This window comes from Cherax quadricarinatus, unplaced genomic scaffold (assembly GCF_038502225.1).
Source record: "Cherax quadricarinatus isolate ZL_2023a unplaced genomic scaffold, ASM3850222v1 Contig1437, whole genome shotgun sequence".
Lineage (NCBI taxonomy): Eukaryota > Metazoa > Arthropoda > Malacostraca > Decapoda > Parastacidae > Cherax > Cherax quadricarinatus.
The window spans coordinates 14,043-86,131 of record NW_027196463.1 but is presented as its reverse complement, the minus strand read 5'-3'; the positions used below and the strand labels follow the sequence as shown (position 1 = coordinate 86,131).

Below are 72,089 nucleotides of genomic sequence, written 5' to 3'. Positions count from 1 at the left end.
ATTATCATTACTGGAAGAAATGAATGAACCAGTTGATAAGTTGTGGGATTTAGATGCGATAGGTATTGATGTAAATAAACCAAGCCCACAAGAGTCTCAGACTTATAACCAATATTTGGACAATGTCAAATATAAAGATGGACAGTATTGGGTTAGGTTACCATGGAAATTAAATCCACCACATCTGCCTAGCAATTATCGCATGGCTTTCGGACAGATGAAAGCACAAATACATGAGCTCAGGAAGAATCCAGAGCTACTGACTGTCTATGATAATATCATACAAGAACAGTTGGACAATAAATTCATTGAGGAAATAGTCGAAGATAAGTTGAAGACAAACGCTCATTATCTCCCGCACCATGGAGTCAGAAAAGATTCTGAAACCACTCCACTACGTGTTGTATATAATTGCAGCGCACGTGCAAATAAAGATGTAGCAAGTCTTAATGACTGTCTGATGACCGGACCCTCACTAACTGAGAAGCTTGGAGACGTGCTTATGAAATTTCGCACAAACCCATATGCCTACACGGCTGATATTTCCAAAGCTTTCTTAAGAGTAGGACTACAAGAAATAGATAGAGATTATACTCGATTCTTGTGGCCTGAAAATCCACATGATCCTCAAAGTCCTGTGAAAACTTATCGTTTCAAATCAGTATTATTTGGTGCAACATCCTCTCCATTTTTATTAGAAGCTACTCTAAATACACATTTGAAGAAATCTGAAAGTCCCTTCAAAGAAATCTTAAAGAAAAGTTTCTATGTGGACAATCTTCAAGGTACTGTGAATAAAGAGGAGGATTTGAAATCCTTATACAGAGAAGCTAACAAGGAGATGAAAGAAGTAAATATGCCTCTAAGGATGTGGAATACAAATTCAAAGCAATTAAGGGAACTTATCAAAGAAGATTTTCCTGAAACTGAAAATCCTGATTGCAACAATATGCTGGGACTTAATTGGAACACACATGAAGATACTTTGAGTCTCAAAAAGATAAACAATAAATCATGCAGTACACTCACTAAACGTAGTTTACTGTCAGAGGTATCACAATGTTTTGATCCTCTAGGACTCGTCTCACCAATTACCATAAAGGGTAAAATGCTTATGCAAGATGCATGGAAGCTCAAAATTGGATGGGATGAGAACTTGCCTCTAGAAATGAGTCAAGCATGGGATGAAATATCCAGGGAGTTTAAACAACTTCATCAAATTAAATTTCCCAGACAAATAGGTCAAGAGGGAAACAAGTACACATTACATGTGTTCTGTGATGCGTCAACCAGAGGTTATGGCGCTGTAGCTTACATGAGTAATGCTGAAGGAAGTACACTAATTACTTCAAAGGCCAGGGTAGCACCCTTGAAGGTCAGAACAGTACCACAATTGGAACTGACAGCACTCTATGTAGGTACAAAATTAGCTGTCTATCTCAACAAAGTACTTGATCATCTCACTATTGAGAAAACCGTGATCTGGAGTGATAATGAGGCAGTTCTCCAGTGGTTAAGAAATAATAAGAGTAAGTTGGTCTATGTACAGAACAGAGTAGCAGAAATAAAAGAGATGCAGAGAGATTATCTCTTTCTCCACGTCTCTACCCAAGAGAATCCAGCTGACATGTTGTCACGTGGTGTCCCACTCAAGAAATTTGTGAATAATAAATTATAGCTCCACGGACCGAACTGGCTCTCTAATGGAAATAACTGGCCTCAGCAAAAAGCTCACATTATGCCAGAAGAAACAGTCTGCTTGAACACAGCAGAAATAAGTTGTGTAAATACTGCAGACACAACAGAAATAGTCATTGATGGATCTAAATACTCATCTTTGGGTAAACTCTTAAGAGTTACAGCTCTTGTCTTTAAATTCATTAAAGGAATAAAACCTGATTATGAATATCTTGAACCCATTAAATACTGGGTGAAACTAATACAGAAAGACGTTTTCTCTACAGAAAATAAATTTCTAGAAACACAAGATAAATCCCCAAAGAAACCTGTTATGATTAATTCTTTAGGACTTTATCTCGACTCAGAAAAGATTATGAGATGTCGAGGAAGAATTCATAATTCTTCACTACCTAAAGAAGCCATACATCCAATATTGATCCCCAAGAATCATTGGCTAACAAAACTGATTGTGCAAAACGCCCACAGTAACGTGTTACATGGTGGGGTAGCTGACACACTTTGTCATATACGACAATCCTACTGGATACCTCAAGGTCGACAAAGTGTGAAAAAACAAATAAAGGACTGTATTACTTGTCGTCACTACGATATGCGAGTATGTCAGTATCCAGGTCCACCTCCATATCCCTCTGAAAGAGTTTGTCATATCACTCCATTTGAGGTGACAGGTGTAGATTTCACTGGACCAATAATTTTAACAAAAACAGTTGACAAAGTGCCCATCAAGGTGTACATCTGTTTGTTCACTTGTGCTACAACTAGAGCAGTACATCTAGAAGTAGCCACTGACATGTCTGCTGAAACTTTTATCAAATTATTCAGAAGGTTTGCAGCCAGAAGGGCATGTCCCAGACTGATGATTTCAGATAATGCAACGAACTTTGTTGCTGGTGCTGCTTATATAAGCAAGATCTTTGATCAACCAGAAGTACAACAGATGCTGAATCAACGCAGATGTCGTTGGAGATACATTCCTCCTAAATCTCCATGGCACGGCTGATTTTATGAAAGAATGATCGGCATTGTAAAGCGTTGTTTAAGGAAGACTCTACATCGTCAGAGAATAGACTTAGAAGAATTCCGTACAGTTGTGACTGAAATAGAAAATAGAGTCAACAACAGACCTCTAACTTATGTTACTGATGATCTGGACAATTTAGAAGTGTTAAGTCCATCTCATTTACTCCATGGCAGAAGGCTCGAACCTGTTCCTCCCATGAATGATAAAGAAATCATAGAGGATCCTACTTATTTCGAACCTGAGCAACTCAGACATAAATTCAAACACCTTAATAAAGTGATTGAACGTTGGGAGAAAATTTGGCGAGAAGTCTATCTCACCTCATTGAGAGAACACTTCTATGGAGCTGGTGTTCCTGAAAATCATAAGTCCTTAAGACCTGGTGACATAGTGATTATCGACAATGATGGTCCGAGGTCCCAATGGCCACTTGGAAAAATTGTGACCATATATCCTGATGCAAATGGAATCATCAGGACAGTTGATGTTTTGAGCAAAGGTGTAGTGAATAAGCAGACAATAAATAAACTAGTGCCGTTAGAATTACACAGTGTTGAAAACAAAATTAGTGATTCTCCAGAAACCACACAGACTAAAGCTGTTCAGAAAAGACAAGCAGCAGTGGTGGCGAGTGAGAAAATTAAATTAATGTTAAGTGATGAATAGTTCACCTGCAGCGAACCTCCGCCGCCCCCCAGTGTGGAGAAATTTTCTCCAGGAGGGGGGTATCAGCCCCTTCAGCCCTTTCAGCCCCTTCAGCCCCTTTCAGCCCTGAGTGGCCAAGCCCTCAGAAGGGGCGAGCGTCTTGTTTACTGCTAGAGTGAGTAATTGATCACAGATGCTATGCCACGTAGTCAAGTGACCTCTGCTCCTTGCAGCAGTGTTGCAAAGTGTATTTTTATAAGAGACAGTACATCTCTTACTTAGCAGGACAATTAAGGAAAATCCTGCTCCCACTTTATTACCATAGTAAAAATATTGTTGTCTATGCTTAAGACAGCAAGAAACAAACATTCTGCTTTGCTTCATCGAGGAGGTGACAAGGATGCAAGGTACTAGGTCAGCGTTTTTTTTTTTTGTTTTGTGCTAGGGCAGTGACGGCTTGGGGCGGTGTGGCGAGGCCAGACTATCTTTGACTCTATGGAGAGTGACACTGACGCTAGGATACTGATCTGTGCGCTAGTGTGAACAAAGTGTCTCAAACACAAACACTTAAGAGAAGTGTGATCAGCTTCTCTTGTGATACATTGTGAACAATATAGACAAATCTTGTGGAACATAGTGTACCAGTGTGCGTTTCCTAGACAATGGAAGACGTGGACATCCAAGGACACTTCAGCTTCTATCAAGTCACCGATACCTGTCGAAGGTGTTGAGAACACCATAGCTCACGTTACAAAGAGCAAGGTATGTTACGAATTTCTTGTAGATCGGGGGATTGCTCAATTCTTGAGTCACAAGGAGTTTGTAATCAACCTATAATCGGCAGTAAGGTGTGGACTTTTGAGTCCAAACAAGTAGGTATTTCGTCAGCCATCATCGAATGAAATATGCTGACATAACACCCCCTAGGGGTAATTTATACTTACAAATTGTATCTCTTGACAGCCCAATGTTGTGATGGTTTCGACAGCTTCTAGACCTCGTCTGCAGGGGCGGCTGTGTAGACGATTTGCTGTCATTTATCAGCTAAGTGTTTCCTATATTTATATATATACACATAGCTGGTAAGGCCAAAATTCTCAACACTTAGCCATAATACCAACTTACCTCATAATTTGTAATATTTTACAATTAAGAATAAAACTAAGTCTGCCCGAAATGCCTAGCCATGCTAAGCGTTCTAGTGGTACACTCTGTAATCACTATTTTACTACATGTAAACCACACAATAACCAAATGACTCAAGAAATCGTAATGACACGATTGCAAACAAACCATACCCCCGGCCAGGATTGAACCCACGTCGGGCTGGAGTTTTGAGACTCTATGACCGCTGGTTCAATCCCGGCCGGGGGTATGGTTTTTTTTCAATAACCAAATTTCTGTAAACTCAGCATTGTAATCCTTATAGAGAATAAACTTTGAATTGAATTGAATTGAATTGAAATTCTTGCTGATTTCCTAAAGTCAATGTTCAGAGTTTGACTGAAGTTTTCTGCAATGAAAGCATTACGTAGAGTATCTGGGATTACATTTGGCCATGAGGCAGGATCTTTTAAGACAAATCCTGTGGATGAAATGTCCATTGAGACATTGAGAGGAGACACAAAAGAAGTAGATGCTGGCTGAGAAATAATGGAGGGAGAGCTTCCTGTGTGATCTGACGTATCTGCTGATTCAACTGTACTGGTAACATCAGAAACTGTTTTCGTGAGCATGTCTGTGATCTTTCTGCAGCTTCCTACATCTTTCTTTTTCTGTTCTTCTTCTTGAATTTTCTTCTTTCTTTTCTGTGGCCCACTCGCATAAGAACGTCCAACATCACGTTCACGAGATGCCATAATGAGGATGTATCACTGTCTGTAATCATGCAAATACAAATTTTTCATTATCAATTATTATTAACTTTTTAATTATTATTAAAAAAAAAATTCTGTCAATTGGGGGGATATGGCCCTTGTAGCCCCATTTCCTCTGGCTGCGCATCTAAAAATTCAAAACGTTACCAGAAAGGAGTCATATACAGAACTTTTACCATAGATTAGGTTAGTGATTTTGGCTACGAATATTTTACAAATTCATCCTCCTTGATCTCCAATTTACTTAAACAGAAATCATACTGAGTCCAAGAACAATGCACAATGGTATTTATATTACCATTTTCATAACTAAACTAATCATTATGTTTTGCATGATATATGGCCTACCACTATAGATAAGGACATGAGAATTAAAGAATGCAGGGACAATTTTCAGTTTTACCCAACCAACGATTTTCTGATGTGGCTTTATGTGTTTCTGGGGAAATATGTAGTAAATTAATTGATGTTCTACATCACTTCCGTCGCAACTTGAAAACTAAGCATTTGCGATGGAAGTGATGTAGAACATCAATCAATTGAGATCAGTTATTGAAATGATAAAGACTTAAAGACAGGACAAAATGCTTTTAAAACCTACAAACGGAAGTTAGTTTGCGTTTTTAGGTTTTTCTTTATAGTATTTTTACCAAAAATGCGTCTTTACTGGTCCATGCGTCTTTACTGGTCAAGTAACCCTGTCAGGTACCTCCCTTAACATTTAGAGGCGAAAACAAACATTTATCCATACACATCAATGTCTATCAACAACACTTCAGTTAATTTGTCACAGTACAAGTCTAGATAACGTGTAATTACTACAGAAAATTGGAGAGGAATCTCCAATACTCATCCATTAGCGGGAAAACACAGCTGTTCTGATGTAAACAAAGGCGTGTTGAGTGTTGCCATCTACTGTTAGGTTTATTTATTTTTATTTTATTTTATTTCATTATTTATTTTTGTTTTGATTAATTTTTAAAAATCAATTTTATTCTCCAAACACTTGAACTTTTTAGGTAGGGACCCCTTTGCACTTGCACCATGTGCACAGTCTTGGATGAGCCCCTGAACCCCTTGGACCGCAGGTCCCCCAAATGCGCGGGGGCCTAGGCAAATGCCTCGTTTGCCTATGCGGTAATCCGGCCCTGGGTGTGAAGCATGAGTGATGAATGTTGCAGCGAGGACAAGGCTGGAGGCAGTGGAGATGTCATGTCTGAGGGCAATGTGTGGTGTGAATATAATGCAGAGAATTCATAGTTTGGAAGTTAGGAGGAGGTGCAGAATTACCAAAACTGTTGTCCAGAGGGCTGAGGAAGGGTTGTTGAGGTGGTTCGGACATGTAGAGAGAATGGAGCAAAACGGAGTGACTTCAAGAGTGTATCAGTCTGTAGTGGAAGGAAGGCGGGGTAGGGGTCGGCCTAGGAAAGGTTGGAGGGAGGGGGTAAAGGAGGTTTTGTGTGCGAGGGGCTTGGACTTCCAGCAGGCATGCGTAAGCGTGTTTGTTAGGAGTAAATGGAGACAAATGGTTTTTAATACTTGACGTGCTGTTGGAGTGTGACCAAAGTAATATTTATGAAGGGGTTCAGGGAAACCGGCAGGCCGGACTTGAGTCCTGGAGATGGGAAGTACAGCGCCTGCACTCTGAAGGAGGGGTGTTAATGTTGCAGTTTAAAAATTGCAGTGTAAAGCACCCTTCTGGCAAGACAGTGATGGAGTGAATGATGGTGAAAGTTTTTCTTTTTCGGGCCACCCTGCCTTGGTGGGAATCGGCCAGTGTGATACTAAATAAAAATAAAAATAAGCCGTAGCATTGATATATAAGCTGATATAAGCGTAATAATGAAGTGATTTCTCCTGACTCTCTGGAGCGGGAATACTGCCTAGTGTTCCCAGATGGTTCCTGATTGGCTCTAAGTCTATGGATAAGCTCCGCCTACTGTTTTATGATGCCAAATAGTTAGTTATTATATTAGAAAGAATAATGCAAGAAAAAGAGATAAAAAAGAAGGAAAAAATTCCAAAAAATATATGGGGTTTGAGCAGACGCGCTACCCACATCGCCGTCACCATACCTGATATAATTGACTATAATTTCTTGTAGAAACATCTAAGAACATTGATTCTTGTACCATTGTGTTGCCAAAGAGTTACGCTATTTTTCAGTATAACTCAATTTCCATAATTTTTCGATTTTTTTTTGAGAGCACGCGGAAAATTGCCCTACAGCCCCCTTGGGTGTATGACTGTGAACGTAAATGGACTGTGTAATAGTGTGAAGAGGGAATGGTTTCGAATGTTTCTGTGTAAATATAGAGTGGATGTAGTGTTCCTGCAAGAACACAATTTCAAGGAGGGGAGAGAGCTGGAGGTGGCGGGGTTTCAGGTCATGACTCTGCCATCTGCACGTCTGAAAGGGGGTGTGGGTATGTTGATCAGGGAGGCGAGCCCGTTTGTGTTGATAAGAAGTGAGGGGGGAGGGGGTAGGGTGTTGCGTGTGGATGGGTGGTGGATGGGGCAGAGGGTAACCTTTGTAAGTGTGTATGCACCAGCTGAGAATGACGTGAAAGTAAAGCAGGAATTTGCTTGTGATGACCTAGTTTTCTTTTTACGTGGTTTACCTGCGGTGGCCATCGTTGGTGGGGATTGGATCTGTGATATCAGGAGGGCTGATGTGGAACCAAAAGGGGCGGGGCACATGTCGGCGGCCTTATGAGACCTCTTGAGGGATATTCAGTTGAGGGATTCAGTTGGAGGGGGCGTGTGGGAGGTAGAGCACACTTTCGTGCAGAGGGGTTATTCGGCTAGGTTAGATAGGTTGTACATTTTTCAAGGGGTCTTGGTAAAGTTTTTCCGCACAATAGAGGTAGCTTATTCGGATCATAGGGCGGTCGTGGCAGAGGTGGGATGGGAGTCACTGGCGGGTATCTCTAGGGGTTATTGGAAGTTAAATACGAGTGTGTTAGGAGATGAGGGGTTGGAGGGATTTACAAAACTGTGGGAGGGGTTAAGTGCAGGGGTACATGGGGTGGAAGATGTGGTAACATGGTGGGATGGTGTGGCTAAAGAACGAATTAGGCAATATTACATGAGAGAAGGGAAACGAATTAATTCTTTAAAATATGGGCTGGCCAACTATTAGGAGGACAGGTTAATGGGTTGTTATGCGAGAGGGGCGGTGTCGGGTATTTATCCTATGGATGACATACTGGCACTTAAGGGCAGGCTGCGTGAGCTACAAGATAAGAGGTTCCAAGTGGTGAGGGTAATGGCAGGAGTGGAAGAGGTGTTATGGGGTGATACGCCTTCATCGTGTGTATTGCGTAGGCAAAAGCAATGGCAGCAGGCAACAGCTATTCCATGGTTGGAGGTTCATGAGTCGGTAGGTGGGTATAGAGTGGGTCAGGTTATACTTGCCACAGATGGAATGGGAGTGTTTGCGGACGATTGGTACTATGGAAAATATTGGCAAAGGGATGGGGTAGGAGTTGGGGTTTTAAAACAGGTGTGAGAAAGTGATATGTCTGTTGGGAAAAAGTGATAGGGATGCATTGGGAGGGGAAATAACTGACGGAGAAACATGAAAATGCATAAGGGTAAAGCTCCTGGAATCGATGGACTCCTGGCAGAGTTTTATCTACAGCATTGGGAGCTAATGAAGGAGAGGGGAGAGTTTGGAGAGAAGCAGGCAACAGCTGTAGTAGTATTGGTACCGAAGGGTAAGGGGCAACATACACTTAGGGACTACCTGCCAATATCATTGTTATGCACAGATTATAAGCTGTTAGCCAAAATTTTGGGGAATCGGTTTAAATGCGTAGTGGATAGAGTAGCATCGAGAACTCAGTTTGGGTTGCCAGGGAGGTCTATGGTGGAGGGACATGGGTTCCTAAGGGATTTCGTGGAAGCAAAAGGGGGGCAGGGAGGTTTGGTGGCTTTAGACTGGCAGGGTGCATATAGCAGAGTGGAATGAGAAGCATTGAGAGCCATCCTCAGGGGATAGGGGTTTGGGGAAGAAATAGTGGGATGGGTAGATGCTTTGTATTGCGGTGCAATGGCGAGGGTACAGGGTAGTGGGAGAGTGGGTGGGAAGATTGTAGTGGAAAGAGGACTTCGACAGGGGTGCTCTATGTCACAACTTTTATTTGCATGCATTCAGGACCCCTTTTATAGGTTGATAGAGAAGTGTATGTGCAATAGGGGGGTGAAGGGAGTCGAGTTGGGAGGGTTTGGCCAGTCTTAATAGGGTATGTAGATGAAACTACTGTTCTGGTTAGGGAGGGGATGTCAATGGATACCTTGGATGGGGTAGTACAATTGTTCTTGGATGCAACTGGTATGAGAGTGAATTCAGAAAAGTCCATTGTCATGGGGTTAGGAGCTTGGGCTGGGAGGGTTGAGTGGGGTAGTTCAGTGGTGGGGAGGCGGGTGAATTTGTTAAAAATTTGTGGTCTCATCTATGCAGATGATCTGAATGTAGCATGCAGGGAAAACTCGATTAGGTTGGTGGAAAGGATTCATGGGCGATTGGGTGCATTGAGGCCTTATCATTTGACCCTTGTACAGCAGGCCATTGTCATTAATGTCTTACTGTATAGTAAGGTATGGCACGTGGCGGCCGTGTTCCCATTAACGCTGATGGCGATAGCAGACATACTTAAGAGGGTTTTTAAATTCTTGTGGGGTTCGGGATGTGATTGGCTTAAAAGGGACTTGGTAATGTTACCTGTGCGACAGGGGGGGTTGGGTTTGCTGGACTTAAAAAGGAGGGTCAAATGTGTCTTTATTAAAAAAGAGGTGGGGAGGGAAGGTGTGGGTGGGGGAGGTCTGGTCAGGATCCATGAAAGATTGAAACGAATGTATTCAGGAATGGAGTTGCGTGAGTGTGAAATGGTTTTGAGGGCTATGGCGTCGGCTCGAGATCCGGGGAAGGTCAAAATAGGTGCGATGTGTCGATTGTTGGTAGGGAGGGTTGTGGTGCCTGTAGTGGGAATTTTCCCCATGTATACATGGGGAAGTATAAGGAATAGGTTAAGTAGGATGAGGTTACGACCACGAGCACTTGACATAATGCATTGTTTTCTGCATGGGATTTTGCCGTCGGGTACGGTTCTGAGGGATAGATGTGTGGTTGAGGAGGGGTGGAATATGTGAAGGTGAGGAGTCGGCGTTTCATGTTGAATATTTTTTGTGAGAGGATGGGTAGTGTCAGGGGTTAGTTGAGTAGGGTGCTCCGTATGATTGGGGGTAAAGGGATTTCTGTTCTGAGAGCTTTAAGTTTTGACATGGGGGGATTGAATGAGAGTATCATTAGGGCTGTGGGGTACATTATGGTAGATTATATATACATGACGTGAGGAATGAGGGGGAAAGGGGTCAGTGAGGTGAAGAGGCAGGTTTTAGTTTTATAAAACGTTGTGCCGTAACATGGAAATTTATGGGAGAAGGTGGGAGCAGGCTTTCTCAGAGGGATATAGAGAACTTACGTTAGAAGTTTCATTAGATTTGTAAATCAGGTGGGAGGGGCAGGGTAGGGGTGGTAAATGGTACTGCAGGATGGGATGTCAGGGGTAGAAACGGGGTCGCCTCCTTGGGGTTGGACAGCTGCAAAGAATGTGCGCTACTTTAGTGTGGCGAGAGAGTTGGAATAATGTAACGTGCGAATGTGTATGAACCTGTGCGTATGGGATGTGTAATGGCACATACACAGTTGTGGCTGTCTGCGCCTGCGTGCGCCTTAGATACGCTGTTGTGATTAAGGATTGGTTGAACTTCATTGTTGCAAAGTTCCTGGACTTGTTAAGCACTAGAAGTGTATCTTAACCGGGTTGAAGTGTCAATGTGTAAGACTTGGTCATGTTTCCCTTATGTTTAGGATCATTTTGGATTCTTGTGTATTAATCTGTTTCTGTGCACCTTTTTAATATATTTATACCACCCTATATGCATTGTTTTAAATAAAATATAAAAAAAGTAACATTGTTACATATTAATGTATGTACCTGCCTATATATAATATTTGTACATCGAGTTTTAAATAAAATATAAAAAAAAACATACATAAGCTAATAATATAAGTAAAAAATAAATAAGATAAAACATAAAATTTTCATTTAAAATTATATGAAAATGCAGCATATTCAATAATCATGGCATTATATTCTCTGAAGTTGCTATAGTTGTTCACCTCATTCCTGGGCCTCAGTAATGGATTTAATACCTTGAAAAACCCTCATCAGCATGGGTTTCATTAAAAAAAACAGCCTCATATTTCATCGATGAATTTTAATTGGATATCAGTCAAGGGATAGCTTCATGATGTTACTTGATTTTTTTTTTTCCCATCTCTTTCATTATATTTAACTCATACCTAGAGAAAATTTATTCGAATTGGCTACACATTATCAATACTTGTGTAAGATAAGGAGGACCAAATTTTTGAAACAGCTAATATAGTCGCGTGACCTATGATTGAATATGTTGAATCTATTTCAACATTTCAGCTAGTTCAAAGAAAGTCCTTGAAAACTCGAGGATGGTGGACAGTGAGATTCAAATATATTGATGCACATCTTACCATTTTCTGTTTAAAATAATGGGAAAACTTTTATTATCGTTAAATCACGTTATATAATGAACAGTTTCAATATTTAAAGGGTGTTGTACTAAATTGCTAGGACAGTATTTCTTAAGTTTCGTTTCTTGCAAGCAAATTACTTGATGTAGTAAAATATTAATAATAAAAAATCTTGCAATCATTAACATTTGTGCCATAACTGAAGAATGACTGATAAAATCTACTTCAAATTTCCACTACTGGTGTTATTTCTTGAACACAAGACTTATGCTGCCACTGGCTGCCATAACTTCCAATCTCCCGCAAGAACAAAAAGGCAGGGACAGGACAAGAGGGGCAGTAATAGAGGTAGTAGTAGTAGTAGTAGTAGTAGTAGTAGTAGTGGACTCAGTCAAAGGACAAGAAAGAGTAGCACTGCAGGGGAACTAAGGGCCCACAAGGGGAGGAAAAAAATTACGGTAGAGAGGAGGGGTTAAGTAAAGGACCAAACACCCAATGCAAAAGAAAACCCAAAAAGACTAAGAGACATACAAGGGAAGCTGTGTATAAGGAACGATTCAACTAGACAGCGACTGTGAAAGTTAGAAATATGGTAGACAGTTCTAGCAGAAGACCAGTCAATAGGATGACTGTGATCTTTGACATGAAAGAAAAGAGAATTGTTGGTGTGGAAAATACTGTATACTTTCAGCAAATACAGTGAATTTTGTATGTAAATTGATGGAATATATTGTAGTTAATAAAAATTAATTTTTAAATAAAAAAAGAAACCAGCAACGGTGCGAGCGTCGCTTGGGAGAGAGGCCATTGTTGTGTTTTGAACTGGGCAAGAGAAACGTAAGGAAAAATTGGAAGAATTTTCGTTGCCCTAGTGGTTAAATCGTGTTTAAAACCTCTCAAATAGGAGCAGGAATTGTTGGATTTGCAGTCCTGCAGAATGAGAGAATTAGGCGACTGGACAGGACTCCGTAATTAGATGGCAGGATTAAATTAACCCAGGTGATGTCTATTTATGTTGAAATTCTGGCCAGTATTTTCTATATATTTTTGGCAGGGGTTTGTGTATGACACTAAGTATTCTCCAGACAAATTGGTGAGTGTTATTATTATAAATTCTCCTTCAGTGTATATGTAGTCATTTATTGAATTTAACATACAGTCCACATATTCATATTAATGTTTTACCATAATTCCTGGGGATGTATACTTCATTTGAAATTAATGTAGGTCCAGAGTAACTTGTGGAGTTATGGGGAGTAGGTATCGAAGGGGGACTTTTTTTGCAACCTAGGATGTCCTAAAATTCCTACATGTCTCTGTAATCTTGATAAAGAATAATTATCTTTGTTGCTTTTATTAAATTACTGGAATGTATCTAATAAGATTCATCCAGGTAGTTTTAATTTTCCATAGTTGGTGTCAACAAGCCTAACCTTACTTTTGTTCCCCCTGAGTCTGTCAGAAAGAGGAAGGCCGTTTTCTTAGACCATTCATACATTTTCAAAACTCGTATTTGATACGTAGTAGGTTGTTGTAATGGAGTAATGAAATCTTACATTTTTCTGCCGAAGCAGCTAGTTTATTGTTCAGTTTATCCATCCTGAGGACGGTAGAGCAAGATACACAAAAGGCTTAAGAACTAGACCCCAAAAGAGTTTACAGGAGCACATCTGCAGTTGTAACTACAGTTCACATATCTGTTGCAACAAATTCAGGAAATTTGTTTAATATATTTAATACCTTATTTTCATTAAAGAAATATATATTGACATATTACATAAGTTATTATTCTATCTCTCAATTCATTCCTAAATAAGTGGACAAAGCACAAGATAGCGATCATAAGGTTGGCCACATACTTTGCATTTGGTTTGATCATGTGTGTGTCTGCCAAAGTTCCACAGGTACAGGTAAACAAGTTTAAGCTCAGCTTCAATATCAGTCAATCTATTCACATCGCAATTTTCCCTATGAACACATTTATCTACGTACATGTTATTATAGTGGGTTATAGAACTACTCAGACATGTAACTACATTCCTATTACATTCACTTCCATTATTTACTCTTTTCTAATATTATTCTTAATTCTAGATACATTGAGGTTATATTCTACATTTTCCATCAGATTACTTTTCTTGGCTAACGAATCACTTTTATAATTAAAGAGTAATCCAGTGTGTGATGGGATCCATAACAATTGTACATTAATTCCATTTTCGAAGCTTTGTGAGTATCTAAATCTGGCTTCTCCAAAAATTATGTTGCTAGTCATTATGTGAATCAAGAGCTTTTAATAAGGACATAGAATCAATATTTTATTTTATTAATAATAAGAAGCATTTTAAATATAAGACAATTAATTATTTTTATTTGTTATTATTATTATTATCACACCGGCCGATTCCCACCAAGGCAGGGTGGCCCGAAAAAGAAAAACTTTCACCATCATTCACTCCATCACTGTCTTGCCAGAAGGGTGCTTTACACTACAGTTTTTAAACTGCAACATTAACACCCCTCCTTCAGAGTGCAGGCACTGTACTTCCCATCTCCAGGACTCAAGTCCGGCCTGCCGGTTTCCCTGAATCCCTTCATAAATGTTACTTTGCTCACACTCCAACAGCACGTCAAGTATTAAAAACCATTTGTCTCCATTCACTCCTATCAAACACGCTCACGCATGCCTGCTGGAAGTCCAAGCCCCTCGCACACAAAACCTCCTTTACCCCCTCCCTCCAACCCTTCCTAGGCCGACCCCTACCCCGCCTTCCTTCCACTACAGACTGATACACTCTTGAAGTCATTCTGTTTCGCTCCATTCTCTCTACATGTCCGAACCACCTCAACAACCCTTCCTCAGCCCTCTGGACAACAGTTTTGGTAATCCCGCACCTCCTCCTAACTTCCAAACTACGAATTCTCTGCATTATATTCACACCACACATTGCCCTCAGACATGACATCTCCACTGCCTCCAGCCTTCTCCTCGCTGCAACATTCATCACCCACGCTTCACACCCATATAAGAGCGTTGGTAAAACTATACTCTCATACATTCCCCTCTTTGCCTCCAAGGACAAAGTTCTTTGTCTCCACAGACTCCTAAGTGCACCACTCACTCTTTTTCCCTCATCAATTCTATGATTCACCTCATCTTTCATAGACCCATCCGCTGACACGTCCACTCCCAAATATCTGAATACGTTCACCTCCTCCATACTCTCTCCCTCCAATCTGATATTCAATCTTTCATCACCTAATCTTTTTGTTATCCTCATAACCTTACTCTTTCCTGTATTCACCTTTAATTTTCTTCTTTTGCACACCCTACCAAATTCATCCACCAATCTCTGCAACTTCTCTTCAGAATCTCCCAAGAGCACAGTGTCATCAGCAAAGAGCAGCTGTGACAACTCCCACTTTGTGTGTGATTCTTTATCTTTTAACTCCACGCCTCTTGCCAAGACCCTCGCATTTACTTCTCTTACAACCCCATCTATAAATATATTAAACAACCACGGTGACATCACACATCCTTGTCTAAGGCCTACTTTTACTGGGAAAAAATTTCCCTCTTTCCTACATACTCTAACTTGAGCCTCACTATCCTCGTAAAAACTCTTCACTGCTTTCAGTAACCTACCTCCTACACCATACACTTGCAACATCTGCCACATTGCCCCCCTATCCACCCTGTCATACGCCTTTTCCAAATCCATAAATGCCACAAAGACCTCTTTAGCCTTATCTAAATACTGTTCACTTATATGTTTCATTTGTTATGAAACCTTATTTACATTATTAACTGAAAGGCACTGATTCGTTGTACAAAAAATGTTGATAATACACAGGCGATGCAAACCTTGTCTCAATTCATCTATTTAGCTCTATTATCAATTTATTTCACATTGTTCTCATAGGAATAAAAAAATAATAGCAGAAATATTTTCTTTGACTTAAATCTTATTTTCTTAAATGAAAATATAGGTTATTTGGGAGCTAAAAGTGTTGGAATTATTCATAGCTTGAGAGAGGATTTGGACACTGCGGCGTAATGAGTTGGGTCTCGGTAATAACCTGGGGTTTGCTGGAGTGAGTTAGTTCTCAGTAATAAGTCGGGGTTTGCTGTAGTGAGTTAGGTCTCAGTAATAACCCAGGATTTGCTGTAGTGAGTTAGGTCTCAGTAATAACCCGGTGTTTGCTGTAGTGAGTTAGTTCTTAGTAATAACTCGGGGTTTGCTGTAGTGAGTTAGGTCTCGGTGATAACCGAGGGTTTGCTGCAGTGAATTATGTCTCAGTAATAACCCGGGGTTTGCTGTAGTGAGTTAGGTCTCAGTAATAATCCAGGGGTTTGCTGTAGTGAGTTAGGTCTCAGTGATAACCCAAGGTTAGGTGTAGTGAGTTAGGTCTCGGTAATAACCCGGGGTTTGCAGTAGTGAGTTAGGTCTCAGTAATTACCATGTTTTTGCTGTAGTGAGTTAGGTCTCAGTATAATAACCCAGTGTTTGCTATAGTGAGTTAGGCCTCAGCAATAATCCTGGGTTTGCTCTAGTGAGGTAGGTGTCAGCAATAACCCGGGGTTTGCTGCAGTGGGTTAGGTGCCTGTAATAACCCAGGGTTTACTGTAGTGAGTTAGGTGTCAGTAATAACCCTGGGTTTACTGTAGTGAGTTAGGTCTCAGTAATAACCCTGGGTTTGCTGTAGTGATTTAGGTCTCAGTAATAACCCGGGGTTTGCTGTAGTGAGTTATGTGTCAGTAATAACCCGGGGTTTGCTGTAGTGAGTTAGGTGTCAGTAATAAACCAGGGTTAACTGTAGTGAGTTAGGTGTCAGTAATAACCCTGGGTTTGCTGTAGTGAGTTAGGTGTCGGTAATAACCCTGGGTTTGCTGCAGTGAGTTAGGTGTCAGTTATAACATTGGGTTTGCTGTAGTGAGTTAGGTCTTAGTAATAACCCGGGGTTTGCTGTAGTGACTTAGGTCTCAGTAATGACCTGGGGGTTGCTGTAGCTAGTTAGGTCTCAACAATAACCTTGGGTTTGCTGTAGTGAGTTAGGTCTCATTATTAACCCGGGGTTTGCTGTAGTGAGTTAGGTCTCAGTAATAACCTGGGGTTTGCTGTAGTGAGGTAGGTCTCAGAAATAACCCGGGGTTTGCTTTAGTGAGGTTAGGTGTCAGCAATAACCCTGGGTTTGCTGTAGTTAGTTAGGTCTAAGTAATAACCCTGGGTTTGCTGTAGTTAGTTATGTCTCAGTAATAACCCTGGGTTTGCTGTAGTGAGCTAGGTGTCAGTAATATCCCGGGGTTTGCTCTAGTGAGTTAGGTGTCAGTAATAACCCAGGGTTCACTGTAGTGAGTTATGTGTCAGTAATAACCGTGGGTTTGCTGTAGTGAGTTTAGTCTCAGTAATAACCCTGGGTTTGCTGTAGTGAGTTAGGTGTCGGTAATAACCCAGGGGATGGTGGGGTGAGTTAGGTGTCAGTAATAACCCGGGGTTTGCTTTAGTGAGGTGAGTCAAGTGTCAGTAATAACCCAGGGTTTGCTGTAGTGAGTTAGGTGTCAGTAATAACCCAGGGTTTACTGTAGTGAGATAGGTGACAGTAATAACCCTGGGTTTGCTCTAGTGAGTTAGGTCTCAGAAATAACCCTGGATTTGCTGTAGTGAGTTAGGTGTCGGTAATAACCCTTTGTTTGCTGTAGTGAGTTAGGTCTCAGTAATAACTCGGTGTTTGCTGTAGTGAGTTAGGTCTCAGTAATAACCCGGGGTTTGCTGTAGTGAGTTATGTGTCAGTAATAACCCGGGGTTTGCTGTAGTGAGTTAGGTGTCAGTAATAACCCTGGGTTTGCTGTAGTGGGTTAGGTCTCAGTAATAACCCTGGATTTGCTGTAGTGAGTTACGTGTCAGTAATAACCCTGGGTTTGCTGTAGTGAGTTAGGTGTCAGTAATAACATTGGGTTTGCTGTAGTGAGTTAGGTCTCAGTAATAACCCGGGGTTTGCTGTAGTGAGTTAGGTCTCAGTAATAACCTGGGGTTTGCTGTAGCGAGTTAGGTCTCAACAATAACCTTGGGTTTGCTGTAGTGAGTTAGGTCTCAGTAATAACCCGGGGTTTTCTGTAGTGAGTTAGGTCTCAGTAATAACCCTGGGTTTACTGTAGTAAGTTAGGTCTCAGTAATAACCCGGGGTTTGCTGTAGTGAGTTAGGTGTCAGTACTAACCCAGGGGGTTTGCTATAGCGAGTTAGGTGTCAGTCATAACCCTGAGTTTGTTGTAGTAAGTTAGGTCTCAGTAGTAACCCGGGGTTTATTGTAGTGAGTTAGGTCTCAGTAATAACCCGGGGTTTGCTGTAGTGAGTTAGGTGTCAGTAATAACCCAGGAGGTTTGCTGTAGCGAGTTAGGTGTCAGTCATAACCCTGAGTTTGTTGTAGTAAGTTAGATCTCAGTAGTAACCCGGGGTTTGCTGTAGTGAGTTAGGTCTCAGTAATAACCCGGGGTTTGCTCTAGTGAGTTAGGTGTCAGTAATAACCCAGGGGGTTTGCTGTAGCGAGTTAGGTGTCAGTTATAACTATGGGTTTGCTGTAGTGAGTTAGGTCTCAGTAATAACCCTGGGTTCGTTGTAGTAAGTTAGGTCTCAGTAGTAACCCGGGGTTTGCTGTAGTGAGTTAGGTCTTAGTAATAACCCTGGTTTTGCTGTAGCGAGTTAGGTGTCAGTTATAACCCGGGGTTTGCTGTAGTGAGTTAAGTCTCAGTAATAACCCTGGGTTTGCAGTAGTGAGTTAGGTGTCAGTATTAAGCCGGGGTTTACTGTACTGAGTTAGGTCTCAGTAATAACCTCGGGTATGGTGTAGTGAGTTAGGATTCAGTACGCTGGTCTGATCTTCATCTCTGTCCTCTTGAGAGAGTAGTGATAACCACGGAAAGGTTGCCAGTTGACACCATCAGCATAAGAGTCATGGGCACCATTATGGTACTTACCATTCAGGTTGGATGAATGGCATTTTCCATACCACCACGCACCAAGATACCTGAAATAAAAATATTGAAATTTAAATATTTATAATAAATTAATAATAAAAACATGTATGAAAAAAAAGACAGTGAAATTCGTTGATTAATTAAGATAATAGGTTGCAATGGAAGGCATGAAAATTTAAGTTTCTTAAGAAATTCATAAACTTTCTTACAGAATTATGAAGAGTTTTAAATATAATATAAATTATTAAAGAACATTGAGAAATATTAAAAGCTCATATTTTAGAGATAAAGATAAAGATAAAAACATGATTTCTTTGTAATGTTTACAATGTGTAATTATAACTTTGATTTGTTAAGTACTAAGAAACTTACTACTATCCCTGACGGTGAGCCTTAAGTGCTTGTCTGATATTTTTCTTTTATGCTTTCTTCCTTCATATTTTCATTTGTAACTTAACAACGTCACATCAGACCGTATTCAACTTTTCAATTCTAATTTACTGTACCTGTGGAAGGGTTCATCCAGCTACTGACACTGTGATCAAAATTATATAGTACATTCATGAAATTTCATTTGCATGCGATAATTGAATAATGACTCTTCTGATTGGCTTCAAACATTCAGAAAAGAGTTAATTGGGATTGCTGCTGGAATGAGTTGGTACCAATTTGACGACACTTTTATACAGTGTGGATTTTATCCCGTTGAATAACGTAAAATGTAATTAAGTATATCTCGTACGAATGGCATAAGTATTTAATAGCTTCTGGATTTTAAGACACTACTTAGTAAGATTTTTATCATGTAGATTAAAAAAAAAATTCAACATAATAAAATAATTGAAAGTATTAGTAACTGACACAATCTGTGATAATCGGAGAACGTCTTTCTGAGCGGCTTCAACATTGAAGCATTGATGTGTTTAGTTGAATGTAAGATTTGTGTTATGTTATTGAGCTGCAGTGATATCAAATAACCTATTTTATGAATCGTAGAATTAATACAGATTCTTTAACTAAACAAGGCATCTTTTGACTGATATCCAAAAAAATATGCTGATGGATTTGATAAGAAAGATGATGCCTCTTAAGTCTGAATATGTGCAAATCTAAAATTTTACTGACATTGTTAAAAACTTCAGAACTGTTGGATTCAGAACAATTACTACGAAATGTCTTTTCTGATATTCTTCAAACATTGACTGAAAATGGGCTTTATTGAAAGAAATGGAATTCACCTTGGGTTCTCTAAATTTTCTATGTAAAATTGTTAAATAATTGTTTTTCCATGTAATAAATAACAGATGTTCCTTCCTATCGGTTTCAAACCTAAGGCTTAATGTATATTAATTAGAAATATTTTAATTAATTAATGCTGTGTAAGTGCTCATTGAGCATTTTTTTTGTAAATTATATCATATTCGACTTGTATGTTTTATACAAAAGTTTAATAAGCACAGTGTTCTAGTCTTCCACTAACTTCCTCCAAGACTTTCATTTATACTTTCAGAACACTTTATCAGATCGGTTTCAAATTTTCAACTCTAGTAAATTATAAACAGAGGCAAGTGAACCTGACTTCCCAGTTATATTTAGATAATATACGACAGTGATTTTCAAGCGATGGCTTCGGAAAGCCTCTTCTGGCGACCATCAAAATTACGACACTCTTGTATCCTACTTAGAAGAGAGTTAATATTGTTAATAAAGTGTATATATGTAATTTTGACACTTTACATTTCGAAATGGTGCATCACCTGCGGTCATACCTGCCTAAGCTCTTGTTGTAGTGTTTTAGAATCTCAGGTTCAGGTGTTGAAGAAGGAGATTCTACTTCTTCAGGAGGAAAATAGGAGGCTGAAGCTTCGCATAGATGAGTTTGGGAATGTGAGAAGGATTTAGCTGGTAAGGAAAGAATGGTCACCAGCAGTGATAGTGGCAGCAGCTTTAAGTGGCAAGTGGTTCACAGTTCAGGAAGAAGGAAGATGAGGAGAGTTAATAGAGAAGATGTGAAGGTAGGAAATCGATTCTCTGTTCTCCAAGACGAGTGTACTTCAGTGGTTAGTGATGTTAAAGGTTCCACTGATTACCCTGCTAATCAAGGTAAGAGTATTTTAATAGCAGGCGATTCTCAGGTAAGATATATGGACCATGCATTTTATAACAGAGACAGAAAGGTCAGACAGAGAGTGTGTCTTCCTGAAGCTGGTGTTGGTGAAATAGTCAGAAGGTTAGATAATATTATGGCAGGTAATTGGAACAAGCCCATTATCTGTCTTAGTGCTGGGGGTAATAACATTGAGAAGGGCAGGAGAGAGGAGCTGCTAGATAAGTACAAGTCAGCCATAGAAGTAGTTAGGTCTAAGGGAGAGATGCCAGTCATATGCAGCATCTTGCCTAGAAAAAGAGTGGGCAATGAATGGATGTCTAGGGCAATTGGAATAAATTGCTGGCTGTACAGGTACTGCAAGGAACTTGCAATCCCATTCATTGATAACTAGGACCTATTCATTGGCAGACGTGATATGTATGCAAGGGATGGGGTTCATCTCTCTGGGGATGGAGTGGTTGCATTAGCCAATTCAATTGAGAGGGTAATTGATGACTTGTCTAGGAATTTAAGCTGATAGACTATAGAGGTATGGGTGTTTGTTGAGGACAATCAGGCTTCAGCATTAGGGTTAAAAACAGCAGTTATTACCGGGATACCAAAGGGATATGTTTAAAAGACAATATCCAAAATAAAGTTGCTAGTAAGGGCAAATCAATTGATAAACAAACAAAGAGAGATAGTAGAGGGCAACGAGTGACTAGCTCCCCTAAGGTTTACTATACAAATAGTAGGAGTCTAAGAAATAAGATAGATGAGCTAAGATTACTTGCAAGTGCAGGTAATATACGTATACAGAGACCTGGTTCAACCTGAAAGATAGAGAAATGCCTTCTGAATGCAACATACAGGAGTATAAACTATTCCACACTAATAGAGTCAACAGGAAGGGTGGTGGTGTGGCGATGTATGCCAGAGAAAATTTAAATTGTTGTCATAGACATGATATAAGATTAGAAACATCGAACACAGAATCGGTTTGGCTACAGTTTCTCGAGGGACGTGACAAATTAATTTTGGGTGTGATTTATAGGCCCCCAAACCTTGATAGGGAGCGCAGTAAGCTGTTATGGGACGAAATTCATAAGGCATCTAGATATGAAAATGTTGTGATAATGGGAGATTTTAACTTGAGACAAATTGATTGGAACAATATGACAGGAAATCTTGAGTCTAGTGACTTTCTTGATACGATTCAGAATTGCTTTTTAGAACAGGTTGTGACAGAACCAACTAGAGGAAACAATCTGCTTGACTTGGTTCTTGCCAACAAAGATTCACTAATTAATAATCTTGAGGTTAATGATATGCCTCAGAAAAGTGATCTCAAATCACTTAGTTTCAATATATCATGGAATTACCCAGAAAATTGCAATCAAATCTCTGTCCCAGATTTTCGCTTGGCGGACTTAATGGGACTGAAAAATTACCTGGGTGGGCTAAATTGGGATACCCTGACTATGTGTCAGGTAGGTGATCTTGTTTTCCAATATGATGTTTTTCAGAGCATAGTTCCAGCTTCCCAGACAACTTTTGTTCCGAGTAGGGAAATTAGATCTAACAAAAATGATCCCAAATGGATGAACAATAGATTAAAACATCTCATTGGTCAAAAGAGAGGCATATATAGGTGTATCAAAAGAGGGGATGGGCAGTTAAGAAATCAAAATATTCAATTAAAGAGAGAAATAAAGAAAGAAATAAGAAAAGCAAAAAGAAATTATGAGGCTAAGGTCACAATGGATTCAAAGACTATCCCAAAAGGGTTCTTTCAGGTATACAGAAGTAAGATTAGTGTAGCATGCAAAGAGTATGTAACCTTTATTCGGCGCATGTACACACCCTCATTCACAGGCTATCTCCCCCAACCAGCGAACCAGGTGACTGAGGGTTGACGATGGAGCCCCGTCGTTCAACCAGTAACCAGGTTCCAGCCATTAAGAAGAGGGTTTTGGCAACCACAGAGGTTATGGGTACCACTCTCCTGTCTGCCCTTGTCATTCCCATTCTAGAGCTGGTTGGAGCACGGTCTGCTCTCTAGTGGCTTCTATTCTGCCTTGCTTACCGTGGAGTGCACTAATACCTATCACTGTACATAGTGTATATAGTGTACATACTTCTGTTCTAAATTGGTGAAGGATAATATAAGTCAAAACTTTTCTGCTGTGTTTATTTTGCTCCCTTTACACCCAGGATAACAGGCCATTTGGGATCCTGGGTTGTAATAATTAGGGACAAGATTGGCCCACGTAAGAGTAACTCTGGTCAAATCACTGACAGAGATAGGGATATGTGTGAAATTCTCAATACCTACTTCTTCTCAGTTTTCGCCCAGGAAAATACTAGCGATGTTCCTGAAATAATAGATTATGTAGAACAGGATAATAAATTATGCTGTTCTACATAATAAACTATGCACGATTGCGGTCATCAGACAAATAGAGAAACTAAAACCTAACAAATCCCCAGACCCTGATGAACTGTTTGCAAGGGTGTTAAAGGAATGTAAAGAGGAACTTAGCATACCTTTGGCTAATCTTTTTAACATATCACTACAAACTGGCATAGTGCCTGATAAGTAGAAAATGGCAAATGTAATACCTATTTACAAGGCAGGTGACAGGTCCTTGGCTTCGAACTATAGACCAATAAGCCTTACCTCCATAGTGGGAAAATTTATGGAATCAATAATTGCGGAAGCAATTCGTACCCAAATTTGACAGACACAGATTGATTAATGAATCTCAACACGGTTTTACAAAGGGGCATTCCTGTCTTACGAATTTACTAACTTTTTTCACTAAGGTGTTTGAGGAGGTAGATCATGGTAATGAATGTGATATTGTGTACATGGACTTCAGTAAGGCTTTCAATAGAGTTCCACACAAGAGGCTATTGAGGAAACTTAAGGCGCACGGAATAGGAGGAGAAATTTTTTCCTGGGTAGAGACATGGCTGACAAATAGACAGCAGAGAATTTGCATAAATGGGGAGAAATCAGAATGGGGGCACGTCACAAGTGGTGTTCCTCAGAGGACAGTGTTGGGCCCGTTGTTGTTCACAATTTACATAAACGACATAGATGAGGGAATAAATAGCGACATCAGCAAATTTGCTGATGACACCAAAATAGGCCATCCAATTCATTCTAATGAGGATACTAGAGCACTGCAGGATGATTTGAATAGACTGATGCAATGATCGGAGAAGTGGCAGATGCAGTTTAATATTGACAAATGCAAAGTTCTAAATGTTGGACAGTTAAATAACCATGCCACATATAAACTAAATAATGTAGATCTTAATACTACTGATTGTGAAAAGGATTTAGGAATTCTGGTTAGCAGTAATCTAAAACCAAGACAATAGTGCAATAGCATTCGAAATAAATCTTGGCTTCATAACTAGAAATAAATTCGAAATAAATTCTTGGCTTCATAACTAGAAGTATAAATAATAGAAGTCCTCAGGTTGTTTTTCAACTCTATATGTTCTTGGTTAGGCCTCATTTAGACTATGCTGTTCAGTTCTGGTCACCGTATTACACAATGGATATAAATGCTCTGGAAAACGTGCAGAGGAGGATGACAAAGATGATCCCATGTATCAGAAATCTTCCTTATGAGGATAGACTGAGGGCCCTGAATCTGCACTCTCTCGAAAGGCGTAGAATTAGGGAGGATATGACTCACGAACTCGTAATGACACGATTGCAAACAAACCATACCACGGGCGGGGATTGAACCCGCGATCAGAGAGTCTCAAATCTCCAGACCGTCGTGTTAGCCACTGGACCAGCTAGCCACAACAAAATTCGTAAAACTAGGTATATTTCTGCACCATAGGAAGGTTAGCATAGGCACCACTGTGTCCACAAATGCAAGTTTTTACAGAAGAATCTCCAGCTAGCGTGGCCGTGACGAGCTCTAGCTCAAGTCCCCTCAAAGCCGTTAACATGACTCACGAAATCGTAATGACACGATTGCAAACAAACCATACCACGGGCGGGGCTAGCTGGTCCAGTGGCTAACGCGACGGTCTGGAGTTTTGAGACTCTCTGATCGCGGGTTCTATCACCGCCCGTGGCATGGTTTATTTGTAATCGTGTCATTACGATTTCGTGAGTCATGTTAACGGCTTTGAGGGGACTTGAGCTAGAGTTCGTCACGCCCACGCTAGCTGGAGATTCTTCTGTAAAATCTTGCATTGGTGGACACAGTGGTGCCTATGCTAACCTTCCTATGGTGTAGAAACATACCTAGTTGGACGAATCTTGTTGTGGCTAGCTGGTCCAGTGGCTAACGCGACGGTCTGGAGATTTGAGAGTCCTGATCGCGGGTTCTATACCCGCCCATGGTATGGTTTTTTTATGGGGGATATGATCGAGGTGTATAAATGGAAAACAGGAATAAATAAAAGGAATGTAAATAGCGTGCTGAAAATTTTCAGCCAAGACAGGACTCGCAGCAATGGTTTCAAATTGGAAAAATTCAGATTCATGAAGGATATAGGAAAGCACTGGTTTGGTAATAGAGATGTGGATGAGTGGAACAAACTCCGGAGTACAGTTATTGAGGCTAAAACGTTGTGTAGTTTTAAAAATAGGTTAGATAAATACATGAGTGTGTGTGGGTGGGTGTGAGTTGGACCTGACTTGCTTGTGCTGCTGGGTCTGGTGCAGTGCTCCATCCTTGAGTGGAGGTGACCAGACTGGGTGGGTCATTGGGCTAATCTGCGGGGGGTGGGTCATTGGTCTAATCCGGGGAGGTGTGGACCTGCTCTGCATGGGTCAGTAGGCCTGTTGCGGTGTTCCTTCTTTCTTATGTTCTCATGTTCCTATCATAATTTTGCTTTAAACAATAAAAATATTTCTCCAAACTATTCTCAAGGATGTCCAAGACAGCTTTCATAATTCTAGTATAACACACTCATGCCGACATCATTTCACTGTTGTCAAGACAGTCAAATGTGTGACTGATAAAAGTTCCTTAAACAGTGAAAATCTCACTTTATTACTTCTATTGCTCTTGATGAGTGATGTTTCCTCTTAATACTGCATAATTTTTTATCACCTTTATCTTGTATTTATATTTTTTCAGGTGTCGTAGGTTATAATTCGTTATTTATATTCACAGAGGACATGCTAACCTCACCTAACCTGAACAAGAAATTTGCTTCACCTCGTATGTGAGAAAATCACAAAAATTTTATGGTCTTTTCTTCTACTAATTTGTGTTATTTGTAATATAGAACTCCTCATTCAATAATGAAGATCTATAAGTAGTGGAAAGTTCTTGGAACTATTGGAGTGATAGGCATCCACTTGCAAATATTATGAAGAATTCCAGATTTTTATTTCCATACAGAGGCTTGAGAAAGCTTCTCCTGACTGGATTCAAACCTTCAATAATAAGTCCCGGATTACTACTGGAGTAAGAATGTTGGAATATGTTAAATACATTTTTAGAATTTTGCGTCATTGTTTCTGAGGACTAATTTGATTATGATTCTTCTAAGCTGCATTCTCCAAGACGAAATATTTATATGATCTGTATTTCTTTCTCTAGACTAAAAAAAAAAAAATTCAAGCAAAAGCTGATTTTGAAATTAGAGTCTCTACAATTTAGTGTTTAGGTGTTACCGAACATAAATATTCTTAAATAACACTAAACCTATTTATATTTTTTTCCATTGGCAGTATCTGTTCAAGCAATTACTAATTACTGATATTATGTTCATATTTAAAACACTAGTAAATAAGTGTAAATGGGTTTAACATACAATACAGCACAGTTTTCTGGAGAAGTGTCTAGATCGTAATTCTTCGCAGAGAACTTCAGATCGTTGACGTTACTGAAGCCATCACCAGCATCTCCAGTGTAACCATTAACTTCTACCTTGAATAAGGAGCTCCTGTCATGGACATAAAAGAATTGGTACTGTGCCCACCGGGTGCTGTTGTCGAAATCCGTTAATTCAAATCGTATCTGGTTGAGAGTTTGATCAGTGAGGGCATGGATATGTTCAAGGCCAAGCCAGAACTCGCCGGAGAGATTACCAAAGCCTAAAGCATACTCCATCCAGGTGCGGTAAAAGTCTTCCTTTGGCAGAATATCTTCGCGACGCTGGATAACAGTCCATCCTCCTTTATTAGTGTCCATATCACAGTAGACACGGACAGGACGTTTGGGGCAGCAGTCATGTGGATAGATGGTGTATATTCCACTGGTCTTGTGACCATGCTCTTGCAGTTCACGACAGTTTCGGTTTTGGAAGCCAAGTCCTGCCCAGAAGAGCTCAGGAAAATTAGCATTGGCAGTGGTGTCATCTGCTGCCACCATCAGTCCCTCGCTGCTAACACCCACTACCACCAGCGTCCACAGCAGCATACACATCTTTCACTTTAACCTAAAAGTAACAGAATATTATTATTTCATTATTGAATTATGCATACAAAGTCATTTTATTATATCTAGAGATAAATGACTGCCATATTAATCCTACCTAAGTTAATTGAAAATTCTTTCGATATTGGTTCTCAGACTAGCATATAAATTAAAACCTAGCAAATCCCCTTTGGTTAGTCTTTTCTTTTACAAACTAGCATAATGCATTATAAATGGAAAACGGTAAATATGATACCTCACTACAAAGCAGGTGACAGGTCTTTAGTTTCGAATTATATACCAATAAGCCAAATCTCCACTGTGTGAAAACTGATGGAATCAATAATTTTCGAGGCAATTTGAACCCACCTTGAAAGCCATAAACTGACTAATGAATTTCAACACGGGTTTACAAAGAAGCGTTAGTGTCTAACGAATGTACCGACTTTTTTCACTAAGGTATTTGATGAGGTAGATCATGGTAATGAATATGATATTGTGTATATAGACTTCGGTAAAACTTCTTATAGAGTTCCATATCAAAGGTTGCTGAGTAAAATAGAGGAACACAGAATAGGGTAAGAATTTTTTTTCTTGGAGGGAGGCGTGGTTGACACATGGCAGCAGAGAGTTTGAATAAGGAAACCAATAATATGTAGAATGAAGTAGAGTTATTGGTGAAAATTGGAAAGCCGGTTATACTAGGTGATAAGGACAATAATAGAGATAGTGGAGGAACAGAAATAGGCAGGAAGGAAAAAAGGAAAAGGGGATTCTTAATGCACATTATATAAATAGTCATAGGGCTAGAAACAAGATGGAAGAGTTGAGATTAGTAGTGTGGGCAACATTGAAGTATTTGTCATAACTGAGACATGGTTCAATATGAATAATTGAATGTCCCATTCAGGGTTTAAGTTATTCCACGTTGATAGAAATAACGGGAAAAGAGATGGGGTGGCACTATTTGCCAGAGAACACTTAAATTGTTGCATAAAACGAGGGTATTAACACTGAAAGACACACACAGTCTAACTGGGTAGTATTTTTCAGTAGAGCATTAAAAATTAATTTTTGGTAAGATTTACGGTCCGCCTAACTTGGATAGGGACAAAAGGAGACTACTCTGGTAAGAAACTGTTAAGGCCACAAGGCACGATAACGTAATTCTTGGAGACTAACTTCAGCCGAATTGATTGGAATTCCTTGAATGGGAATCTTGAGTTAGACGACTTCCTGGAGGTAGTTTAAGTTTGTGACAAGGATACCCTTGTTAATAATCTAGAGATTATAGAGGAACTTGGCACGAACGACCAAAATTAATTGCGTTTAGTAGTGAATGAAAGTATGATAAAATGGATAATTCAGTAATAATCCCAGATAATCGCTCAGCGGATTACAAATGGGCATAGAGAACACCTATAACCTGTGGACTACAATAATTAAGAGAACTGTCAAAATGATAGTTTCCTAAACAAGCTGCTCAAAGAATATTTATTTTGTTCAGAGAAATTCATCGAACTGAAACGCTCCGAAGCAAATAAAGAGGTTCAAATATCTTTTAAAGCAGAAGAAAGGAATTTATAGACATATCAAAAAAGGTGAGGGCCATCTCATTGATCAACATACTCACATTAAGAGGGAGATTAAAAAAGGGGATAAGAAAAGCTCAGCGGAACTATGAAATTAAAGTTGCCAATGATTTGGAAACAAATCCGAAAAGCTTTACTGAGTATATAGAACAAAGGTTAGAGAAACTTAGGCCCTCTTAAAACTAACTCTGGGCAGCTTACTAAATTCCATCAGTATAACAACATGTGTCTTTGCAAACATACAAGGTCTGAAGCCGGCAACAAACAACAAAATTCCTTACATAAATCGACTGCTCACGGAATCAAATGTAATGTTTCCAGCATTCACAGAGACCCATATAAAGGATCATTTTGACAACGAAATATGGATCCCAGGTTATAACCTATTTAGATGCGACAGAATAAACAGGCAACGGAGGAGATGGGGGTTGGCTTGTACGTCACGGCGTCACTCATTTGCTTAGAACTACTAAACGCCTCAAATGATGTAGCTGAACTTTTGACGGTAAAGATTGAAAACCAAAACCCTGTCATTGTGGTAGTATACAAGCCTCCGGATGCTACTTCCCAGCAATTCCGGGAACATCTTTTGAAAATAGACCACTGTCTAGGAAAATCTCCCAACTCCTCCCCCAAACATCTTGTTACAGAGTGATTTCAACTTTAGACACCTAAAATGGAGAAGTGTGGCAAATAATATTTTAGCAGAGATCACACCAGGAGGCAGCTCAGACGAAAATTCATACACACACGAGCTATTAAATCTCTGCACCAAATTCACCTTAAACCAGCAAATATTAGAGCCAACAAGACTAGGAATTATGCTGGACCTAATCTTCACTAACAACGACTATCTGTTATGTAATATAACCGTATAAAACAAATACACTCAGATCAAAACATAATAGAGGCACAGACATATATGCACAGGAAGAGAGCAGCGAGTCATGGTAAGTGGCGAGGCGCCAGAGTGAGCGCCTGTGACGAGTGGGGTTCCACAGGGGTCAGTCCTAGGACCAGTACTGTTTCTGGTATTTGTGAATGACAAGAGGAAGGAGAAGTCTCCGTATAGTCCCTGTTTGCAGATGATGTAAAGTTGATGAATAGAATCCAATTGGACGAGGACCAGGCAGAACTATAAAGGGATCTGGACAGGCTGCAGGCCTGGTCCAACAATTGGCTCCTGGAGTTCAACCCCACCAAGTGCAAAGTCATGAAAATTGAGGGAAGAGCAAGGAAGACTACAGATGGAGCACAGCCAGGAGGCCAGAGGCTGCAAACAGAACTCGAGGAAAAAGATCTTGGGGTGAATATAACACCAGGCAGCATATGGAAGCCTAGCAATCCTAAGAACAGAATTCTGCCATCTTAATAAGGAATCGTTCAGGACCCTGCACACTGCGTACGTTAGGCCCATATTGGAGTATGCGGCACCAGTTTGGAACCCTCACCTAGCCAAGCACGTGAAGAAACTAGAGAAAATGCAAAGGTTTGCAACAAGACTAGTCCCGGAGCTAAGGGATATGTCCTACGAGGAGAGGTTAAGGGAAATCGACCTGGCAACACTGGAGGACAGGGGAGATATGGGGGGACATAATAACGACCTATAAAATACTGAGAGAAATTGACAAGGTGGACAGAGACAGAATGTTGCAGAGATGTGACAACGAAACAAGGGGACACAGTTAAGAAGAACATAAGAAAGAAGGAACACTGCAACAGGCCTACTGGCCTATGCGAGGCAGCTCCAATTCTCCCACCGGCTTAAGCCAATGCCTTGACCTAGTGAGGTCAGATACGCCACTTAAGGGAGGAGCAGTGCACCCACTCATGTATTTATCCAACCTATTTTTAAAACTACACTTCATCTTAGCGTCTATGACGGTACTCGGGAGTTTGTTCCACTCATCAACAACTCTATTACCAAACCAGTGCTATCCTCAATCCTTCCTGAATCAGAATTTGTCCAGTTTAAAGCCATTGCCAGTCCTGTCTATGTTAGATATTTTAAGCACGCTATTTACAGCCTTTCTATTAATTCCTGTTTTCCATTTATACACCTCAATCATATCCCCCCCCCTAATTCTACGCTTTTCTAGAGAGTGTAGATTCAGGGACCTAAGTTGGACGAATCTTATTGTGGCTAGCTGGTCCAGTGGCTAACGCGACGATCTGAAGTTTTGAGACTCTCTGATCACTGGTTCTAACCCCGCCCGTGGTATGGTGTGTTTGCAATCGTGTCATTACGATTTCGTGAGTCATATCCTCCCTAATTCTACGCCATTCGAGAGAGTGCAGATTCAGGGCCCTCAGTCTATATTCAAAGGGAAGATTTCTGATACATGGGATCAACTCTGTCATCCTCCTTTGTACTTTTTCCAGTGCATTTATATCCATTCTGTAATACGGTGGCCAAAACTGAGCAGCACAATCTAAATGAAGCCTAACTAAAGATATATAGAGTTGAAGAACAACTTGAGGACTTCTATTATTTATACTTCTTGCTATGAAGCCAAAGATTCTGTTAACATTATTGCAGACACTAATGCACTGTTGGCTTGGATTTAGATTACTACTAACCAGAACTTCTAAATCCTTTTCGCAGTCCGTCATATTAAGATCTACATTATTTATTTCATATGTGGCTTGGTTATTTTCCTGTCCAGCATTTAGAACTTTGTATTTGTCTATATTAAACTGCATCTACCACTTCTTCGAGCATTGCATCAGTCTATTCAACTCATCCTGGAGTGCTCTAATATCCTCATTAAAATGAACTGGACGGCCTATTTTGGTATCATCAGCAAATTTGCTTATGTCGCTATTTATTCCCTCATCTATGTCGTTTATGTATATTGCGAACAACAAGGAGCCCAACACTGAACCCTGTGGAACACTGCTTGTGAAGTGCCCCGAGTCAAATTTATCCCCATTTATGCTGCCTATTCGTCAACCATGCCTCAGCACAGGAAAAAATTCTCCTCCTACTTCTTGTGCCTTAGGTTTCCTCAAATAGACTATGATGTGTAACTCTATTGAAAGCCTTCCTGAACTCCATATACACAATATCATATTCAATACCATGATCTACCTCCTCAGATACCTAAGTGAAGAAAGTCAGTAAATTCGTAAGACAGGAACGCCCCTTTGTAATACCGTGCTGAGGTTAATTAATCAATTTATGGCTTTCGAGATGGCTATGAATTGCTTCGGCAGTTATTGATTCCATAAACTTTCCCACTATGGAGATAATTCTTATTGGTCTATAGCTCAAAGCTAAGCACCTGTCACCTACGTTGTAAATAGGTATTACATTTGCCATTTTTCACTTATTAGGCACTATGCTAGTTTGCAGTGATATGTTGAAAAAAATAGCCAAAGGTATACATTCCTTTAACAGTCTTGCAAGTAGTTCATCAGGGCCTGGGGATTCGTTAGGTTTCAATTTCTCTATTTGTCTGAGAACCATATCACTAGTTACTGCAGTCTTGCATAGTTTATTGTCGTCCTGTTCTACATAATCTATTATATCTGCTGAGGTTAGTGGTCAAGTGCGGTCATACCGCTAAGCTATTGGGAGTTAGCGTGCGCTGTTACCCATACCATGGCTTGTTGTAGTGCTTTAGAATCCCAGGTTCATGTATTGAAGAAGGAGATTCTACTTCTTCAGGAGGAAAATAGGAAGCTGAAGCTTGGCATAGATGAGTTTGGGAGCGAGTGTGAGAAGGATTTAGCTGAGAAGGATTTAGCTGGCAAGGTCGGAATGGTCACCAGTAGTGATAGTGGCAGCCGCTTTAAGTGGCAAGTGGTTCACAGTTCAGGAAGAAGAAAGATGAGGAGAGTTAATAGAGAAGATGTGAAGGGAGGAAATCGATTCTCTGTTCTCCAAGACGAGTGTACTTCAGTGGTTAGTGAGGTTGAAGGTACCACTGATTTCCCTGCTAATCAAGGTAAGAATATTTTAATAGTAGGCGATTTTCAGGTAAGATATATGGACAGTGCATTTTGTAACAGAGACAGAAAAGTCAGACAGAGAGTGTGTCTTCCTGGAGCTGATGTTGGCGACATAGTCAGAAGGTTGGATAATATTATGGCAGGCAATGGGAACAAGCCCATTATCTGTCTTAGTGCTGGGGATAATGACATTGGGAAGGGCATGAGAGAGGAGCTGCTGGGTAAGTACAGGTTAGCCATTGAAGTAGTTAGGTCTAAGGGAGGGATCACAGTCACATCTTGCCTAGAAAAGGAGTGGGCAATGAATGGATGTCTAAGGCAATTAGTATAAATCGCTGGCTAGACAGGTACTGCAAGGAACTTGCAATCCCATTCATTGATAACTGGGACCTTTTCTTTGGCAAACGTGATATGTATGCAAGGGATGGGGTTCATCTCTCTGGGGATGGAGTGGTTGCATTAGCCAATTCAATTGAGAGGGTAATTGATGACTTGTCTAGGAGTTTAAACTGATAGATTATAGAGGTATGGGTGTTTGTGGGAAACAATCAGGGTTAAAAACAACAGTTTTTACCGGGATACCTCAGGGATATGTTTAGAAGACAATATTCAAAATAAAGTTGCTAGTAATTGTAAATCAATTGATCAACAAACAAAGAGAGATAGTAGAGGGCAACGAGTGACTAGCTCCCTTAAGGTTTACTATACAAATAGTAGGAGTCTAAGAAATAAGATAGATGAGCTAAAATTACTTGCAAGTGTAGGTAATATAAATATTATTGGCATAACAGAGACCTGGTTCAACCTGAAAGATAGAGAAATGCCTTCTGAATGCAACATACAGGGTTATAAACTATTCCACACTGATAGGGTCAACAGGAAGGGTGGTGGTGTGGCGATGTATGCCAGAGAAAATTTAAATTGTTGTCTTAGACATGATATAAGATTAGAAACATCAGACACAGAATCGGTTTGGCTTCAGTTTCTCGAGGGTCGTGACAAATTAATTTTGGGTGTGATTTATAGGCCCCCAAACCTTGATAGGGAGTGCAGTAAGCTGTTATGGGACGAAATTCATAAGGCATCTAGATATGAAAATGTTGTGATAATGGGAGATTTTAACTTTAGACAAATTGGTTGGAACAATATCACAGGAAATCTTGAGTCTAGTGACTTTCTTGATACGGTTCAGGATTGCTTTTTAGAACAGGTTGTGACAGAACCAACTAGAGGAAACAATCTGCTTGATTTGGTTCTTGCCAACAAAGATTAACTAATTAATAATCTTGAGGTTAATGATGAGCTTGGGGAAAGTGATCACAAATCACTTAGTTTCAATATATCATGGAATTACCCAGATAACTGCAGATAAATCTGTCCCAGATTTTCGCTTGGCCGACTTCATGGGACTGAAAAATTACTTGGGTGGGCTAAATTGGGATGTCCTAACTATGGGTCAGGTAGGTGATTTTGGTTGCCAATATGTCGTTTTTCAGAGCATAGTTCTAGCTGCCCAGACAACTTTTGTTCCGAGTAGGGAAATTAGATCTAACAAAAATTATCCCATATGGATGAACAATAGATTAAAACATCTCATTGGTCAAAAGAGAGGCATATATAGACGAATCAAAAGAGGGGATGGGCAGTTAAGAAATCAAAATAATCAATTAAAGAGAGAAATAAAGAAAGGAATAAGAAAAGCAAAAAGAGATTATGAGGCTAAGGTCACAAGGGATTCAAAGACTAACCCAAAAGGGTTCTTTCAGGTATACACAAGTAAGATTAGGGACAAGATTGGCCCACTTAAGAGTAACTCTGGTCAAATCACTGACAGTGATAGGGATATATGTGAAATTCTTCCTCTCAGTTTTCACCCAGCAAAATACTAGTGATATTCCTGAAATAATAGGTTACGTAGAACAGAATGATAATAAACTATGTACGATTGCGGTAACTAGTGAAATGGTCATCAGACAAATAGAGAAACTAAAACCTAACAAATCCCCAGGCCCTGATGAACTGTTTTCAAGGGTGTTAAAGGAATGTAAAGAGGAACTTAGCATACCTTTGGCTAATCTTTTTAACATATCACTACAAACTGGCACAGTGCCTGATAAGTGGAAAATGGCAAATGTAATAATTATTTACAAGGCAGGTGACAGGTCCTTGGCTTCGAACTATAGATCAATAAGCCTTACCTCCATAGTGGAAAAATTTATGGAATCAATAATTGCCGAAGCAATTCGTAGCCATCTCGACAGGCACAGATTGACTAATGATTCTCAACACGGTTTTACAAAGGGGCGTTCCTGTCTTACGAATTTACTAACTTTTTTCACTAAGGTGTTTGAGTAGGTAGATCATGGTAATGAATATGATATTGTGTATATGGACTTCAATAAGGCTTTCGATAGAGTTCCTCACCAGAGGCTATTGAGGAAACTTTGGGCTCAAGGAATAGGAGGAGAAATTTTTTCCTGGGTAGAGGCATGGCTGACAAATAGACAGCAGAGTGTTTGCATAAATGGGGAGAAATCAGAATGGGGGCACGTCACAAGCGGTGTTCCTCAGGGGTCAGTGTTGGGCCCGTTGTTGTTCACAATTTACATAAACGACATAGATGAGGGAATAAATAGCGACATAAGCAAATTTGCTGATGACACCAAAATAGGCCGTCCAATTCATTCTAATGAGGACATTAGAGCACTCCAGGATGATATAAATAGACTGACGCAATGGCCTGAGAAGTGGCAGATGCAGTTTAATATTGACAAATGCAAAGTTCTAAATGTTGGACAGTTAAATAGCCATGCCACATATAAACTAAATAATGTAGATCTTAATACTAACGATTGCGAAAAGGATTTAGGAATTCTGGTTAGCAGTAACCTAAAACCAAGACAACAGTGCATTAGTGTTCTCATTGAAGCTAACAGAATTCTTGGTCCTCAGGTTGTTCTTCGACTCTATATATCCTTGGTTAGGCCTCATTTAGACTATGCTGCTCAGTTCTGGTCACCGTATTACAGAATAGATATAAATGCTCTCGACGTGTACTTAGCTCAGTGGTGACGTGTACTTAGCTCTGTGAAGACCTGTATGTGTGCTCTCTGTGAATCTGAACCAGGATGCCCTCTCTTGAGCAACTTTACCAGCAGCTGAGAGAAGAGCTCAGAGTTGCTAAGATGGAGATACGGCGATTAACGGAGGAGAACAAGAGGATTCGTAGTAATCCTCCTGTTGTGAGTCCCCAGATTAAGAGGGGAGCTTGGTCAGTGGCCGGGCAACATGGAACCAAGCTGAAGATCAAGAAAACGGTTGGAGAGGCAGAAACAACAAGAAACCAGAAGACTACCGTGGAAACTTCCAATTCATTCTCGGTGCTACCTGACGAATGTGAGTGTTCTACTGGGAATGCTACAACGAGCACCAAAGAAGCATTGGCAGACGTGAGTAAGACATCCCTAGAAACCCCAACGAAGACCATCGAGAACGTCTTGACGAATTCTACAAGTGGTGTAATGCTACCTGGCGAATGTGAGTCGACTACTCGGAGCATCACGACGGACGACGCCAAGGAAGGTAAAAACATTGTTGTTGTTGGGGATAGCCAGATTAGGTACATGGATAGGGCATTCTGCTTGAAGGATAGGAGTAGGAGGCAGAGAGTGCGTTTTCCTGGGGCTGGGATGAAGGATATTGTTAGCCGTCTGGATGACATCATGAGAGGTAATGGGAGCAATCCTATTATCTGTCTCAGTGCTGGAGGCAACGATGTTGGCAGACGTAGGAGTGAGGACCTGATTAGCAGGTATAGGTCAGCAATAGAGATAATTAGGAGGAAGGGTGGGAAACCTGTCATATGTGGCATTTTGCCAAGGAGAGGAGTTGGAAATGAATGGTTGTCCAGAGCAATTGGTGTCAATTGCTGGCTGGACAAATACTGTAAGGAAAATGCGGTAACATTCATTGACAACTGGGACCTCTTCTATGGCAGAAATGACATGTATGCCAGGGATGGGGTTCACTTATCTAGGTGTGGGGTGGGAGCACTGGCCAACGCAGTGGAGGGAGCTGTTAGGTCTTTAAACTAGGCATAGTTAGTGGTATGGGTTTTGGCGGGAAAACTGTGAAGTCGCAGGGTAGTAATATGAGTACTAGGAGAACTAGTAATAGGCAAAATGAGGTGGATATTGGAAAGCCAGTGGCACTAATTGACAAGGACAGTAATAGGTTTAGTGGAATAACAGAAAGGAGCAGGAAGGGTAAAGAGAGAGGAGGGTCATTAAATATTTATTACACAAATAGTCGCAGTGCTAGGAATAAGATGGACGAGTTGAGACTAGTTGCTAGTGCAGGTAATATAGATGTATTTGACATTACTGAGACGTGGTTTAATTCAAAAAGTCGGGACATGCCTGCAGAATGTCACATTCAGGGTTTTAAATTGTTCCAAGTAGATAGAAGTATCGGGAAGGGGGGTGGGGTGGCATTGTATGTCCGAGATCGCTTGAACTGTTGCATAAAAACGGGTATTAAGTCTGAAGTAACACATACAGAGTCTGTTTGGATAGAATTTTCAGAGGGGCATGAAAAATTAATTTTAGGTGTGATATACCGTCCCCCAAATTTAGATAGGGACCAGGGGAGACTACTATGGGAGGAAATTGTTAGGGCCACAAGGCACGATAATGTAGTAATTCTAGGAGACTTTAACTTTAGTCATATTGATTGGAATTTCTTGACTGGGAATTTAGAATCATACGATTTCTTAGAAGTAGTTCAGGATTGTTTTCTGAAGCAGTTTGTGAGAGAACCTACAAGGGGTAATAACCTGCTTGACTTAGTTCTGGCAAACAATGAATCTCTTGTTAATAATTTAGAAGTTTCAGAGGAACTGGGTGCTAGCGACCACAAATCAATTACATTTAGAATTGAATGGAAGTATGATAGTAGGGATAACTCAGTAACAGTCCCAGATTTTCGCTTAGCAGATTACGATGGGCTTAGAGAACACTTATCATCTGTTGACTGGGGTAACGAAGAGAGCTATCAATATGACAGTTTTCTGAACACAATGCATGCTGCTCAAAGAACGTTTATCCCTTATAAGGAAATTAGAACAAATAGAAATGACCCAAAATGGATGAATAATAGGCTGAAATATCTACTAGGGCATAAGAAAGGAATTTATAGGCGTATCAAAAGAGGCGAGGGTCATCTTATGAATCAGTATATTGACATTAAGAGGGACATTAAAAAGGGGATAAGAAAAGCTAAAAGGGACTATGAAATTAAAGTTGCTAGGGATTCTAAAACTAACCCAAAAAGTTTTTTCCAAGTCTATAGAACAAAAGTCAGAGATAAGATAGGTCCCCTTAAAAATAACTATGGGCATCTTACTGACAAAGAGAATGAAATGTGCTCGATTTTAAATAATTATTTTCTCTCGGTTTTTACACAGGAAGACACTAATAATATTCCGGTAATTAATTTTTATAGTGGATCAGAAGAAGATAAATTATGTAACATCACAGTCACTAGTGAAATGGTTGTGGAGCAGATAGACCGACTGAAGCAAAATAAGTCACCGGGTCCTGATGAGGTTTTTTCCAGGGTTCTTAAGGAATGCAAAATTGAAGTCTGTGAACCATTAACTAATATTTTTAATTTATCTCTTCAAACAGGTGTAGTGTCTGATATGTGGAAGATGGCTAATGTAATTCCTATTTTTAAAACAGGGGACAAGTCGTTACCGTCAAATTACCGCCCAATAAGCCTGACCTCAATTGTAGGCAAATTACTAGAGTCAATTATAGCTGAGAGTATAAGAAGCCATCTCGATAAGCATAGCTTGATTAAGGATACTCAGCATGGATTCACAAGAGGCCGGTCTTGTCTAACTAATTTATTAACTTTCTTCAGTAAAGCTTTTGAGGCTGTTGACCACGATAAAGAATTTGATATTGTTTACTTAGATTTTAGTAAGGCATTTGATAGAGTTCCGCACCAAAGACTGTTGAAGAAAGTAGCAGCTCATGGCATTGGGGGAAAGGTGCTCTCGTGGATCGAATCATGGCTCACAGACAGGAAGCAGAGAGTGTCCATAAATGGGGTTAAATCCGAGTGGGGATCAGTAACAAGTGGCGTTCCACAGGGATCAGTCTTGGGCCCGTTGTTGTTTATAATATATATCAATGATCTTGATGAAGGAATTACTAGTGATATGAGCAAATTCGCCGATGACACGAAGATAGGTAGGATAATTGATTCAAACGTAGATGTTAGGGAACTTCAGGAGGATTTAGACAAACTCTACTCTTGGTCAGAAAAGTGGCAGATGCAGTTCAATGTAGATAAATGCAAGGTTCTGAAGCTCGGGAGTGTCCATAACCCTAGCACTTATAAGTTAAATAATGTAGAACTTAGCCATACAGATTGCGAAAAGGACTTGGGGGTTATGGTAAGCAGCAACCTTAAACCAAGACAGCAATGCCTAAGCGTACGTAATAAGGCAAATAGATTACTGGGATTTATATCAAGAAGTGTAAGGAACAGAAGTCCAGAGGTCATACTGCAGCTTTATACATCATTAGTGGCAATATAAACACAAATGCAGTATAATGTGATCCTTTATTGACTACGTTTCGCCCACACAGTGGGCTTTTTCAAGTCACAAACAGAACTACCTGGGGTGGAAGGAACGCGAGTATTTATAGTCCAGCTGAGGTCAGGTGAAGAATGCTGCATCTGATGATGTACCGAGTGGGGTTATAGAGTCTAAAAACTTGGGTAGCTTGGAAAGTTTTTAGACTCTATAACCCCACTCGGTACATCATCAGATGCAGCATTCTTCACCTGACCTCAGCTGGACTATAAATACTCGCGTTCCTTCCACCCCAGGTAGTTCTGTTTGTGACTTGAAAAAGCCCACTGTGTGGGCGAAACGTAGTCAATAAAAGATCACATTATACTGCATTTGTGTTTATATTGCCATTGTGTCGGTATTTTATACCATTTATTTCCATACATCATTAGTAAGGCCTCACCTAGAATATGCAGCTCAATTCTGGTCTCCATATTACAGAATGGACATAAATTCGTTAGAAAACATTCAGCGTAGGATGACTAAATTAATACATAGCATTAGAAATCTTCCTTATGAAGAAAGATTGAAGACTCTTAAGTTACATTCACTTGTTAGACGAAGAATGAGGGGAGACCTAATCGAAGTGTATAAGTGGAAGATAGTTATTAATAAAGGGGATATTAACAAGGTCTTGAGGATATCTCTCCAAGAGAGAACCCGCAGTAATGGATTTAAATTAGATAAGTTTAGATTTAGAAAGGACATAGGAAAGTATTGGTTTGGAAATAGGGTAGTTGATGAGTGGAACAGTCTACCTAGTTGGGTTATTGAGGCTAGGACTTTGAGTAGTTTCAAATTTAGGTTGGATAAGTACATGAGTGTTAGGTAAGACACATATGCAACAGTTAGGTATCTTTATTTCGAAACGTTTCGCCTACACAGTAGGCTTCTTCAGTCGAGTACAGAAAAGTTGATAGAAGCAGAAGATACTTGAAGGGTGATGGACTGATTACATCGTCTTCAAGTATCTTCTGCTTCTATCAACTTTTCTGTACTCGACTGAAGAAGCCTACTGTGTAGGCGAAACGTTTCGAAATAAAGATACCTAACTGTTGCATATGTGTCTTACCTAACAATCTGTCGGTATTTTATACCATTTTAATGTTCAAGTACATGAGTGGGAGGGGTTGGATTTGAGAGGGACTTGCACATCGGAGCTTGTTTCTTGGGTGGCATTGAAAATTGGGTTGGTCAAATGTTTGTTAGTGGGATGAATTGTAAAGGACCTGCCTAGTATGGGCCAACAGGCCTGCTGCAGTGTTCCTCCTTTCTTATGTTTTTATGTTCTTATGAAAACGTACAAAGGAGGGTGACAAAGATGATCCCATGTATCAGAAATCTTCCCTATGAGGATAGACTGAAGGCCCTGATTCTGCACTCTCTCGAAAGACATAGAATTAGGGGGTATATGATCGAGGTGTATAAATGGAAAACAGGAATAAATAAAGGGGATGTATATAGTGTGCTGAAAATTCCCAGCCAAGACAGGACTCGCAGCAATGGTTTCAAGTTGGAAAAATTCAGATTCAGGAAGGATATAGGAAAGTACTGGTTTGGTAATAGAGTTGTGGATGAGTGGAACAAGCTCCCGAGTACAGTTATTGAGGCTAAAACGTTGTGTAGTTTTAAAAATAGGTTAGATAAATACTTGGGTGGGTGTGAGTTGAACCTGACTAGCTTGCGCTGCTGGGTCTGGAACAGTGCTCCATCCTTGAGTGGGGATGACCAGACTGGGTGGGTCATTTGGATAATCCGGGGGGTGGGTCATTGGTCTAATCCGAGGGGTGGGGGGGACATGGACCTGCTCTGCATGGGTCAGTAGGCCTGTTGCAGTGTTCCTTCTTTCTTATGTTCTTATGTTCTAAGTATTGAAAATTTCACACCTATCCTTATCACTGTCAGTGATCTGACCTGTGTTACTCTTTAGTGGGCGTATCTTGTCCCTAATCTTAATTCTGCATACCTGAAAGAATCCTTTTGGGTTAGTCTTCGAATCCCTTGCGACCATAGATTCTTAATCCCTTTTTGCTTTTCTTATTCCTTTTTTTATTTCTCTCTTTAATTTGATATATTGATTTCTTTACTGCCCCTCCTCTCTTTTGATATGCCTATATATGACTCTTTTGACCAATGAGATGTTTTAATCTATTGTTCATCCATTTGGGGTCATTTTTGTTAGATCTAATTTCCCTACTCGGAACAATAGTTGTCAGGGCAGTTAGAACTATTCTCTCAAAAACGTCATATTGGCAACCAAGGCCACATACCTGACCCATAGTCAGGACATGCCAATTTAGCCCACCCAGGTAATTTTTCAGTCACATGAAATCGGCCAAGCGAAAGTCTGGGAGAATTTGATTGCAGTTATCCGGGTAACTCTGTGATATATTGAAACTAAGTGATTTGTGATTGCTTACCCCAAGTTCGTCATTAACCTCAAGATTATTAACTACTGATTCTGTGTTGGCAAGAACCAAGTCAAGTAGATTGTTTCCTCTAGTTGGTTCTGTCACAAATTGTTTCAAAAAGCAATCCTGAACAGTATCAAGAAAGTCACCAGACTTAAGATTTCCTGTCACATTGTTCCAATCAATTTGTCTAAAGTTAAAATTTCCCATTTACACAACATTTTCATATCTAGATGCCTTATGAATCTCGTCCCATAGCAGCTTACTGCAATCTCTATCAAGGTTTGTGGGCCTACAAATCACACCCAAAATTTAATTTTCTCGACCCTCGAGAAACTGTAGCCAAACCGAATCTGTGTCCGATGTTTCTGATCTTACATCATATCTAAGACAACAATTTAAATTATCTCTCACATACATCACCATTCCACCAACATTCCTATTGACCATATCAGTATGGAATAGTTTATAACCCTGTATGTTGCATTCAGTAGGAATTTCTCTATGTTTCAAGTTGAACAAAGTCTCTGTTATAGCAATAATATCTATATTACCTACACGTGCAAGTAATCTTAGCTCATCTATTTTATTTCTTAGACTCCAACTATTTGTATAGTAAACCTTAAGGGAGCTAGTCACTAGTTGCCTTCTACTATCTCTCTTTGTTGATCATTTGCTTTGCCTTTACTAGGAACTTTATTTTGAATATTGCCTTTTAAACATATCCCTGAGGTATCCTGGTTATATCTGCTGTTTTCAACCCTAGTATTGCAGCCTGATTGTTTCCCACAAACACCCATACCTCTATAACCTATCACTTTAAAGTTCTAGACATGTCACCAATAACCCCTTCAATCGAAGTGGCTAATGCAACCACTCCAGCCCCAGAAAGATGAACCCCATCCCTCGCATATATCATGTTTGCCATAGAATTTTTTTCCAGTTATCAATGGATGGGATTGCAAGTTCTTTGCTGTACCTGTCTAGCTAGCAATTTATACCAATTGTCCTAAACATCATTCATTGCCCACTCCCTTTATAGGCAAGATGCTACATTTTATTGGGATCCCTCCTTCAGACCTGGCTACTTCTATGGCTGACCTGTTCTTATCCAGCAGCTCTTGTCTCCTGCCCTTCCTGATGTCGTTACTACCAGCACTAAGACAGATAATTGGCTTGTTCCTATTACCTGACTTAATATTATCCAACCTGCTGACTATGTCACCAACACCAGCTCTTGGGAGGCACACCCTCTGTCTGACCTTTCTATCTCTGTTACTAAAAGCACGGTCCATATATCTTACTGAGAATCTCCCACAATCAGAATATTCTTTCCTTGATAAGCAGGGGAGTCAGTGGTAACTTTAATCTCACTAACCACTGAAGTTCACTCTTCCTGGAGAACTGAGAATCGATTTCCTATCTTCACATCATCTCTATTAACCTTCCATATCATCCTTCTTCCTGAATTGTGAACCACTTGCCACTTAAAGCGGGTGCCAGTCTCCAAATCATTGCTGGTAACTTTTTACTCCTCACCAGCTACCACCATCTCACACTCACTCCCAAACCTATCTAAAGCTTCAGCCTCCTATTTTCCCCCTGAAGAAGTATAATCTCCTTCTTTAACACTTTAACATGATATTCTAAAACAGTACAACAAGCCATTGTGCTAGGTAACACCCCACGCTAATCCCAAACAGCTTAGGACAGGTATGACCACACGTGATCACTGACCTCAGTATACCACAAGAGGCGTCAGGAAGTGGAATAATTTTTGGAAGCGATGCAGTAGAGGCATGATCCATACATAGCTTTAAGAAGAGGTATGATAAAGCTCATGGTGAAGGGAGAGTGATGCAGTAGCGGCCAGTGAAGAGCAGGGACAGGAGCTATGACTCGACCTCTGCAACCACAACCAGGTGAGTACAGCTACATGAGTACAATGCTCCTGACCAGCTAAATGCGATCAGTCATGAGGGTGTCTTCACAAAATTCAACTTCATTAACAAAAGCATACAATGGGAATAAGTCAACCATGTCCTAAATGAAACAAGATAAGAAGATATTCTAAATAACATGTTTGCAAACAAATTATATGGTTCTTGAGATCTGCTCAAGACACATTCCATTAAGAAAAAGAAAGTGAAGATGTAAGCTAGCAAGAGAGGGACGCTCCCTTTACAGACGAAGGTAAAGAGTCACAGATCTGCTGAGAGGGGCCAGTATGTGTGGAATATGAAGGGAGGTGCTGATCAATGAAATTGCAAATATCAAACTTATGCTAAAGGAGAGTTACAGGAGACAAGATTTGCGCGAAGAACTAAAAGCCATAAAGGAAATTGAAAAAAATCAAAATACTTCTTATATTATGCCAAATCTAGGGAAAAAAAAACATCCAGTAATGTTCCCTTGCTTAGGCGAGATGGGACATACAGAGATGACAGCCAAGACATGAGTGAGATACTAAAGTTCCAATACGACTAGTGTTTAACAAGCCGGCTCCCAGACTAAAGGTCGGCAATCTAAAATGAATTCTTTATAAACGAGACCCAAAAACTTGGTCATCTCAAAAATCTCTGATATATATCCTAACAAGACAACACTTTGAAAAGGCAATAAATGACATGCCCATGAACTCTGCCCCAGGCCCAGACTCATGGAACTCCGTGTTCATCAAGAATTGCAAGAAGCTCCTGTCGCGTGCCTTCAGCATTCTATGGAGAGGAAGCATGGACACAGGGGTCATTCCATACACACTAAAAAAAGCAGACATAGTCCCACTCCACAAACGTGCGAGGAACTACAGACTGATCGCACTAACATCCCATATCATAAAAATCTTTGAAAGGGTTCTAAGAAACGCGATCGCCAACCACCTAGATACCCATCAATTACACAATCCAGGGAAACACGGGTTTAGAGCAGGTCACTCCTGCCTGTCCCAGCTACTGAATCATTATGACAATGTCCTGGATGCTGTTGAGGATAAATAAAACAGATGTAGTATACACAGACTTCGCAAAAGCCTTCGGCAAGTGTGACCATGGTCTAACAGGGCACAAAATGCGTGATAAAGGAATAACAGGTAAAGTTGGAAGATGGATCTTTAACTTCCTGACATATAGAGCACAGAGTAATAGTAAACAGAGTAAAGTTAGAGGCAGGTACTGTGAAAAACAGTGTTCTATAAGGGAGAGTACTAGCTCCAATCTTATTCCTCATCCTTATATCTGACATAGAGAGAGACATAAGCCATAGCTCCGTGTCTTCCTTTGCGGATGACACCCGAATTACCATGACAGCGACCTCCATGGACTACACCGCAAGACTCCAAGCGGACATCAACCGAATCTTCAAATGGGCCACTCGAAACAATATGAAGTTCAATGAAGCGAAATTTCAACTACTCTGATATGGAAAACTTTTTTTTTTATTATTATTATTATCACACTGGCCGATTCCCACCAAGGCAGGGTGGCCCGAAAAAGAAAAACTTTCACCATCATTCACTCCATCACTGTCTTGCCAGAAGGGTGCTTTACACTACAGTTTTTAAACTGCAACATTAACACCCCTCCTTCAGAGTGCAGGCACTGTACTTCCCATCTCCAGGACTCAAGCCCGGCCTGTCGGTTTCCCTGAACCCCTTCATAAATGTTACTTTGCTCACACTCCAACAGCACGTCAAGTATTAAAAACCATTTGTCTCCATTCACTCCTATCAAACACGCTCACGCATGCCTGCTGGAAGTCCAAGCCCCTCGCACACAAAACCTCCTTTACCCCCTCCCTCCAACCTTTCCTAGGCCGACCCCTATCCCGCCTTCCATCCACTACAGACTGATACACTCTTGAAGTCATTCTGTTTCGCTCCATTCTCTCTATATGTCCGAACCACCTCAACAACCCTTCCTCAGCCCTCTGGACAACAGTTTTGGTAATCCCGCACCTCCTCCTAACTTCCAGACTACGAATTCTCTGCATTATATTCACACCACACATTGCCCTCAGACATGACATCTCCACTGCCTCCAGCCTTCTCCTCGCTGCAACATTCATCACCCATGCTTCACACCCACATAAGAGCGTTGGTAAAACTATACTCTCATACATTCCCCACTTTGCCTCCAAGGACAAAGTTCTTTGTCTCCACAGACTCCTAAGTGCACCACTCACCCTTTTCCCCTCATCAATTCTATGATTCACCTCATCTTTCATAGACCCATCCGCTGACATGTCCACTCCCAAATATCTGAATACATTCACCTCCTCCATACTCTCCCTCCAATCTGATATCCAATCTTTCATCACCTAATCTTTTTGTTATCCTCATAACCTTACTCTTTCCTGTATTCACCTTTAATTTTCTTCTTTTGTACACCCTTCCAAATTCATCCACCAATCTCTGCAACTTCTCTTCAGAATCTCCCAAGAGCACAGTGTCATCAGCAAAGAGCAACTGTGACAACTCCCACTTTGTGTGTGATTCTTTATCTTTTAACTCCACGCCTCTTGCCAAGACCCTCGCATTTACTTCTCTTACAACCCCATCTATAAATATATTAAACAACCACGGTGACATCACACATCCTTGTCTAAGGCCTACTTTTACTTGGAAATAATTTCCCTCTTTCCTACATACTCTAACTTGAGCCTCACTATCCTCGTAAAAACTCTTCACTTGAAGATATTAAAACTGTATCAAAGACTACAGCACCGTATTTACTGTATCTGCCCGAAGAAGACGTATCATTCACACCCGCTTGCAGCACTTACCAAACAACCCCATTATAAATGGTGACAGCGGTGCTTGCAGCAGTTGTGTTTGCCTGGAGAGAGGGAGGAAGAGGTATGAAGTCATCTTCACTTCATCATCCCATACAAGAAGCATCCGTCTCTCAACGAGTTATCCTGATGTCGTGTCTGCACTTTTGAGCATCAAGACACAGGTACTAGCAGGATCCAGCCGAAATTTGTCGAAAGTCTTCGAGAATTGTAAGTGGCGTCACAGTGACCCCACGCTACAGCGTCCCACGCTACAGTGTCCCACGCTGTTTCTCAAGTCACGTGTTCAGCGTCACTTGTATGTTGCTGTTGTTGTTCAGCTCAGCACAGCTGTTTCAGCAAGCCAGAGGTGAGTTTTGTGGTGATTTCTGCGTCCAGTGTGAGCTTCTCCACGTGTTTGTGGGTGGAGGAGGAGGAGGAGGAGGAGGAGGAGGAATGGCTAGATGCTCGCCCTGCCATACACTCACCCACGCTCCTCGCCACCACACTACCATACACTCACCACTGCCCACTCCCTCTGCTGTGTTTTCTGCTGTTTTCCATGTGAATTCATTGCCAGAGCTGTGTATCCGAGTGCCCGAGGCCACTCGAAGCTACGTGGACCAGCATGCCACGTAGATCACGACGCACGTAGATCACGACGTCACGTGGGTGTGGGCGATGTCACGTGGATCTACCAGCCACGTGAGTTACCAGATGTCCCAGGCCACATGCTGTGGTCTGCTGCCCGCATCACATTGACGTCACCCACGATGCTGCCCGACTTCATGATGTCACGATGTCTGCCTGACGTCACCTCGAGATGTCTGCTGACGTCACCTCGAGATGTCTGCTGACGTCACCTCGAGATGTCTGCTGACGTCACCTCACGATGTCTGCCTGACGTCACCTCGAAATGTCTGCTGACGTCACCTCGAGATGTCTGCTGACGTCACAGTGCTGCTGACGTCACCTCGCGACATCACGCCTGACATCACATGATGTCACCATCGAGTGTTCTAGTAATTATTTTAGTATTGTCGAGAAGATTGAGAGAAAATATATGTCGTGTGTTAATTAATTCCTCTCAGTCAGTGTTCTCACATGTTAGTGTACCGTATGTACAGCGGTGTGTTTTTAAAGTTTCCGTGTGTCCAGTGAGGTCTGTGCTAAGTCAGCCGTGTGACCAGTGTGTTTGACAGCTGATTACTCAGCCCTGAGCGTATGAGCCCTCTTGTACAGAAAGCTTTTATGCTCGTCGCTCGTGATGTTCTGCAGAATCGTACCTGCTACGATTCCCATCGAGATTTGTTTCACTTCACCTCCAGACCTTCAGAGTGCAGTTATATGTAGAGAAACAAGTCTGGGGATGCTTAGACTAACCTCTGCTATAACTCCAACTGTCGAGAGAATGACACGCTGTGTCAGCCTCGTGTCACAAGCTTCAGTGAGCAGCCTGCACAAAGATGTCACTTTGACTGCTAGCTCTCTCACTGCAGTCTGGTGTATGATGTTACAACTCCCAGATGTTTCGCCCAGTCGTCTCTGCCACGACTCCCTCTACAACTCACTCCACGCTCGCCGGCAGTGACAGCCCAGCGACAGTACCAGTCGAGAAGTGTCCTCCTGAGTCGCTTGCCAGAAGTCCTGCCCAGTTGCCGAGTTTTGTCGACGCCTCACTCGAGGGCACCAGCATGTCGTGCCCCAGGTTGAGTGAAACCTGCAGCGACTCCTACAATGACTGCTTCACCGTTCCAGAGGAGACCGTAACTTGTTACGTCACAGCTCAGCCGCAGCGATGTCTCCCGTGTTGCAGTATCTGTCCAGACACAGGAAGGCGTGCAGTGTTGCCCTTCGACGCTCACTGCCTTTGACCACGATGTTTAGCACACCCACATGTTTTTTTCTTCCCTCCCTGTAGGAAGTTTTTTTCCCATGTTCATATGTATATATATGTTTTTATTTTGTGTTCTGTGCCCTGTTCCTACGAGAGAGAGACCGAGTTTCTTTTATCACCAGTATTGTCGCGTCGGGACGACGCGCGGTAGGTGGCCGAGCGTATGTAGACAGCCTGTACTGTCTGCACAGACAGCCCATGCTGTCTGCCAGCTTAGTTCATATTTCGCGTCACTCAAGTGCTGCCACCTATAGGCCTTGCCACTTCAGCATGCCCAGACATGCCTCCCTCTCACTCACACAGCGGCCTAGCAGGAACACACAAGGATTTTCCAACTCTCTCTCGTGGGCATGGCCCTCCCGGGCCATGGGCACAAACACACAAGCCTGTGTAACCCACCACGACATTAACAATAAACAAAGAAGCCTCCGAAGACGTATCATTTAACCACCCGCTACCAGAATACCAAATAATTCCTTTTTATATGAGAGGATGGATAAAAAAAAGAACCTTCAAAACTAGGGACGCCAAGCTCATGATGATTTTCTTCAAATCGCTTGTTCTCTATAGGCTGGAATATTGCTATACACTAACTGCCCCCTTTAAGGCTGGTGAAATTGTTGACCTGGAGAGTTCACAGAGAACTTTCATGGCACAAATAAGTATGATAAGGCACCTAAATTACTGAAGACAATTGAAGTTCTTTGATTTGTATTCCCTGGAACACAGGGAAGAGAGGTACATGATATTATTCATGTGGAAAATCCTAGAGCGATTAGTACCAAACTTGCACACGAAAATCACTCCTTTTGAAAGCAAAAGACTCGGCAGGAGATGCAACATTCCCCCAGTGAACAGCAGGGGCGCCACAAGTACAATGAGAGACAACACAGTAAGTGTCCGGGGCCCAAGACAGATCAACTGCCTACCAGCATACTTAAGAGGGATTGCCAATAGACTCCTGGCTGTCTTTAAGAAGGAACTGGACAGGCACCTAAAGTCAGTACCTAACCAGCTGGGCTGTGGTTCGTACATCAGTTTGCGTGCTGCCAGCAGTAACAGCCTGGTTAATCAGACCCTGATCCACCACGAGGCCTGGTCTCGGACCGGGCCGAGGGGGCGTTGAACCCCGAGACCCTTTCCAAGTACACTCCAGGAAAGGAGAATGAAATATCCTTGATTTTTTTTTATGGCGAGTGTCAAATAAATAATGTAACATTACAGTGTCATAAGTGGCAGCTAATGATATTGAAGGAAAAGTTCTGTCATGGATCAAGTCGCAAACAAGAAGCAGAGAATGTGCATGACTGAGGTAAAATGTGAGTATGGATGAGTCACAAGTGGCGTTCCACAACAGTCAGTTTGATGCCCATAGTTGTTTACCATATACGTTAATGACTTTGACTTTGACGAGGAAATTACAAGTGTAATGAGCAGATTTGCTGACGATACAAAAATAGGCAGGATAAATGATTCAGAGGAAGATTCTACAGTACCTCAGGAAGATTTTGACAAACTCATGCCATGGTCTGAAAAGTGGCAGATGCAGTTCAATGTAGAAAAACGCAGTCATGAAGCTCGGGAATGAATATAATCCCTAGCACTTATAAACTAAATAATATAGAACTTGGTCATACAGAATGCGATAAAGATTTATGGTTACGGAGAACCTGAGGCCAAGAGAGCAATGCCTAAGCGTATGTTGTAAGGCAAACAGATTACTAGGATTTACATCAAGAAGCATAATCAACAGGAGTCCAGAGGTTATACTACAGCTCAACACATCATTAGTAAGGCCTCACATAGATTATGTAGCTCAGTTCTGGTCTCCATATAACACGTTTGACATAAATTCGTTAGAAAACATTCATAGAATAATAATGAAATTAATCCATTGTATAAGACTTAGGAAGAAGCGAGGCATGACTGAAGTATTTAAGTGGAAGCTGAGCGTCAACAAAGGAGATATAAATAAGGGCCTGAGGATATTCCTCCAAGAAAAAACTCAAAATAAAGATTACAAATCGGATAAGTTTAGAATTTGAAAGGATATAGGAATGTATTGGTTTAGAAATAGAGTTGTCGATGAGGGAACAGTCTTCCTAGTAGCGTCGTTGAAGCTAAAACCTTGCGTAACTTCAATTTTATGTATGATTGAGAAGGGTTGGATTTAAGAAGGCCTTGCACATGAGTTAATAGGGTTATCAAAGCATATTCATTGGGAACCACTGAAAATGCACTGCCGCAGGCCAATAAGCCCACTGCAGTGCTGCGCCTTTTTTATATTCTTAAAATTGAGACAGGTGTAGTTCAGGCTACGGTCACAGAGACAGATATACGTCAAATTACTGTGAGGGAGACAGAGGAAGATCAGCTTATTGAGGGTGAGCCAAGGAGCAGTTCATCTGTGTGAGAGACAGTTGTAGTTCATCTGTGTGTGAGGCAGTTGTAGTTCATCTGCGTGTGAGACAGTTGTAGTTCATCTGTGTGTGAGACAGTTGTAGTTCATCTGTGTGTGAGGCAGTTGTAGTTCATCTGTGTGAGAGACAGTTGTAGTTCATCTGTGTACTCACCTAGTTGTACTCACCTAGTTGAGGTTGCGGGGGTCGAGTCCGAGCTCCTGGCCCCGCCTCTTCACTGATCGCTACTAGGTCACTCTCCCTGAGCCGTGAGCTTTATCATACCTCTGCTTAAAGCTATGTATGGCTCCTGCCTCCACTACATCGCTTCCCAAACTATTCCACTTACTGACTACTCTGTGGCTGAAGAAATACTTCCTAACATCCCTGTGATTCATCTGTGTCTTCAGCTTCCAACTGTGTCCCCTTGTTACTGTGTCCAATCTCTGGAACATCCTGTCTTTGTCCACCTTGTCAATTCCTCTTGTGTGTGAGGCAGTTGTAGTTCATCTGCGTGTGATGCAGTTGTAGTTCATCTGTGTGTGAGACAGTTGTAGTTCATCTGTGTGTGAGACAGTTGTAGTTCATCTGTGTGTGAGGCAGTTGTAGTTCATCTGTGTGAGACAGTTGTAGTTAATCTGTGTGTGAGACAGTTATAGTTCATCTGTGTGTGAGACAGTTGTAGTTCATCTGTGTGTGAGAAAGTAGTTCATCTGTGTGTGAGACAGTTCTAGTTCATCTGTGTGAGAGACAGTTGTTGTTCATCTGTGTGAGACAGTTCTAGTTCATCTGTGTGAGAGACAGTTGTTGTTCAACTGTGTGAGACAGTTGTAGTTCATCTGTGTGTGAGACAGTTGTAGTTCATCTCTGTGTGAGACAGTTGTAGTTCATCTGTGTGTGAGACAGTTGTAGTTCATCTGTGTGTGAGGCAGTTGTAGTTCATCTGTGTGTGAGACAGCTGTAGTTCATCTGTGTGTGAGGCAGTTGTAGTTCATCTGTGTGAAACAGTTGTAGTTAATCTGTGTGTGAGACAGTTATAGTTCATCTGTGTGTGAGACAGTTGTAGTTCATCTGTGTGTGAGACAGTATTTCATCTGTGTGTGAGACAGTTCTAGTTCATCTGTGTGAGAGACAGTTGTTGTTCATCTGTGTGAGACAGTTCTAGTTCATCTGTGTGAGAGACGGTTGTTGTTCATCTGTGTGAGACAGTTGTAGTTCATCTGTGTGTGAGACAGTTGTAGTTCATCTCTGTGTGAGACAGTTGTAGTTCATCTGTGTGTGAGACAGTTGTAGTTCATCTGCGTGTGAGACAGTTGTAGTTCATCTGTGTGTGAGACAGTTGTAGTTCATCTGTGTGTGAGACAGTTGTAGTTCATCTCTATGTGAGACAGTTGTAGTTCATCTCTGTGTGAGACAGTTGTAGTTCATCTGTGTGTGAGACAGTTGTAGTTCATCTCTGTGTGAGACAGTTGTAGTTCATCTCTGTGTGAGACAGTTGTAGTTCAACTCTGTGCGAGACAGTTGTAGCTCATGTCTGTGTTAGACAGTTGTAGTTCAACTCTGTGTGAGACAGTTGTAGTTCATCTCTGTGTGAGACAGTTCTAGTTCATCTCTGTGTGAGACAGTTGTAGTGAAACTCTGTGTGAGACAGTTCTAGTTCATCTCTGTGTGAGACAGTTGCAGTTCAACTCTGTGTGAGACAGTTGTAGTGAAACTCTGTGTGAGACAGTTGTAGTTCAACTCTGTGTGAGACAGTTGTAGTGAAACTCTGTGTGAGACAGTTGCAGTTCAACTCTGTGTGAGACAGTTGTAGTTCAACTCTGTGTGAGACAGTTGTAGTTCAACTCTGTGTGAGACAGTTGCAGTTCAACTCTGTGTGAGACAGTTGCAGTTCAACTCTGTGTGAGACAGTTGTAGTTCAACTCTGTGTGAGACAGTTGTAGTTCAACTCTGTGTGAGACAGTTGTAGTTCAACTCTGTGTGAGACAGTTGTAGTTCAACTCTGTGTGAGACAGTTGTAGTTCAACTCCGTGTGAGACAGTTGTAGTTCAACTCTGTGTGAGACAGTTGCAGTTCAACTCTGTGTGAGACAGTTGCAGTTCAACTCTGTGTGAGACAGTTGCAGTTCAACTCTGTGTGAGACAGTTGTAGTTCAACTCTGTGTGAGACAGTTGTAGTTCAACTCTGTGTGAGACAGTTGCTGTTCAACTCTGTGTGAGACAGTTGTAGTTCAACTCTGTGTGAGACAGTTGCAGTTCAACTCTGTGTGAGACAGTTGTAGTTCAACTCTGTGTGAGACAGTTGTAGTTCAACTCTGTGTGAGACAGTTGTAGTGCAACTCTGTGTGAGACAGTTGTAGTTCAACTCTGTGTGAGACAGGGGAAGTTCAGCATCATTTGTGAGACATGTTTAGATCAACTTGCTTTATGTTAGACATAGTTCCACTTACTGTATGTTAATGAGACAGTGGTAGTTGAAATCACTGTACGTATTGCTGTAGCTTAATTTACTGTGTGTGAGTGAATGAGATAGTTCAACTTACTGTGTGTGAGACAAGTGTAGTGCAACTGACTCTGAGTAAAATAGTTGAACTTACGGTGTGCAAGACACCGTTCGTTCAGCATGTTGTGAGTGGTGGTGGTTCAGCTTGCTGTGAGTGGTGGTGGTTCAGCATGCTGTGAGTGGTGGTGGTTCAGCATGTTGTGAGTGGTGGTAGTTCAGCATGCTGTGAGTGGTGGTGGTTCAGCATGCTGTGAGTAGTGGTAGTAAAGCATGCTGATGTAGACAGCCTGTACTGTCTGCACAGACAGCCCATGTTGTCTGCCAGCTTAGTTCATATTTCGCGCCACTCAGATGCTGCCCTCTGCAGCTAGGCCTCTCGGTGGGCACGCCAGCCTGCCGGCCCTTGCCACGCTCACTCACACAGCGGCCTAGCAGCAAGACACAAGTACCCCCAGCTCACTCTCGTGGGATGGCCCTTCCCGGGCCATGGGCACAACACAAGCCTGTGTACCCACCACGACACTTAACAATAAAGTAAGAAGCCTCCGAAGAAGTTTATCATTAACCACCCGCTTGCAGCATCTACCAAATAATCTCGTTATACTGATACTGGTAGTAATTCAGCATACTGTGAGTGGTGGTAGGTCAGCATGCTGATAGTGATGGTAGTTCAGCATGCTGTGAGTGGTGGTAGTAAAGCATGCTGATAGTGGTAGTAATTCAGCATACTGTGAGTGGTGGTAGGTCTGCATGCTGATAGTGGTGGTAGTTCAGCATGCTGTGAGTGGTGGTGGTTCAGCATGCTGTGAGTGGTGGTAGTTCCGCATGCTGTGAGTGGTGGTAGTAAAGCATGCTGATAGTGGTAGTAATTCAGTGTATTGAGAGTGGTGGTAGGTCAGCATGCTGATAGTGGTGGTAATTCAGCATGCTGTGAGTGTGGTAGTTCAGCATGCTGTGAGTGGTGGTAGTTCAACATGCTGATAGTGGTGGTAGTTCAGCATGCTTTGAGTGGTGGTAGTTCAGCATGCTGTGAGTGGTGGTAGTTCAGCATGCTGTGAGTGTGGTAGTTCAGCATGCTGTGAGTGGTGGTAGTTCAGCATGATGTGAGTGGTGGTAGTTCAGCATGCTGTGAGTGTGGTAGTTCAGTATGCTGTGAATGTGGTAGTTCAGCATGCTGTGAGTGGTGGTAGTTCAGCATGCTGTGAGTGGTGGTAGTTCAGCATGCTGTGAGTGTGGTAGTTCAGCATGCTGTGAGTGGTGGTAGTTCAGCATGCTGAAAGTGGTGGCAGTTCAGCATGCTGTGAGTGGTGGTAGTTCAGCATGCTGATAGTAGTGATAGTTCAACATGCTGTGAATGGTGGTAGTTCAGCATGCTGTGAGTGGTGGTAGTTCGGCATGCTGTGAATGGAGGTAGTTCAGCATGCCGTGAGTGTGGTAGTTCAGCATGCTGTGAGTGGAGGTAGTTCAGCATGCTGATAGTGATGGTAGTTTAGCATGCTGTGAGTGGTGGTAGTTCAACATGTTGTGAGTGGTGGTAGTTCAGCATGCTGTGAATGGTGGTAGTTCAGCATTCTGAGAGTGGTGGTAGTTAAACATGCTGATAGTGGTGGTAGTTCAACATGCTGTGAGTGGTGGTAGGTCAGCATGCTGATAGTGGTGGTAGTTCAGCATGCTGTGAGTGGTGGTAGTAAAGCATGCTGATAGTGGTAGTAATTCAGCATACTGTGAGTGGTGGTAGGTCTGCATGCTGATAGTGGTGGTAGTTCAGCATGCTGTGAGTGGTGGTGGTTCAGCATACTGTGAGTGGTGGTAGTTCCACATGTTGTGAGTGGTGGTAGTAAAGCATGCTGATAGTGGTAGTAATTCAACGTATTGAGAGTGGTGGTAGGTCAGCATGCTGATAGTGGTGGTAGTTCAGCATGTTGTGAGTGTGGTAGTTCAGCATGCTGTGAGTGGTGGTAGTTCAGCATGCTGATAGTGGTGGTAGTTCAGCATGCTTTGAGTGGTGGTAGTTCAGCATGCTATGAGTGGTGGTAGTTCAGCATGCTGTGAGTGTGGTAGTTCAGCATGCTGTGAGTGGTGGTAGTTCAGCATGCTGTGAGTGGTGGTAGTTCAGCATGCTGTGAGTGTGGTAGTTCAGTATGCTGTGAGTGTGGTAGTTCAGCATGCTGTGAGTGGTGGTAGTTCAGCATGCTGTGAGTGGTGGTAGTTCAGCATGCTGTGAGTGTGGTAGTTCAGCATGCTGTGAGTGGTGGTAGTTCAGCATGCTGTGAGTGGTGGTAGTTCAGCATGCTGTGAGTGTGGTAGTTCAGCATGCTGTGAGTGGTGGTAGTTCAGCATGCTGAAAGTGGTGGTAGTTCAGCATGCTGTGAGTGGTGGTAGTTCAGCATGCTGAGAGTAGTGATAGTTCAACATGCTGTGAGTGGTGGTAGTTCAGCATGCTGTGAGTGGTGGTAGTTCAGCATGCTGTGAGTGGTGGTAGTTCGGCATGCTGTAAATGGAGGTAGTTCAGCATGCCGTGAGTGTGGTATTTCAGCATGCTGTAAGTGGTGGTAGTTCAGCATGCTGATAGTGATGGTAGTTTAGCATGCTGTGAGTGGTGGTAGTTCAACATGCTGTGAGTGGTGGTAATTCAGCATGCTGTGAATGGTGGTAGTTCAGCATGCTGAGAGTGGTGGTAGTTAAACATGCTGATGGTGGTAGTTCAACATGCTGTGAGTGGTGGTAGTTCAGCATGCTGTGAATGGTGGTAGTTCAGCATGCTGAGAGTGGTGGTAGTTAAACATGCTGATAGTGGTGGTAGTTCAACATGCTGTGAGTGGTGGTAGTTCAGCATGCTGTGAGTGGTGGTAGTTCAACATGTTGTGAGTGGTTTTAGTTAAGCATGCTGTGAGTGGTGGTAGTTCAGCATGCTGTGAGTGGTGGTAGTTCAACATGCTGGGAGTGGTGGTAGTTAAGCATGCTGTGAGTGGTGGTAGTTCAGCATGCTGTGAGTGAAACAGTGGTAGTTCAGCTTATTTTGTGTGTGACAGGGAGGATTCAACTTGTTTTGTGCAAGATACAGGTAGTTCAAGGTTCCTGTGTGTATTGCAATGGTAGTTCTGTTAACTGTTGGTGAGACTCGGGTAGTTGTTGTTTTTGTATGTGAGACAAAGATAGTTCAGTTAGTGTAAATGAGACAGTGGTACCTCAGCTTACTGTGTGAGACAGTGGTACCTCAGCTTACTGTGTGAGACAGTGGTACCTCAGCTTACTGTGTGAGACAGTGGTACCTCAGCTTACTGTGTGAGACAGTGGTACCTTAGCTTACTGTGTAGATAGTGGTACCTCAGCTTACTGTGTAGACAGTGGTACCTCAACTTACTGTGTGTGAGACAGTGGTAGGTCAGCTTACCGTGTGTGTAACAGTGGCAGGTTAGCTTACTTTGCGTGTGACAGCGGTAGTTCAACTTACTGTGTGTGCAACAGTGGTAGGTTAGCTTACTTTGTGTGCAACAGTCGTAGGTCAGCTTACCGTGTGTGTGTGTGACAGTGGTAGGTCAGCTTACTGTGTGTGTGACAGTGGTAGGTCAGCTTACTGTGTGTGTGACAGTGGTAGGTCAGCTTACTGTGTGTGTGACAGTGGTAGGTCAGCTTACTGTGTGTGTGACAGTGGTAGGTCAGCTTACTGTGTGTGTGACAGTGGTAGGTCAGCTTACCGTGTGTGTGACAGTGGTAGGTCAGCTTACCGTTTACGACAAGGAGTAGTTCAGCTGTAATGTGTTGCAAGGCGAGGTATGACCAGAACTGTTGGTGGTGCATATAGTGACCCGCTGCCTCAATGGCTCTCTTAACCTTCTCTAATTTTCCCCAGGGTCTGATGGGCGTGAAACCCAGCCTTGTGTATCTCACAATGACTGTTTTTCTCCTTTCCCAACCTGCCTCCCTCCCTCCTTCCCTCCATCCTTAGCCTCACCCTCCCTCATTCTCTCACTCCATTCCTCCTCCTCCTCCCCCCTTCCTCCCCCATGTCTCCATCCTTGCCAAACTCCGTCGTTGCTACCCACCTTCCTCTCTGCTCTCCGCTCTCATTCCCATCTACAGCTGCTCCTTTGTGTTTCTCATCATCTCTGACGCAGTTGGAAAGTCCTTTGTTTAATAGCAAAGAACCATGAACGTGCTCAGACATTCTTAATTCATGAATCATCCAGTTGCTGCCCAAGTTTGAATATATTTTGTGTGATTTCCTTTTACACCTGACTTTTTACATGATTTGAGTTAGCAGTGATGGACTGTATTACCTGGAGTTTACCTGGAGAGAGTTCCGGGGGTCAACGCCCCCGCGGCCCGGTCTGTGACCAGGCCTCCTGGTGGATCAGAGCCTGATCAACCAGGCTGTTGCTGCTGGCTGCACGCAAACCAACGTACGAGCCACAGCCCGGCTGATCAGGAACTGACTTTAGGTGCTTGTCCAGTGCCAGCTTGAAGACTGCCAGGGGTCTGTTGGCAATCCCTCTTATGTGTGCTGGGAGGCAGTTGAACAGTCTCGGGCCCCTGACACTTATTGTATGGTCTCTTAACGTGCTAGTGACACCCCTGCTTTTCATTGGGGGGATGGTGCATCGTCTGCCAAGTCTTTTGCTTTCGTAGTGAGTGATTTTCGTGTGCAAGTTCGGTACTAGTCCCTCTAGGATTTTCCAGGTGTATATAATCATGTATCTCTCCCTCCTGCGTTCCAGGGAATACAGGTTTAGGAACCTCAAGCGCTCCCAGTAATTGAGGTGTTTTATCTCCGTTATGCGCGCCGTGAAAGTTATCTGTACATTTTCTAGGTCGGCAATTTCACCTGCCTTGAAAGGTGCTGTTAGTGTGCAGCAATATTCCAGCCTAGATAGAACAAGTGACCTGAAGAGTGTCATCATGGGCTTGGCCTCCCTAGTTTTGAAGGTTCTCATTATCCATCCTGTCATTTTTCTAGCAGATGCGATTGATACAATGTTATGGTCCTTGAAGGTGAGATCCTCCGACATGATCACTCCCAGGTCTTTGACGTTGGTGTTTCGCTCTATTTTGTGGCCAGAATTTGTTTTGTACTCTGATGAAGATTTAATTTCCTCATGTTTACCATATCTGAGTAATTGAAATTTCTCATCGTTGAACTTCATATTGTTTTCTGCAGCCCACTGAAAGATTTGGTTGATGTCCGCCTGGAGCCTTGCAGTGTCTGCAATGGAAGACACTGTCATGCAGATTCGGGTGTCATCTGCAAAGGAAGACACGGTGCTGTGGCTGACATCCTTGTCTATGTCGGATATGAGGATGAGGAACAAGATGGGAGCGAGTACTGTGCCTTGTGGAACAGAGCTTTTCACCGTAGCTGCCTCGGACTTTACTCTGTTGACGACTACTCTCTGTGTTCTGTTAGTGAGGAAATTATAGATCCATCGACCGACTTTTCCTGTTATTCCTTTAGCACGCATTTTGTGCGCTATTACGCCATGGTCACACTTGTCGAAGGCTTTTGCAAAGTCTGTATATATTACATCTGCATTCTTTTTGTCTTCTAGTGCATTTAGGACCTTGTCGTAGTGATCCAATAGTTGAGACAGACAGGAGCGACCTGTTCTAAACCCATGTTGCCCTGGGTTGTGTAACTGATGGGTTTCTAGATGGGTGGTGATCTTGCTTCTTAGGGCCCTTTCAAAGATTTTTATGATATGGGATGTTAGTGCTATTGGTCTGTAGTTCTTTGCTGTTGCTTTACTGCCCCCTTTGTGGAGTGGGGCTATGTCTGTTGTTTTTAGTAACTGTGGGACGACCCCCGTGTCCATGCTCCCTCTCCGTAGGATCGAAAAGGCTCGTGATAGGGGCTTCTTGCAGTTCTTGATGAACACAGAGTTCCATGAGTCTGGCCCTAGGGCAGAGTGCATGGGCATGTCATTTATCGCCTGTTCGAAGTCATTTGGCGTCAGAATAACATCGGATAGGCTTGTGTTAATCAAATTTTGTGGCTCTCTCATAAAAAATTCATTTTGATCTTCGACTCTCAGTCTGGTTAGCGGCTTGCTAAAAACTGAGTCATACTGGGACTTGAGTAGCTCACTCATTTCCTTGCTGTCATCTGTGTAGGACCCATCTTGTTTAAGTAGAGGCCCAATACTGGACGTTGTTCTCGATTTTGATTTGGCATAGGAGAAGAAATACTTTGGGTTTCTTTCGATTTCATTTATGGCTTTTAGTTCTTCCCGCGATTCCTGACTCCTAAAGGATTCTTTTAGCTTAAGTTCGATGCTTGCTATTTCTCTGACCAGTGTCTCCCTACGCATTTCAGATATATTGACCTCTTTTAGCCGCTCTGTTATTCTTTTCCCTCGCCTGTAAAGGGAGCGCCTGTCTCTTTCTATTTTACATCTACTCCTCCTTTTTCTTAGAGGAATAAGCCTTGTGCAAACATCGAGTGCCACCGAGTTAATCTGTTCTAGGCATAAGTTGGGGTCTGTGTTGCTTAGTATATCTTCCCAGCTTATATCGGTTAGGAATTGGTTTACTTGGTCCCACTTTATGTTTTTGTTATTGAAGTTGAATTTGGTGAATCCTCCCTCGTGACTAGTCTCATTATGTAGATGAATGGTTCAGAGAACGGACATGTTGATAAATTAGACACATATGCAACTCTTGGGTATCTTTATTGAGGAAACGTTTCGCCACACAGTGGCTTCATCAGTCCATACGTAGGAGAAACTTGATGAACAGGAGGAGAATGAGGTAATCAGTCCCTCAACCTTGAGTCGATGTGTTCAGTCCATCAATCTTGAACCATTCATCTACAAATCTGTCAGACACTGCAACTTCTTGGGATCTTAATACTTAGGAATTCTTCGCTTGCCTAATTCTTGGGCACGACCTACTTCCACATTGAACAAATGTGACACGACCTATGACTGCTGCACCTCTCCCGCCATACGGTTTATAAGCTGCTTCTCCGCTGATATGCCGTATTCTATTCAAGATTGATGGACTGAACACATCGACTCAAGGTTGAGGGACTGATTACCTCATTCTCCTCCTGTTCTTCAAGTTTCTCCTACGTATGGACTGATGAAGCCACTGTGTGGCGAAACGTTTCCTCAATAAAGATACCCAAGAGTTGCATATGTGTCTAATTTATCAACATGTCGGTTCTCTGAACCATTCATCTACAAATCTGTCAGACACTGCAACTTCTTGGGATCTTAATACTTAGGAATTCTTCGCTTGCCTAATTCTTGGGCACGACCTACTTCCACATTGAACAAATGTGACACGACCTATGACTGCTGCACCTCTCCTGCCATACGGTTTATAAGCTGCTTCTCCGCTGATATGCCGTATTCTATTCAAGATTGATGGACTGAACACATCGACTCAAGGTTGAGGGACTGATTACCTCATTCTCCTCCTGTTCTTCAAGTTTCTCCTACGTATGGACTGATGAATCCACTGTGTGGCGAAACGTTTCCTCAATAAAGATACCCAAGAGTTGCATATGTGTCTAATTTATCAACTAGTCTCATTATGTCGGTCTGGGGCTCCACGCATACATGTCTGAACCTCAATTATGTTGTGATCTGAGTATATTGTTTTTGATATGGTGACATTTCTTATCAGATCATCATTGTTAGTGAAGATGAGGTCTAGTGTATTCTCCAGTCTAGTAGGCTCTATTATTTGCTGGTTTAAATTGAATTTTGTGCAGAGATTTAAAAGCTCGTGTGAGTGTGAGTTTTCATCAGAGCTGCCTCCTGGTGTTATTACTGCAGCAATATTATTTGCTATATTCCTCCATTTTAGGTGCTTTAAGTTGAAATCCCCCAGGAGCAAGATGCTGGGTGCAGGAGCTGGAAGATTTTCCAGACAGTGGTCAATTTTTAACAGCTGTTCCTGGAATTGCTGGGATGTTGCATCCGGAGGCTTGTAGACTACCACAATGACTAGGTTTTGGTTCTCGACCTTTACTCCTAAAACTTCCACTACATCATTTGAGGCATTAAGCAGTTCTGTGCAAACAAGTGACTCTGCAATGTACAGGCCAACCTCCCCCTTTTGCCTGTTGTAACGTGGGATCCATATTTCGTTGTCCAAGTGATCCTTTATGTGGGTCTCAGTGAAAGCCGCGAACATTGCCTTTGCCTCTGCAAGCAGTCCACGGATGAAAGGTATTTTGTTGTTTGTTGCTGGCTTTAGACCCTGTATATTTGCAAAGAAGAATGTTATCGGACGTATTGTTGGTACTGGGGGGGGGATTTTTTTTCCGGCATTAGTATCTGTATCTGTTGGTTTGGAGTAGAGGCCATCGACTGTGGTTCCACTCCAGGAATGACTGGATTTGGTGTACGATTTCTGCCATTTCCTGCCAGTTTTTTTTCCTTCCTGACACTAAAAAACCTCTCCCTCTTGAGTGGCTGTGGCTACCCAGGTTTTCCCATGGCCTGGATGTTTTGTATCTTTTTGTCCCCTTTAGATGGTATGCCTGGCAATTTAAGTTATAGCACAGTCTTTCCTGTACTGAAGAGGTACACAGTTCAAGGTGAAAAAGCTTACAGGAAGGGAGTTTGCATTTTCCTGTTGTCATATGGGCATGGCATTTTCTACGGTGGTCATAGTTGCACGTCCCATCTGTTTTTCCAGATTTCCCATGCCAGCAGATACCAAGTGCATAGTATGTGCACAGGCTTGGTTTCCGTTTGCCTTGGGTTTCTGTGACTGTATTCCCTGTTGGTGCATGTTTCCCTGTCTTACTTCTATCCTCCCTAGCACCAACAATGGAGCTCCCACCAGTTGGTTTTGGTAATATATCCTCACTATTGCTAGTGGAGTCCTCTTGTTTGCTATTTCCTGCGGTATTTCTAGTTTGCAATATTGGTTTTATCTTATCTTTGACTACACTTGCTTCCCTACTATGGCTCCTGTCCCCTATGAGGTCATTTATATGTATTCCTTCCTGCGTATAGTTCCCGACTACCTGGACAAAATCTCCAGCTTCACCATTTCTGTCTCCCAGGACAGCATCTCCAGCTTCACCATTACTGTCTCCCAGGACAGCACCTCTAGCTTCACCATTACTGTCTCCCAGGACAGCACCTCCAGCTTCACCATTACTGTCTCCCAGGACAGCACTATCAGCCCCACATTTACTGACTACCAGGACTTCATCTCCAGCCTTACAGTTTCTGACTACATGGCCAGTATCAAGGGCAGTACCATTCAGCACAGACTTTTTATGTTCCCATCTGTTGTAGAAAGCTTCCAGGTTGTCTATGAAAGCAGCTTTGATGTTGTCCTCTTTTAATACCCTTGTGATTTTAGTCCACAGATTTATCTCATTTGGGCATACCCAAAAACATTTCCCTGTTTTAACACTGCTTGTAGCTAGTTCTTGGATATCTGCACAAGGGGCGTGACACCAATTTCCACACAAATGACAATTTATCCATGTGGAAGCCCGTTTGTTTGACTGACCACAGACTACACACAGCTTCATAATGATTTGAATGGTTGATTTACTGCAATTCTACTAGCAACCTCTTGAATATTCTATTAATAACCTCCTTAAATGAAGCTCTAGCTATTTGTATTTCTGTTTCTAACTGTTTTTGTATATTTGACAGCTTACCGTGCACGTTCCTGATATATATTTAATGTTTGTGTTTATAAGGGCGCCTATAACCCCATCCATTTACAGTCTGCTTTATTGTCCAACGAAACCGTTTGAAACCAGTCAAGGGTTCGGACCAGTCAAGGGTTCGGACCAGTCAAGGGTTCGGACCAGTCAAGGGTTCAGACCAGTCAAGGGTTCTGACCAGTCTATCTGATCTGATCAGTGGGTCGCTTATTTAAAACATACTGGTCGGTGATTTGGGCTAACACATGAAGGATCTACTGGAAATTATCTACCCGAGTAATATGTGATTTGATTGATACAAAAGTATAACTTGCGTGTTGAAGAAACCGGTGATTTCTGGCAGCTCCTACAATGACGAACGGTCGACCTCAACCCTTGTTTATCAATCGCTGTATCTAGCTTTTCTATCTTTTTTCCGTCTCCACCACAATAAATGCTATATTATCACTATAGTTGACTGGTGGAAATTTTGGAGGAAGGACGCTTTTTCTGTAGTAATATTTGCTTCTGGTTGTGTATATTGCGACCGCTGGTAACTACAGGTTATATGAAATTCACAGTATACGTCTTGTATTTCAAGTAAAAAGAAACTAATGAAAGTCACTCCACTCCACTAAGTACCATTATAATACTGGTTAGTTGCTACTACAACACTGTATTCTGCTATTCACTGGTATCACTAGATTATATGCGAGTACACTAACAAGCCAGGAAGATTATTAAAAACATTCAAAAAGTCATTTAAAAATGACATAATCATCAATTTTTGGGAACATTCAAACCACTATTGACTGATAAGATGTCACTAGGACAGGGCATTTTGAGAATCTTTCAAATTCTGAGTTTTTTTTTTTTTACATGAGCGATTCGATATACAACCTGGTAAGAGTCCTCCACAGCAGTTTCAGTCTACCTAGCAGACAGTCCTAGATTTCCTAGCAGTGTCAGTCCTAGATAGGTAGACAGTTTTTCAGTTGCTACCTTTAATCAACCAATATTTTCTGGCAGATAACACACAGTGCTTACCTGCTTCATCTCTGCCTACGAAATACGAGAAGCTGTATTGCAGAAAGATAACACTACAATGCCGCTTGCGAGAGGACGTTATCGGTTACATAGGAAAAGACAAGTTGATTAAATAGGACATACACACAGAAAAACAGGTATACCAAAAGGTATGAAGAAGATACAATGGAATCGAAGGTGGCTGCTGAATGAAAAAATATGGGAAGAAAAATTTCAAAAGCACAATGGAACAAGAGTTGGGAAAAGAAGGCTAAACAAGCTTTTCAGTGCAGTGGTGGAGAAGATATACACAGATTACAATAAGTGGGAGTTAAGAGCTGTAGATGCTGAGGCAAACATACAGAGTCTGGTGAAGGAACTTGAAGTGCTGAAATGGGATATAAAAACAAGGATCGAAAGGACTAAGGTGAGACCAGGAAGTACATGAAAGTGTTCATCACAAGATTTAGGGAGGTACTCACTGACAAAACAAAAGAGCTTCTAGCAAACCGAGGCAAAAGGGTACACCAGCAAGTGCTGAACAAACTGCAAACAATCAAGGAGGAGGTGAAAAACTGCTTGGTGAACTAGATACCTCAAAGACGGTGGGTGAATATAACATTTAACATAGGAATGGAGGAACACTGCAGAAGGCCCACTGGCCCATGCAAGGCAGGACCTGAGAGAGGGAGAAGAGGCACTGTGTTTACTACAAACAACAATCTTTAATAATATCAAAACAGGGCAACTGCATGTGGTGTGAAAGACAGTAAATGTAGTCCATTTTTTAAGGAAATGATGCAGACAGGCAGAATTATACTAAAGACTAATGTTACATGTATAGTATATAAAGTCTTGAAGAAGTTTATCATGAGAAAAGTGTTGGAACTCCAAGAAAGGAATGAGCTGATACAAGACAATCAGCACGGCTTCAGTGTTGGTAAATCCTGTGTCAATAACCTACCTTCTGGTAACAGAAGTAAGACAAAGAAGAGAGAGAGGGAGAGAGAGAGAGAGAGAGAGAGAGAGAGAGAGAGAGAGAGAGAGAGAGAGAGAGAGAGAGAGAGAGAGAGAGAGAGAGAGAGAGAGAGAGAGAGAGAGAGAGAGAGAGAGAGAGAGAGAGAGAGAGAGAGAAGGCTTTTGATAAACAACAACACGGACTCACAGGTAAGGACCCACGAGGGGCGAGGGGCAAGTTGGGACAGGGCTAAGAATAGACTCTTCTTGAGTCGAAGAGAGAAGAGTCAGGACTAGACCCAACTGCTAAGCCTGAAGAAACACTGTCGAAGACGATGAAGAATGCAACAGGAACTCTGCAGGTGCTGACTGCATCTTGCTGGATGGAAGATAACTGCTACTTGATGGTGATAGGTGGCTGCGGGCGACAAGGGAGGAGCTCATCGTTGATTGGTCAGTTCATAGAGGTTTGGTGGTTACTTGGAGTTGTGGCGTATTTTTACGATGTGTATTGGAAATTTGAATTCAGTTTCATTTTCAAGACGTTTAAAACGTTGTAGAGGGAGCATATTTAGACGTGTCAGCGAGTGGTGAAGGCGGGAATCTTTTCCTTCTTTTAGTCGATCTTCAATGTACTTTAGGATAGTAGAAAGTTCAATTTTACCAGTAGCTGTGCAAGAAGAATCTCTTGTAAACTTGACTTTCTTTTGAATGAGGTGAGAATGGAGTTTAGAAAGCAGCATATCTTGAGGATAATTTTCTGTGGAATAGAAGTTGATTCCATTCAATTCACAATATTTGTCAGTATTTTCATCTGCTTCGTTATCATGTCGAGAGTCGTAAGATGGTGTTGTTGGGGCTGGTTTATCTTTCTTGTTAAGTGGTGTTGTCAACTTCAGAAGACGAATAGGAAGATGTTTCTGGTGGCAAGGCTTCTGATTGGTGGGTTTCAATGAGGAGTGGTGGCGGTGGAGGCTTCTCATTGGACGTTGTTTGAGTGACGTCACTAGTTGGTGGTGGTGATAGAGCTACTGCAGCAGAGGTGGTGACTAAGTCCTTGGTGAATTTGAGAATTTCTTAAATGTTGCTTTTTTGTTTACCGTCCGATTTCCTCCAGTTTTGGTGCACAAGACAAAGTGTTTTCACTCTTTGTAAAAAATATTTATCAAAAATATACCTCAAACAACAACTGAGAAAACACTGAAAAAGGGCTGATTTACTGAAAATGCCCTTTGGCAGGATGGTAGTCCTATATGGGACGACGTAAGGTTGTTTGGACACTTGGTGCCGAGAGAACAATGCTTATACGAAATTGTAATTGTTACCTTTCCTCTAAATAACTTATCTTTATTTCACAAAAAAATAAAGTTTGTTAGTTCTTGGAATGTTGCAAAAAATCTGCCCTTTACTCCCACATAACTCCCAAAGTATTTGGAATATTTCCAAAAATGAATAATTGCAAATTAGAGAAATCATTATTCTACAATTTCTGTGAATATTATTACATTTAATTAAGTAATAAAGGCAGAACGATGTACAATAAGTGAATAAGTTACTTCCGAGATATTGGCCGGGAGCGCCGGCCGACCCACCGTCTCAAAAAAAAAAAAAAAATCGCGAAAATCGCGTTTGTTTGGGTGTATTTCTTGGTAAACTGGTGTTCTAGTGCTGTTAACCTCTTCAAAACACCGTTTTCTCTTATTCAGAGACCAAAGAATACGACATGGAGACGACATGAGAGAAGTAACTCATTTATATTGAAATATTCCCGATGGTCACTCGCCATAGTATGGCTTATTTTATTCAGTCTAGAGTATATAATATGTTTGTATGTTATTTATAGTGTTTATTATATCATATTAGATCAATTCTGATAGATAAATAAGCCGTAGAGTTAATATATAAGGTGAAAGTGGTAATAATGAAGTAAATTCTCCTGGCACTCTCTGGAGCGGGAACACTGCCGAGTGTTCCCATATGGTTCCTGGTAGGCTCAAAGTCTACGGATAAGCTCCGCCTACTGTTTTATGATGCCAAACAGTCAAGTTATTATATTAATTCAATTCAATTCAAAGTTTATTATCTATAAGGATTACAATGCTGAGTTTACAGAATTTGGTTATCGTGTGGTTTACATGTAGTAAAATAATGATTACAGAGTGTACCACTAGAACACCTAGCATGGCTAGGCATTTTGGGCAGACTTAGCTTAATTCTTAATTTTAAAATATTACAAATTATGAGGTTAGTTGGTATTATGGCTAAGTAAGTAAGTAAGTAAGTAAGTTTATTCAGGTATACACAAATACAGTTACATAGAATTATCATACATAGCAGCATATGTGTAGAGAACCTGGGATAACCCAAAAAAGTCAGACAGAGTGACTTATTTCCATTGGGGTCCTTTTACCTTATTATTATAATATAAAGGTTATAATATTTTCTTATTATTCTATAATGAAGATAACATCTTATTATCATACTAAAAAGACTATCTACTACACTAGGGCCATTAAGACTATCTACAATACGAGGGTCATTACTAGGAATAAGGTAAAATTTACACGTATGTTAGCTAAAAAATAGAAAATCATTCCCCTCCCTTTCTGTAGCTACATTCATCAGACACCTTTTGGCACTCTTCTTGAACTGGTTCATGCTATGACTGGCTTTGACATGTGAGGGCAGTCTGTTCCATTCCTTTATTGCTGTACAATAAAAGGTGTTTGAAGCCTGGCCACTGACTGTGGGTACTACAGAGTTGTGCTCTCTCCCCCTAGTACTATGATTGCTTTGGTTCCCAACCTTGACAAAATTGACAGCAAGATATTCTGGACATTGTTTGTGAGCAATTTTATAAACATGATTTAGCTTCAGTTGTTTTACTCTGTCTTCAACATTCAGCATATCCAACTGCTGTAATTCATTCTGGCCTACATGTTCTCTTGGTCCCAGCCCCAGGATGAATCTTACGATTTTGTTCTGGGTGATTTGCAGTCTATCTTTCAGTTTTTTTTGTCAAGGCAGAGTACCAAGAAGAGCAAGCGTAATCCATATGGCATTGTATAAGGGCTAGACATGGGATCCTGCGAGCCTCAGTACGTAGACACTGTGCTTGTCTATACAGGAACTTTAGTCTGGCATTCGCTTTCTTTACTACACTGTTTCCTATCAATTCTCCTGACATGCATGGGTCAAAGGGGATTCCCAAATATTTTACTGATGAAACCAAAGTGATGGGCTCCCCATTACATTGAACATTAAAATTATTTACCCTTCTCAGTTTATGTTTCGTGCCAAAGAGAATGGCTTCAGTTTTCCCTAGGTGTAATGATAGTTTGTTGTCTACTAACCATTTGATGCAGGACTCCAGTTCCAGTGTTAAAACATTAGCAATATCTTGTGGGTCTTTACCTGACACTAACAGAGAACTGTCATCTGCATACAGTAGGAGTTTGCACTTGACACTGATAGGCATATCATTGACATAACATAAGAATAATAAGGGACCCAGAATACTGCCTTGGGGAACTCCTCAAGTTATCGGCAGGGGTTCTGATTCTGTTTTGTTGATTTTGACTATTTGTCTCCTGTTGCTAAGGTAGGACTTAAACCAATCTACAGAACCTATACCGATAGCTTGAAGTTTCTTACATAATATATTGTGGTTGACAGTATCGAAGGCCTTTTACAGGTCTAAGGTTACCATACCTATGAGGTTCCCCTTTGACATTTCAGTTCTCAGGTAATCCATCAGATTAATAAGGTAGGATCTTCTAAAGCCCGATTGATAGCTATGGAGAATGTTGTTGTCATTAAGGTACTTAACTACTTGAGAATACACCGCCCTCTCTAGAATTTTAGATATTATACTGAGTATACTAACAGGCCTATAGTTGCTTACATCAGACCTACTATTTTTCTTGAAGATAGGAGTAACCCTGGCCTCCTTGAACCCCTCCGGTACGGTATTAGTGGTGATTGATAGATTTATTATGTGAGCAATAGGGATTGACAGTTCAGAAGCACCATCTTTTAGGAACTTAGACGGGATGTTATCAGGGCCTGTGCTCTTAGTTGGATTTAACCTGCTTAGTTCTTTTTGAATAAAGTCATGAGATACACTTACTAGTTGACAACTGTTTGGGGTTACCCCTTTACTGGTATAGTATGATTGAAACTTATCAGAGTCTGTGTTATAGGTATTTGATGCAGCTGGTAGTTTACTTACTAGTGTTGATGCAACAGATGTGTAGTATGAATTAAAGCAATTTGCCACCTTAGATGTTTCGTGGCATACCTCATTATCGATAGTGAGTACTATGTTAGACCTATCTACTGGCTTATGGCTATACCCCAACTGTTTTAGTTGTTGCCAGAGCTTTCTGGGGTTATGCTTATACTCTTCAATTTTTGAGCAGTAGTGCTTTGCCTTTGCTCCTTTTATAAGTCTCTGTACTCTGTTCCTCACCCTTTGGAATTCATTTAGTGCTGCAATATCCTGTCTGTTTGCTTTAAATCTTTTTAGCAGCTGGTCTCTGAATTTCATATTATCTAATATCTCAGTATTCATCCAGGGTTCAGTTCTTCGTTTAATCCTAACCTCTTTAACTGGTGCAATATTATCAAGGATGGTAGTGAACATTGTTTTGAATTTTTCCCAGGCATCGTTTACATCCATGCAACTTGTTATCTCTGTCCAGTCACAATTGTGTAGCCTATTTACCAGTGTTTCTTTACTGTAGTTTCTAGTTGACCTCATTTTTATTGTCCTGTGTAGGCCTATCCTATCCCTAGTGATTTTCCTGGTGCAGTAAATGATGAAATGATCACTTAGACCTGTGGTAATGACGCCTGACTGACTAATGTTCTCAGAGCGGTTACAAAGTATGTGGTCAATTAGGGTGGCTGAGAACTGTGTGATCCGGGTTGGAGTATTAATTAGTTGAGTGTAACTATTTAATCCTAGAATTTGCTTATACCTTTTGCATAGCCCGTTATTTTGCTGCTGAAAACAGATATTGAAGTAGCCCAGTATTATTGTCTCGCAATTGTTTTCAACTCCGGACAAGACTCTGGAAAAGTCTTCTAAGAACTGGTCCTGGGTAGGAGGGCGGTAACTAGTTCCTACTAAGATGGGTTTGGTCTTAGGAAGCAGCACTTCAAACCATAGAATCTCCAGTTTATTGTTATTTAAATCAGGTCTTGGGTTGTAAGCTAAGTCATTTCTAATGTAGGCACATACTCCACCACCCTTTCTGTTCCTATCTAAGCGTTTTATATTGTAACCATCTATTTTGACCTCGTCGTCAGTCACCGTATCATCCAACCAAGATTCAGAGATGGTTATAACTGCCGCCCTAATTTTGTTAGCTAGAATCCTAATCTCTGCCAATTTAGGAAGAAGTGATCTTGCATTAACATGAATAAAGTGAAGGCCTGTTTTCATAAAACAATCATAATCATCAATATATGGCAATGGGTCATTTGTATTAAAATTAGGTAAATCAATGTCATCACTGCTAAAGGGTAACTGTGCCAAAGTGCATTTGTTACACACACAATGAATTCTGGCACCGTTGCTATAATTGTACATACATCCATCATGCACCCATCCCTTACATATTTTACATAAGGTGCCTTTTCTGTTTTTCATGCGTACTTTAGTACAGTGTAAGAACCTGTTTGGTAGTGTTTGAGATGATAATGGCTGTATTGTCTCACATTGATCTATGTATGCATTACATATGGAGTAAAGGTTATCATTCCTAGCTACTAGACCGTCATTATCACCGTCATTTATCTGTCTGTTTTGTCTCTGCACAATAGTTTGAGGTCCTGGATTAATTTGGATATCACCACTTAAGAGCGCTACAATAAGAGCTGTGTGCCACTGTTTTTGTTTGGGTATGCGGTGTTGCCATACCTTGCTAAGTGACTAAATACTAGTTTGTGAGTTTAGCAATGTGAATACTTTTGTTTTGACACAGTACATAGTTTCAGTATTGGAGTATCACAGGATTCATTATTTTAAGATTGAGACTAATATTTCTGTTTATGGTCAAATGGGTGAGTGAGTGTAAGTGTGAACCACCAGGTGGTATTCGTGTAGTTAGTTGACGGGGTGTATCAGGGAGATAAGATGTTTTCTAATGGTAGTTTTGAAGGTGATGAATGTGTCTGCAGTTCTAGAGTTCCCAGGTAGGGTGTTCCAGATTTTAGGGCCTTTGACATACATTAAATTTTTGTAAAGGTTTAGTCGGACATGGGGAATGTCGTAGAGATGTTTGTGTCTGGTGTTATGCGTGTGGGTTCTGTCACAACTATCAAGAAAGCGCTTTAGGTCAAGGTTGATATTAGAGTTTAAGGCTCTGTAGATGTAGATTGCATAGTAGTAAGTGTGGATGTACTGAACAGGGAGTAAGTTTAGATCTATGAAGAGTGGGGGGGTGTGTTGCCAGGGATGGGATTTAGTGATTATTCTTACTGCAGCTTTTTGTTGGGTTATTATTGGCTTTATGTGTGTTGCTACAGTTGATCCCCAACCACAAATAGCATAGGTGAGGTATGGATAAATAAGTGAGTGGTATAGTGTGAGAAGGGCATTTTGCGGCACGTAGTATATCTTGGAGAGGATCCCAACCGTTTTGGATACTTTTTTGGCTATATGTTGGACATGGGTGCTGAAATTCAGGTTGTTGTCAAGGTATAGGCCTAGGAATTTGCCCTCATTATTTCTGGTAATTAGAGTGTTGTCAATCTTAATGTTAATTTGTGCATCTCCTGCTCTGCTACCAAACATAACATAGTAGGTTTTGTCAGTGTTAAGCGTAAGTTTATTGGCTGTCATCCAAGTCGATATTTTGATCAGCTCCTCGTTAACAATGGTGTTGAGGGTGGCAAGATTAGGGTGAGAGATAACATAAGTCGTGTCGTCAGCAAAGAGAATGGGTTTCGGTGTTGGGATACGTTTGGAAGATCATTCATGTATATGAGGAAGAGCAGGGGACCAAGGACACTTCCCTGCG

General features: G+C 41.4%; 1 protein-coding gene across 1 annotated transcript; it reads right to left on the bottom strand.

Annotated features, from left to right (window-relative positions):
• Positions 1 to 17,023: 17,023 nt before the first annotated feature.
• LOC128693802 (techylectin-5A) lies at positions 17,024 to 57,325 on the bottom strand. Its single transcript, XM_053783694.2, has 3 exons — positions 57,188 to 57,325; positions 26,687 to 27,313; positions 17,024 to 18,845 (listed from the first exon to the last, which is right to left on the bottom strand). The coding sequence occupies exons 2-3, from the start codon at positions 27,298 to 27,300 to the stop codon at positions 18,680 to 18,682; spliced, it is 780 nt and encodes a 259-aa protein (XP_053639669.2). The 5' UTR covers positions 27,301 to 27,313; positions 57,188 to 57,325; the 3' UTR covers positions 17,024 to 18,679.
• Between the last annotated feature and the right edge of the window lie 14,764 nt (positions 57,326 to 72,089).

Bases quoted from the DNA above. Each gene is read 5' to 3' on its own strand.
- LOC128693802 (XM_053783694.2), bottom strand. From the start codon at position 27,300: ATGTGTATGCTGCTGTGGACGCTGGTGGTAGTGGGTGTTAGCAGCGAG. The intron at 18,846-26,686 runs GTATGTTAAACC...TTTTTATTTCAG, and splicing joins CCAGAAAACTGTGCTGTATT to GTATCTTGGTGCGTGGTGGT.